Here is a 64,711-nt window from a genome sequence, read left to right on the forward strand (position 1 = left end):
AAAGTAGCATGAGTAGAAACGAAAGTTTTCCTATCTACGGGATCATAAAATATACCTCCTTTTGTCCCTTCAGGATAACCAACAAAGAAGCATACGCTTGTTTTTTGTTCCAGCTTGCTCTATTTCGTTTTCAAGACATGAGCGGAACAACCCCATACACGGAAATAGCGCAAACCAGCATTAGCTCCGTTCCACAATTCCATAGGGGTTTTGGATACAGATTTAGAAGGAACATGATTTAATATATGCATGGCAGTTTTTAATGCATAACCCCAGAATGTTGTTGAAAGTTAAGAGTAGCTTATCATGGATCTTACCATGTCTAATAAAGTTATATTTCTCCTTTCAGCAACCCCATTTTGTTGCGGGTTACCAGGAGCTGACAGTTGTGACACAATCCCATATTCCAACAAATGATCGATGAACTTTATATCTAAGAACTCGCCTCCCCGATCCGATCAGAATGTCTTAATAGTTTTACCTAATTGATTTTCAACATAAGCACAAAATTCTTTAAACTTCTCGAAAGTTTCAGATTTTCTATGCATTAGGTAAATGAAACCATATTGCGTATAATCGTCAGTAAAAGTGACAAAGTATTCGTAAGCCCTTCTCGTAGCTTCACTCATCGATCCGCAGACATCAGAGTGAACCAGTTGCAGAGGTTTGGTGGCTCTTAATCCTTTTCCAGTAAAAGATCGCTTGGTCATTTTTCCTTCTATACATGATTCACAAACTGGCAGAGTTCGCACTTTGAGATGTTTCAATGGCCCAAGCCTTGAAAGTCTCTCTAGCCTTTTAATGTTTATGTGACCAAGTCTTAAGTGCCAAAGATATGTTTGTTCATCTTCAGATAACTTAATTTTCTTATTAGAGGTGAGAGAAGCTACTTTAAACATTTCAACATTAAATGAAAATTTATATTGAGTGGTTAACACATATAATCCATTATATAAAAGAGCATCGCATATTTTTCTTCTGTCAAAAGAAATACTCATAGCATTCTCTTCCAAGGACAAAGAAAATTTTATGTTTTAATAACTCAAAAACTGAAATAAGGTTTCTACAAAAACCAAGAATAAAATAAACTGAATCAAGTATCAAATATTTATTTCCAAATAGAAGTTGAACTATCCCCAAAGCTTTAGCCATGACGGACTCTCCGTTCCCCACTCTAAGCTGTAGTTCGTCTCATTTCAGTTCTTCCCAAGAGTCAAACACCTGTAAAGATGTACAGACATGATTAGTTGTCCCCGAATCTTCAATCCAGGACGAGAACGAATCTCCAGCATAAAATTCTTCTAATACATGTATGTTTGTGAACGGCACATTACCTCCACAAGACTCAGGGTTTGAGTCATCTTCATCATGAGAAATCTCTATGATTGAAGGCTCTTCCACTACGAGAACGTTCTCCAGCGGTAAATCAATAGGTGAATATTGATGGGATGATGGAATCAATCTAGGTTCCATTTGATGGTAAGCGTACTTTACCAAACCATCACGCCATCCAAGGAGTTCACTATGAAACTTCGCCATCTCATAATTCGGGCTGAAACCACGAAAGTAAGTGACGAAGTCAGCATACTCCTCAGCAAGCGAGTTCAGAATAATATCCACTCGCGTTGCTTCATCAATCTTGATACCTTTCCAGGCGGCCTCATTCATCCAATCAGCCATGTCTCTCACTAAGAGGACAACACATTCACCAACCATCATCTTACAATCCATTATGTGTTTAAGCAGGTTATATTTCGAAGTCATGCTGAAAATAATAAAATACAAGTACATAAATAACTTTTGGAAAAGAGAAAAAAAAAACATTCATCATATATAGTTTAGGAATTAAAAACATAATGCACCAAGCACGGGGAAAAATACTAATCTATAAAAAGACTTAGTTTTTAAAATTCCAGGGTAATCCACCAATAGCCACAGTCCACCCCACTATGGTGGTGTAACGGAGTGCACCTAGTGAAAATGAGTACCATCTCAGATTAGTGAACAATCATGGTTCATGTACATTCATAACTATGCTCACTAACTACTCAGTTTTATAGGAATCGTTGGCCACATAAGCAACCAAAGGTTGGTTCATGCTTGAGTCGACCCAACATTTCGATGAAAGTAGCCTAGCCCAAACGCACTGACTTAGCCAGTACACGCTGGATTCGACCCTCCCACCTATCGCCAGAGACACAACCTTGGTATTGGAATCAAGAAAAGCATGTCCTTAGGAGCAGATCACCATGTCTTAAATAAGACCGCCGATCAAGCAAGGATCCATCATCCTCACGGTGTTGTGCCAATATTGGACACCTAAGACTCAATATACTTTTAGTATTTTAATTATCCTATCATTTCATTAATCTAGGTGATCCACTCGAGTTTACTAAGTCATATTAAAAACTCAAGAGTGTTACTAAACTACCCTTCAAAAACAATTAAGTTTCGATATAGTTTAGTGATTAGGTTTTTGTGACAACTAGTCTCGTTTAACCTAATAGCATCCCTTCACGGATGAGCTTCCAGTAGGGAGGGAAGACAATGTCTTTTAATAACCTCCCCGCTTAGCCTCTTATCGGATCGGTGACAAAGCTCTCTGATCCGTTCAACTCATTCATTAAAACTATCCTAATTCGATTAGATGTTTAACATATGAATGGGAAAACCCACAAGCAAGCAACCCACGATACAATATCCAAGCAAGCAAGCATACATAGACAAAGAATTTAAATAAACAAGCATAAACAAGCAAGCATGGTTTGTTTCGGTTTTGTTCGTTTCCTATTTGACCCTATAAAGAAAAACAGGATGAGCCCAATACTATTGGCCTATGGATTCCTATTTGGGCCCATATCTATGTCCCAAGGAAAAAATAAATCAATTATTCAAATTATTTATTTTCCTTTTAGCTTGAATTTTTTTTAAAATTCAGTGGGCCACGTGGGCCCACTGGGCATCCGGGCCTCGGGACCAGACAGAATCCACTCGGCCCAGCCTGCCAAGCTGGGCCGAGCCTTGCTCGGCAAGGCCTGCCCTAGAGGCAGGCTGCGGGATAGAAGACCACAGCTAAGATGGCCATGGCTGGATGGTTCAGCGTTGGAGCGGGGTCGCAAGGCATCTCCCCGCTGGACTGCTTGGCTGCGGCTCAGCCGCGTGGAGATGCGCTGCATGGGTGCAGCGGCTTCTTCGGTCGGTTGTAGTTGCGGCGTTTCGTCGATCGTCGTGATCACATCGGGATTACAACAAGAATAATTTACAGGAAAAATAAATTACATAAAACCTATACCCACCAAAATTTTGGGTGTACATAAAATCTAGAAAGCGAGAATTAAATATTCTACGATCAAACCCGAAAACAATTCGTATATACAATTATCGAATCGAATGAAAAACATAATAAAATATAATGTCATTCAAACCATTATTTAAAAGCATGAGCGGATCAAACAAACAAGTAAATCAATCTGGCTTTGATACCACTTCGGGATCAGCTTCAAGTCGTCGTTGATGACACCGCAGTCTTCCGAAACGTAATCTCCGAGACGAATAGGAAATATGAGTGGGCACAATCTTTATCTCACTATGACCCCGAACATTGAATTCAGGTCGCACCGTGTTTATGGGATTGGAATCACGGAGTTCCGAGGGCAAGAGAGAGAGAAAGAGAGAAATTTTCGTCCACCACAAAGAGGGAATAGACGAAAATTCTAGAGCAATTAGGTACTTCATTTTCTCTTCCCTTGAACCCCTATTTATAGTAGTGGAATGGAGGAAACCCTAGTCTCCAATTAAAAATCAACCGTTAGATCTTTATTTAAATTCCTACTTTCTCTCTTAACCCTTAGATCATAATCTAGGATATATTATTCCATAATATCTTCCTTTAAATAAGGAATCTATTTAAAAACGCAATATCTTATTCTCTTTTAAATAGTGAGATAATATCAAATCTAATATTATCTCCTAGATATTAGAAATTTAAATATAGAGAGAATAAAGACAAATATCTTATTTTCTCTTAAATATTATTCTCTCTTTATTTAAATCATGAAAGAGAAACGTTGGACGTTTTCCCAATATACCCACTATGGGTATTTCGAATTTCATGTGCCCATGAGTAAAGGATTTCGTTTTTGGGCGTTTTCCCATTATACCCACTGTGAGTATTGACAAATTAATTGCTTCTCCATGGGCCAAGGAATTTCAAATTTTGCAATGCCCATATGGCCTAATTCAAAATTCAATTAATTATTTACTTGATCCAACAACAAATAATTAATTTCACTATAAATAGTTAATTCAAAAAATAAACAAATTTTTGAATATATGCTGCTAATCATATTACAACATGTGGGATTATAATAAAAACATTATTATTAGAAAGTTCATATTCGTTCTTATCGAACCCGAATCGGGGACTATAGACCCAGTAGTTGAAGCTTAACGAATCCGATCAAAAAGACGAAATAGTCCCTTCTCTTTTTCGATCGATTTGTCTAATCTTAGTCAATACTCCACCGTGTAAGCTAAGACTGAACTCTCCTTTAATACTGGAATTATATTTACTCATCGTGACGAGTGTCCACTGATATAGTTAGTACGTGATCAAGATCCTCCAGGTTCAACTCGTATCGAGAAGAGGTCAATTATTCCGTTATACCTTTCTCATACATATGAGCCCTAAGCATTGTTGCTTCCCCAGTGAAAGATTCTCTCGAACGTTACTTACTTCGAGAGTGCGCGCAATCTATCGGTTCCGGAATCAACCCTTAGGTGAGAGAACGTTTACCTTCTTTCAGGAAGGCTGGATTCCATATCTGTGAAACATTTCCCTTATCCGATCAAGTCCCGAGTTCCCAAAACATCTGTTTATGCAACCTCAATTGGCCTTTATCGTGATGAGCCAAAGAACTAAGTAACAAGACCTAGAAGTCCATGAACACTTTAGGATTTAGATCAAGTCTCACAGTGACCATCATATTGACCCCGGTTGGTGCATCGTAACGGTCCTTACAAGACACATCCATAATAAAAGTCTGTCAGGATCGTACACGCACCACAAGTGTAGAATGCTCCCACTAAGTGATCAACCTTCACTTGTGTTCCACATATGTGACTTCGGATACAGCTACCCAAGCTTGTATCAGTCACCGACCTTGTTTTAGTTCACCGTCCAAACTCAGGTGCCCAGCACGTGACTCAGTTTAATACGGAGACTAAGGATTTTTGAACGTTTGTTGTAACTATTTGCAATAGTAGATAACGCTTTCAATTCAAATAGATTATAAATGTCGAAACTTTATTTTATTAATATTTTAGCGAAAATTACAAATAAATCTTTTCGTGGGCAAGAATTCCTAACAGTATGAGCCCGTCAACTTCGTGTTTGACGATGATTGAATGCATTGCAGGGGCCACGTTCAATCGAGCGTACAATGTTTGCATCAAACTTGGGTAATTAAAGTTGGTAGGCAGTAAAAGTGTAAGAGTACCACCCTCTTGGTATATGCTTGGTTGTACTCACTTCCCACTATGCTTAGCATTTAAACATATTTCCGCCACCCCTGTATTCATTTGGTCACATTAGATATAAGTATTAAAACAATGTTGTTAACATCGAAATACATCCAGTTCGTGACCTCACGAAGTGCATCCGGCTCGTGACACAAGTGTCACGAAATGCATCCATTTCGTGACACATGTATCACGAACTGTATGCATTTTCGTGACACCTGAAAAACTCATTGCAAAAAAAAAAAAAAAACTTAATTTTTGGCTCAGAAATGCATTGGAACCACTTTCAAAGTGAATGAAATCACTTAAACTTGTTCTTTTTTTTTTGTTAAAAAGACGAACTAACTAAAATATATTGGAAGAATTTTTGGATCTCGACCCAAACCTCTTGAGCAATGAAGAAGACGAGTTCAGGGCTCCGCAACGAGGAAGAAGACGAGCTCAACCCCGACCCGCGCTGAGACAATTACCAAAGAAGAAAATGAGTATATTTATTTAAGATTGGACTTTTAAAATGGGTTTAGCATTCAAACCTTGAACTTGAAGAAAGAGGATATGCATTTGGATTCCGGTAAGAAGAAGAGAGAAGGATTCCAGCGAGCTTCGTGAAGAAAGATTCTGGCGACCGAAAACCGAAGAAAGAGGGAGCTAGAAGAAGGGACAGTCAAGAAGAATGAAAACTGTGTTTGGTTGGAGTAAGGAAGAAACCATGAGAAAAATTGGAATATTTTTGATGGATGATAGTTGATGAAATAATTAATTCTCTCACCTAACCTAACTATATGTCAATTTCCTTTTTTTATTTTTATTTTTTTTATATATATATATATATATATATATATATATATATATATATATATTTTATGATATGAATACTCGTGAATGGCAAATCTTATTTGGGAAGTAGCTCGTATATCATTCCAAACGCGCCATAATTTTGGAAATTATAATAGTCACCAATCTTAAAAGGATTCCCAAATTTTTTGTGTTTTTTTTCTTTTGTTTTGCCGTTAGTGGCGAAAACTCCGTGTTTTCAATTTGAATCTCTTTCGCGACTTGACTTCCTTCTCCTTCTCTCGCTCTCTCAAGGTGTTGGTTTCTATGAGGCTGAGCTCGTCACAGACAAAGCTAGGGCTTCTTTGGCTTTGAATTTATTCTTTCGCGTCCACGGTATGATTCGATTGTCTATATATACTTCTCGATTTCGATGTTTATTGATTAATTTCTCAATCAAAGTTAAACCATTTTCTGTTTTTATTTTATTTTATTTCGGGCGACCAATCCAGTTATTCCTTGTTCCATCGTATTTCGCACGGCGGGTGGCGATTGATTTTAGGGTTTCTCGAATTTGTTATCGGAGTTTTCCTTTTCTGATATTTGTTTGTGATTCATCGATTGTTTAGGTTATGCATGAATTCAAACAGGGTTTCGTTACATATTGGCGTTTTATGTTGACCGTAATGGTAAAGCTCTACTTTTATGGGTATTAAGTTTATTCATGGAGTTTTGATTGTTTGTTTGTTTGTGCGTTTGTGTTTGAGTTTTCGCTTAGTTTTGGAAGATATGTTTGCTGATATGCGCCTTTATGTAAGAATGTTAAAAGTTCTTTGTTTGGCAACTCCAGTAAACTCATAGTATATAGTGACAATGCTACAAGGGCTCATGGGTGTTATTTTGATCAAATAGTTCTCGAGCATTTTAAGATTTAGTTCCAGGGATAAGGAAAAATACGAAGAATGCTTTGGCATTGCATATTTTGATACCTGTTAATTCATGTATACTATTTGACTAAATAAAATTTGATGCTGATTCTTTATTGTGTGTTTTTTTTTTTTTTTTTTCTGGCTTTTTAGATGAGGGGTAAACGAGTTGTAGGAGAAAATTCGCGCCGGCGAAGTTTCTCCAAGAAGACGAATAGTGTCAACTATGGAAAGGTTAAAGGGACACCTGAGAAAGTTGTTCTGATTGATCTCGACGATGATGTCGTTATCATCGATGGTCCCACGGAGTCACTGGATAAGAATTTTGGAACGTCAGAGGTGCCGAGAGACTGTGGGAACACTCATGTTGAATCCGTGATTAACATCGACGACGACGATTGCGATGATGACAATATTGAAGTGGGCGCTGGGATCGGTGTTGTAGTTGATGATGCGGACTTGGCTAGTGATGCTAACTCAAGCCAATCCCGGTTTTCCACATTTAGAACCATGGGGAGCTCTGTGTACCGAGATGCAGAGGATTGCGAGTTTGTCGCGGAAAAGGCCACCACGTTTCAGTTCTCGAAGTGCAAAAGAAAGTACTTTACCAAGTCCCCCACGAAGAATAGATACGGTCTCGATCCCACTCCTGATGATGTTTCGACCGACAGTGATTCATCAGATTGTGAGATAGGGTCTGACTCCGAAGGCTGGAATAGAGCTGCACTTAGGCGAAAACGTCCCCAGAATCTCCGTTCTGTCTTCGAGGATCAAACCAGCGCTTGTGAATCCAACAACGGTGAAGAACGACATCCTAGACCTGTCTCTGGTAAAGCAGGTCGTGTGGAAGAAAATCAAGCTGATTTTGTTGCAAGCGACGGTGGCTATGTGAACACTTCCTCTTATAGGACCTCTCCAGTAAGTTGTTCTATGGACGTTGATCAGGAATCAGAGGAAAGAGCGGAGTCTGTACTGGAAAAAGAATCCCCTTGGAGAAATAAAGATTTTCAACCTGAAGGAGGCTCAGGCTCAGGCTCAGGCTCAGGCTCAGGCTCAGGCTCAGGCTCAGGCTCAGGCTCAGGCTCAGGCTCAGGCTCAGGCTCAGGCTCAGGCTCAGGCTCAGGCTCAGGCTCAGGCTCAGGAGCTGATGAAGATGTTTCCGATGGCACTTTTGGTAATAAAGCTGAGGAACCATGTCCGCAGCAGTCATTTACAGAGCCGGAAGAATGTCATCGTTGCAAGAGTTTAAGGTGTCGTTGTAGACCAATGTATTGGAATAGAGAAGAACCTAGTGCAAGTGGGTCGCCCTTCAGGTCATTCGAGCAAGAAGTGAGTGATAAACAAGCTATGCCTCCAAGAACTCCTTCAATGGATAAAGATAATCTAGATTCTCGACAAGCGTTTGTGCAGAGCTCTAGTCTGTTTGATGGGACACGGGTTAATATTGATCATCGCCCTGATGATTATATTGGTGGTGGGTCAGGAGATTTATTTTCTCGAAATGCCCATTCTGAAGGCACAACTGTACATAACAGCACACAGGATCGACCAAATCTAAACCTGAATGAAGCGTATAGAAATGTAAAGTGTGCTCAAGAGGATCATGATACTCAACCAGTCGAAACCTGCATAATCACTGATAGACAAAAGCTTAAGGATACCGACGAATTCAGGCGAGCTAATGAAGAAGAATGGGCGGCCAGGCAGCGAGAGTTACGGAGTCAGGTTTAGCTTTAATTATTATTTTTCCCATGCTCAAATATTTTTCCTGATATCTGATTTTTTCCATTTTATTTTATCTTTATATTGTCACATTTGAGTTTTCTTTTGAAGAAACTGTAATCTTTCACTGAACAATTGTGAACCCGGTTTTCAGGCAGAGGAGGCACAGAAATTGCGCAGGCGAAAAAAAGCAGAGACTTTGCGCTTAAACAACATTGAAAGAAGGCAAAAGCAACGCGTTGAAGAAGTTCGAGAAAATCAAAAGAAGGTATGGATGTATATACGATTATAACCTCTCTATGAAGTTAAATATTTAAATCAATGCGATTTGTTGCTAATAATGTTCTTCAATCATAACATTCAGAATGCAGAAGATATCAACTTGAAGGAGCAACTTCGAGGAGAAATAAGGAAGGAGATTAACAAGTTGGAAATAACGTGTTTTGACATGGCTTCATTGCTCCGTGGTTTAGGAATCCCAGTGAATGGCGGTTTTAAACCTATGTCCCAAGATGTATGTTACATATCCTTAATTGCTCCCGGTTTTATTTACATTGCAGATGCGTCAGCTAATTTTCTCGCTGATTAACCTTGCCTCGAATTTTTAAACAGTCTATTTTATTTTTTTCCGCGAGACATTCGTACTTGATTTGTTCCAGTCTTTAATGGAGATGATTTATTGCAGGTAAACGCAGCTTATAAACGAGCTCTACTAAAATTTCATCCAGACCGGGCATCGAGAATGGATATTCGCCAGCAGGTGGAGTCCGAGGAAAAATTTAAACTTATTTCTCGCATGAAGGAGAAATTTTTGACTTCATGTTGCTGAGATCTAACAAATTTTTTGTTTGTTTGTTTGTTTGTATGTTTGTTTTGTTTCTGTTAACTCTCATTTAGAATTTACTTAAATGTGGTTAGGCCTGAGTGATTTCAGGTGTTACAAGGCAAAAAAAGTGTTCCCCTTATAAATATGATATGGACTCACCTTTAGGCCTGAACGTGATGATATAGTTTTCAGTTCATTTTGTAGTTACTTGGGAGTAGAATAATTTTTTTTTGAAGGGGACAGAAAATAGTTATGCTACGGTTTTGCTCAGGGGCATGTATTGTGTGGATAGGTCACGAGCTATATCGTGTAACTTTCTACAGGAATTCATTGGTGTGGAATGTATGTTGTTGTTGTTGTTTTTTTTTTTTTTTTTTTTTTTTTTTTTCAGAAGTCTTGCAGTACTTTCAGTGTTTTGATTTTGGTTACCAAAACAAACATATAGGATCTTCTTTTATCACAGTGTGGCCGTATTGCTGAGAAAGTAGCGTTGAAATGAATTAGGAGAGCCATAACCGAGTTTTTGTAGTTGTGCACAATTATAAAGAAAATTGAAGAAATTATCTTGCAAGATGTTAATGAAGCCATGTCAGTACACCATATAAGAATGAAAAGAAGTCTAGAACTATACATCCCAAAACTTTTTGTATCAGTAAATGCATTGAGCCAAAAGGAAGAGAGTCCATCCAAGTCACACCGTCATCAAATTTCAGACCACAGTACGCCTAAGAACTGATTTACTACAAACTCAGTTCAAACATTGACACCATAAATATTATTTCTGCCACCATAGATATTTGGAATAGTCACGAGTCATGACAATGGTCGGAGTAAGACTTGGACCCCGTGTTGCGGGTGAAGTGTGCCACGCTGCATCGGTGAGTGGACGTATGTTGGGGAGAGAGTGACTGCGTAGTGCTGCAGAATCATCGAAAGAGCGATCTTCGCTTGATTCAGCGCAAAGTTCATGCCAACACATGTCCGAGGCCCGATTCCGAACGGAAAATACGAGCCCGAATTGCCGTCCAATGTGGCATTGGCAACGCCTTCCGAGAACCTATCGGGCTTGAACATGTGGGCATCTTGTCCCCATATCTTGGGGTCATGATGAAGTGGTAAATTTGAGATGTAGAACTTGAGATTTGGAGGGAGTGTTAGGTTTCCCAATCTGGTTTCTCTTTCCACTTTTCTTATGATCCCAATCACCGGAGGGTATAGTCTTAGAGACTCATTTATCACCATGCTCATCTGCATGGAATTGTGATGTCAACATTTTCATTTTGTGAAAATTTTCAATAAAATGGCACAGAGGAAGATATAAAAATGGAAGGTGCACATGAGCCACGTTGTAATATATGTATATATATAGGCAACATATAATTTGTGTACTTTAGGATCATAAATTTAGGTTGGTGCAAAATCAGATATAAAAAAAAGTGCTGTAAATTAATAATAACACATTGAAATATAATTTTTTTTGAGAAAATGCTATTCATTAGCGCGATGAGACTACTATAGGTTGAGCCCACCTGTATTAATGTCATCAGCGAGCTGATGAACAACAATGTTATTTTCTTTGTAAATCACTTACTATTCTTAGTTTAGCAATGCCATCTAGCGTTGGATTCTGTTGACCAAACAAGTTGACCACCTCGGTTCGTGCTTTCACTTGCCACTCCGTGTGAAATGCAAAAAGGAAGACAGTCCATCCAAGCAAGCTATTTGCCGTTTCTTGCCCAACGACGAAAAAAAAAGTCTTGTACTCATCAACCAAATCGTCCCGCCGAAATCCTCTGATTGTCGTTGACATCGTTGTGGGCTGTCAACAGAACTGCTAGAAAATCACCCCCAAAGCCCTCTTCATGATCTCTAACTTTACTCGCACTCTCTTCTCTTTTCTTGATCATGTTTCTTATGCACTTTTTAATTTCTTTCTCGAGTATCTCGGATTCAGTCTCGTCGTTTGCGTTTTATGATTTTGCTGTAGAAGAAGTTAAGATGAGTGACTTGTGACATTTTATTTGGTGACAGGGAAAATATAATGTGTTCTATTTGGGTGCTTGAAAATTTTGTTAAGGTTTAAAATTTGATTTGGTTAAATTTGAACAAAGGTTTAATTTTAACAATAAATAAATACGAAATAGCCATAAAAAAAAATATGTACACTTTTTAGGTAATTTTGGTATTAAAAATATTATATTTTTTTTCAGTTAACTTTAGTTAACGGATCTCCAAAATTTGCGGGTAAGATTAACGATGTTAAAAGCATTTCTCGACCTTTAATTTAGTTGTTAGAAAAACAAATGAAGACCTCAAAACTACTTTAGCTGTTTCTTTTCAATTTTCATATTAAAATTGTGGAATCTGCACTTAGCCATTACCCGATGATGGGAAGCCTTTGGTGGTGTGAGTTTTTGGATGCTAAGAAGATCAACGTCGTCAACATATCAAACATTTTGTTACCCTCTTCGTAACTGTTTCCGAAGGCGGTTTTGGAAATCACTTCTTAGGTCAACAATCTGAATTCCTCAAACACTTCAACCTCTCTCCCTTCACCGCACAGGAATTCCCACCTTCTGAGCATCATCTCAACGCTAGAGATCATGGCTTCACTCATACCCTGCGTTTGAAAGTATAAGCCAATCGTGATTTTGAAACTGACGTTTAGTCAAATATTAAATTATACTCTTAAGCTCTCTCCTGGAAAGCAAAGTTGGCAAGTTTCCGCAATTTGGCCCACTTTTCGCCTTCGGTTGTGACAAGCCCGTCTCCGAGGAGCTTCTTCATAAACCCTTTTGTCTCTGCTTTTGTGTACGCCTTATTTCTATTGTTTAGGACTTCTTTGATCAATTCTGGATCGGTTATGACAAGTTCTGCTTCTGGACCATCCTACTGAAGATAGTTCTTTCCTACAAATTAATAAATAAATAAAGATCTACGCACAAAGCTGGTAAAATGGTTATGTTTATGCAACTTTGAACTTACCATAATGATTATGTTTATGCAACTTTGAACTTACCATATTGGTTGACCCATGTGTAAATGTGAGGCTGGGCTCGAGGGAATATGAAATGTGAGAAACCACTGAGTGGTTTGCTTAGGGCTTCTTTCTTCATGTTTGAGATCTCTGTGGTGCTTCCATGGATGAATCTGTACGAAGGTCCATTGATTCCTTGCGAACGCATTGACCTCTGTATGCGATAGGGGATCAACCATAGTTTGACATATAGTCTGGTCATGGAAAACATGAGGAAAAAGAAGCTCAAAACAAGCACAACCTGTTAGATCCGAATATCATGGGTGAAATCCATCATCTAATTCCATGACCGAATCATGTTGAATAATTAAGAAAGCCCAAATCAATAGCGGAAGCGTACTTGATGAATCCATGACGGTTGGTCTTCCAGATCAACACGTATTTCTCTGAGAGTCCCTTTAGTTCTCTCTGGCTCACTCTGACGATGAGATATCAGGAATAACAAGAATGTTACGTGTGACCTGGGGACCAGCCGTATTTATAGAGAAACCCTAGGTTACCCTAGCGAGCTTCATATTTCAACCCATCACTGAAATAAAAGCTCATAATGAGTCTACACATTAAAGGCCCACAACCTGTTAGATACATTAAAGCCCAATAACCGTATACCAAATTAGATCACTTTTAACGGGTCATCTTTATTGACAGTTCACAACATATAATTATTTAACATATAAGCCCAACGTTGGATTAAGGATCCAACATGTTGGATTAAAGATCCAACAATCTCCCACTTGGGCTATATGTTTAACATTATAATTATGTATCACAAAAATTACCAAAAGAGCTCAACTTTACTGTCATTACCAAAATGTATCTCATAACCAATACGGCCCATCCACTACTACAAAAAGGGCTATTTGCGTCACCCCTATTACGTCACTGCTGTTTTTAAGCGACGCAATTGCTCTTTTTCTTGTCAAAATATGATGTGGCGTGGCCACAATTCGCCACGTGTAATTAATCGGGCGTCGTTTTGTAAAAAAGCGATGCTAGATTGGCGGGATTAAATTGAGCGTCGCTTATTAAATAAGTGACGCTAGAAAGTTCACAAAGTCCAATTATATGGTGACATGTGGCGGGGGTCACTTTTTTACCTATTGCGTCGCTTGATAAACGAGTGACGCCCCGCCTATTGCGTCGCTTTTTATGTATTGCGTCGCTCAATAAACGAGTGACGCCCCCAACCTATTGCGTCACTCAATAAATGAGTGACGCTCGACTTATTACGTCGCTTTTAAATCTATGCATCACTTTTGATCTATTGCGTCACTTTTTATCATCTAGGGTGTCGCTTTTAAATTGAGCGACGCACGATTTCATGTATAAAATCCGAACTTAGCGAATTCAACCACACTTCTTCTTCTTCTTCTTCTTCTTCTTCTTCTTCTTCTTCACTCATTTTTCTTACGAGACCACCCAAGGTTTTTCTTCACTTTCAAACCCACGATTTTCAACCTTGGTTTCCTTTACTCGGTCTTGGAAGGTTCGTCCGGTACTCACGATTTTGACCATCATTGTTTCCGTCGAAGGTATGTTTGTGGTCATTTATATAATTGGTTTTTTTAAACTAACATTTTTATGAGGTTTCGGCCTAATTTTAGGTTTCGATTATAATGCATATTTTCTTGTGGTTTCAAGATTTTTACTCGGTGTTGACTTCCTCGACCGCCTTTAGCCACTCCGACCATGTATCCATGCTTACGTCCGAGCCTCTCATCCCGGTAAGTTATTTTAAAATTCTAATTTAATTATTTTTATTTGTGGTTTTAAGTTTTTCGAATTTTACTTTTGGAGGGCATGAGATTTGAATTTTAAAATTTAAAATTTGAATCTCGCGCTCAAAGTAATTTTTTTTTTAAAAATAAATTATCTATTGCGTCGCTTGATAAACGAGTGACGCCGGGCCTATTGCGTCGCTTTTATACTTGTTGCGTCGCTCATTTTTCGAGCGACGCGGAGCCTATTGCGTCACTTTTAACCAAGCGACGCCTCAACTGATTTGTGCGTTAGATCCGACGTGGCGCCACGTGGAACGTCGCTTTTTTAAAAGCGACGTCCCAGACCTATTGCGGCAGTGCCTTTTGCGTCGCCTATAAAGTGACGCAAATGACCTATTGCGTCACTTTTCGAGCGACGCAAATAGCTCGATTTGTAGTAGTGATCAATCATATCAACATAGGATCAAAGCGCCATTCGCTACATCTATCGTAGTTATACCCATCAATGGTCACGTATATCGATACAACTGAACGACATGAATCATGAAGTGGATGTGTAGTATGGAAATTTCATGTTATGTGACCTCAACATGCCTATTTCCATTTGGTCCTCCTTAAACCTTAGTGAGATCAAACCATATACTAGAAAAACAGAGTAAATAAACCAAAACTTAATTTCTGTAGAAAACCTCAATAATCATAAATAAAACCAAACATGCCTATAACATAAAAGCACTAAAAAATATCAAAACAACAAACTCCCACTAGAACTGAATATCATGAGCTGAAATAACACCCATATGAGGAGTGTGCTCGTGAAACACTTTGGGTGGTAGTCCCTTAGTAAGCGGATCCGCAATCATGGAGTTTGTTTCGATGTGCTTGATAGACAACTGTTTACTCTGAATTCTTTCTTTCACAACCAGAAACTTGATGTCGATGTGTTTCGACTTCGTGGAGCTCCTGTTGTTGTTCGAGTACAATACAGCGGATTTGTTGTCACAATATAACTTGAGTGGTCTATCAACACCATCTACTATGCGCAGCCCAGTGACAAAATTCTGCAACCATATCCCCCGATTGGACGCCTCATAACAAGCTACAAATTCTGCTGCCATGGTGGAAGATGCTATAAGTGACTGTTTAGCACTCTTCTAGGAGATAGCGCCTCCAGCTAGAAAGTAAATGTAGCCCGATGTAGATTTCATACTGTCTTGGCATCCGACAAAATCAGAGTCAGTATACCCGATGATCTCGATCTGATCTGACCTCTAATATGTGAGCATGTAGTCTTTTGTTCTTTGTAAGTACCGCAGGACCCGTTTAGCTGCTTTTCAATGGTCCATCCCTGGGTTGCTTAAATATCTGCCGAACATCCCTGTAATGTACGCAATATCCGGACGCGTACAAACCTGAGCATACATTAGACTTCCTACTGCCGAAGCATAGGGAATCGTCTGCATTTACTTTTCTTCAAAATCATTCTTCGGGCACTGATTGAGACTGAATTTGTCTCCCTTAGCCACAGGAGTATCACCTAGTTTACATTCCTGCATGCCATTGTTGTCAATGGTGCCCACAAGAAGAGTTGTAATCTTTATATTTTACATTTAATGTAATAAAGTTTCATGAAGACTCTTGCTTGTAATTACTTATTCATTAATAAAAAGTTGAAACGTTCATTCAATCTTCCTTGTTTGAAGCTTTATGATAAAACCTTAGTCTTTAGTCCATAAACAAACTAAACAACTTACGAAGAGACAAATGTAGATTTGCATGAACAAACTCTTTGTAGTTTGCTTAAAACGATATATTCGCAATCTAAGGGTAAAAGGACTATTGACCTCAGTATGATTGTTAGAAGAATCTATGATGTCTGGTTATGAGGCATTGAGAGTTGGAGACTCTATAGTTCTTCGAGGTATCTTCCGAAGGTACTGAATTGACCAGTGCACTTCTAGAGACAAGATAAGAACAAACCATTTAACCTCTTATGTCTCGAAGTCACTACGTATGAATTGCATCGTGCTTACCTTAATCCTGAAATGAGACATGTCATTTCACACCTTAGTATTCTCATTTGAGAAAGTCAGAGTTCGGACTCACTATGTGATTCCGAACAAGGCCTATTGGTGAAGTACTAAGTTGTGAGAATGTACAAGATTGCTGATAATGCAATGTATATCACCTCATGCTTTGTTCCTTGGAGTGTGAATAAATGAACTGGCCAGTGTCCAAATTGAGTCTTGACTCTTTTGGATGAAACAATGTGACTTGTTAGCTCCTCGTCAATACATTGTTTCTAACTTATTCACAAGCGACAAAGGAGTTGAGGAAATAACAGCTAGAAGGGTAAAATGGTAATTTTGTAAATCCCGACTAGCTGATGATATTCATGAAGGGTAAACACTGATAATATTCTGTGGATCCGCTCATTACAATTAGGTTGAATTCTTGAGTAGAAAATAAATTCATTTGAACCGAGAGATTTTCAGTGTCAACTATTTAGTGGAGTTAGTTGACATTAAGCTAAACTTGGAAAAAGTTTGTGAACTTTTGAGTCCAAGTATTTTAGCTCAAGCTTTGTTCATTTGGATCCATGAGGTCACTGTCACGAATCACATCGAATAGGAATAGTTAAACTGGAAGCTAAGTCAAAACAAGAACGAAAATTGTCAAAAGGGTATTTTTGTCTTGTGAGACATAGGATGAAATGAATGTCAATAAATTTTTTTGACAAATTCATTTGATGACTTAATGTCACTCGGCCATATTTAAATAATTGGGCCTTGTGAATTAATTTCATAAGAATTTTATTGAAAATTCTTAATGAGCCTTTTTCATGTTGTCATGAACAAAATGGAAAAGCTTCTAGAAGCCCCTTCTAGATGGTGATAGGCGCCCATAATACCCAAAGCAAGAGAGAATATTTTGTGCATAAATGTATCAAGATACTTGCCAAAAGAAAAAGAGGAAACAAATTTGCATATGGATGCTTAAGAATTTCGGCCAAGTTGAGAAAAAGGCAAGGCATGGAACAAAATAGAAAACAAATCCAAGGCTTAATGAAGCCTATGTTGGCCAAGCATCTCAAGAGAAAAAAGAGGAAATTGGCTCATTCTATAGAAGAGGAAACTACTTTATTGAAGGTGAGACCTCTCCTATAAATAGAAGCCTCATTCTTCTCATTTTATTCATTCCAAAGTTTTAGAGATTTGAGAGACTCTCTCTCTAGAACCTTGGCCGCCCCTCTCCTCTCTCTCTCTAGTCAATTTCGTTTTATTGTTTTGGCACCTAGGTCCTCATTTGACCTAGAATTTAGCTCTGCGACTTCAAGACTCGTTCTTAAGTTGTAGTGTTTAAAAGTGCCCACTCACTGATTCCTTTTATTTCGAGTGATTTAGTGATAGAAACTATCGTGGTTGCTCGAGTTGCCGAGGAAAGAAAGAGAGACGTGCTGCGAGGAGACGAGCGTTGCAACTTTCCAAAAGCTTCTCAAAGTTCAAGCTTCAAGAAAGGTTAGTAAAACTTCTTAGCTCATAATAGTTTTTATTTATATGTACTTGCTCTTTGTCTAGGTTAGTAAAAAACTGTTTTTACTTGAAAAGAAAATTTTTAAAATTCCGCCGCTTTGCGAATCGTTAAACTTTTTCTTAAACCCTAGATCAATTCCAACAGCCATATCTTTTTAGAACCCTTTCGATATAGCTCTTTTGTGATAATCCAAGAATCCCCCGAGAGCGATCTCGAGATATCTAGATTCCTAATACAAAAGAGGCGTCAATCGAGAGATTTTGGTGCTAAAGAGGTGTTGGGTGGTTTGTGAAGTTCCGGATCGATCGAGGCAACGAAAGAAGTCAAACGAGAGATTTTATGCATGGATGAGTGAAGACTGGAAGGCTACGCGCCGCGACAACTCGAAGACCAGCTCCAGAACACTTTGTGCGCTATGCGCAGTCAGCCGTGCAGCCTCCCTAGTGTGCCGGGCAGCCCCGTCACATAGAAATTATAATTCGCGTTTTGGGATTGCTTTCAACAGTTCAATCAAATCAAAAGGCTCCATTTGCTCCAAAAACATATCTAAAAACCATATAAACGAATTGTAGTCCTCATAAACAAAAGTTAGGTTTCATTTAAGGTTTTTAGTTCTTGTTTGGCTAGTTAGGAAAGAAGAGGAAGTCAGAGGCGAAGACCACCGTTCATCGCCGTTCACTACCGCAATTTAACATCTTTCCTTATTATCATTATTCTTTGGAACTCCCATTTATGTTTATTGGTATTAGTTTGATTATTATGGTTTTATTTATTTGTTTTATTTGTCTATTACGATCTTGTCTCCGTGAACTAATCCCTGAGAGGGTGATGGCTTGGCTTTCTTGATTATGGTTATGGATTCGTCTTTATTTTATTGAAATATTTTTCGTGTTCATCATCATTTGCTTGATTTAATTTCGTGCTTAATGCTTGTGTGAGATTCGCGACCTTATACATGTTTCTATGATTGTTTAGTTGTTCAAGAGAGAAGTAAATAATCGAGCATAAGAATTATATCATCGTAGTACATTTCTACAGACTTGAGATAGTTAGGCTTTTACGGAGTCGTGTGTATGTTACCAAACATAATGGTTGTCGTATTTTTTAGAATTGAGATCGAGAGATAACTTTTCTGAATATTGACATAGGTGTTTATGTGCTCGACAGAAATTTAGAGATACTAAGACGTGTGTGTGATTTGCAAAGATAGGACCCAATAAGCTTGCGTAATTCTAACAATCCTGACCATAGGAGAGTTTGCGATGCCATAGCGATCATGGGCAACAATGAGGCTGAAAAGCCACTCATTGAATACACCATGCCCATGATCCAAGGATTCCGCTCGGCGACCCGGAGACTAGCCATCGAGGAAAATTAGAGTTTCGAGATTAAAACAAGGAAGATCCGAATGATTAAGTAGAATTAATTTTCCAGAGCTCCGAATGAAGAGCCAAATGAGCATAGAGCACAAGAGAGTTGTAAACACATTTTCTCATGTGTTTGGGTTTAGGGAGAATATGCAACGGAAAATTGGATGTAGCTTACGTATTAAAAGTGAACCAATATAAATCTGTATGTAATATTCGTTTTCTGATTTTAGGTTGGATTTGGGGATCATATCCTAACAGTGCATAGTTGATAAGCTTGAGGTCGTGATTGAGCTTGAGGAGCCGCTTGCATGGCCATGTTATGTGCACCCGCGTTGTAGTTGTTGTTTTGGAATGCCAGGTGATTGTGGTTGGCCACAAAGTTCACATGTTCACGGTTTGCTCCATTGCGTCACTTTCAGCTCCTTTTATTTTATTGCACTTACCACCTTTTTTTAAGGTGCATGCAGAAAGACGGTGACATGACCATTATTTCGATCGACTTGGAAATAGAGAAAACATGTAAAAAGAATCAGAAGGAGAAAAAGGTAGCGATCATGGGCAACAATGAGGCTGAAAAGCCACTCATTGAATACACCATGCCCATGATCCAAGGATACCGCTCGGCGACCCGGAGACTAGCCATCGAGGAAAATTAGAGTTTCGAGATTAAAACAAGGAAGATCCGAATGATTAAGTAGAATTAATTTTCCAGAGCTCCGAATGAAGAGCCAAATGAGCATAGAGCACAAGAGAGTTGTAAACACATTTTCTCATGTGTTTGGGTTTAGGGAGAATATGCAACGGAAAATTGGATGTAGCTTACGTATTAAAAGTGAACCAATATAAATCTGTATGTAATATTCGTTTTCTGATTTTAGGTTGGATTTGGGGATCATATCCTAACAGTGCATAGTTGATAAGCTTGAGGTCGTGATTGAGCTTGAGGAGCCGCTTGCATGGCCATGTTATGTGCACCCGCGTTGTAGTTGTTGTTTTGGAATGCCAGGTGATTGTGGTTGGCCACAAAGTTCACATGTTCACGGTTTGCTCCATTGCGTCACTCAAATGAGATCCTGCACAGTAGAAACAAAGGCTCAGTAAGTGGTGTTTGATGTAATAAAGTCTCATGAAGACTATTGCTTGTAATTGCTTATTTATTAATAAAAGGTTGAAACGTTCATTCATTCTTCCTTGTCTGTTTGAAGCTTTATGATAAAACATTAGTCTTTAGTCCATAAACAAACTTAACAACTTACGAAGAGACAAATGTGGATTTGCATGAACAAACTCTTCGTAGTTTGCTTAAAATGATATATTCGCAATCTAAGGGTCAAAGGACTATTGAACTCAGTACGATTGTTAGGAGAATCTATGATGTTTGGTTATGGGACATTGAGAGTTGGAGACTCTATAGTTCTTCTAGGTATCTTCCGAAGGTACTGAATTGACCAGTGCACTTCTAGAGACAAGATAAGAACAAACCATTTAACCTTTTATGTCTCGAAGTCACTATGTATGAATTGCATCATGCTTACGTTAATCCTGAAATGAGACATGCCATTTCACAGCTTACGTATTCTCATTTGAGAAAGTCAGAGTTTGGACTCACTATGTAATCTTCTAAACAGGACCTATTGGTGAAGTACTAAATTGTGAAGATGTCATGAGTAACTTTGTGAAGTTCTCATAGATATGGAATTCATGTACAAGATTGCTGAAATACAATGTATATCACCTCATGCTTTGTTCCTTGGAATGTGAATAAATGAACTGGCCAGTGTCCAAATTGAGTCTTGACTCTTTTGGATGAAACAATGTGACTTGTTAGCTCCTCTTCAATACATTGTTTCTAACTTATTCACAAGCGAGAAATGAGTTGAGGAAATAACAGCTAGAAGGGTAAAATGGTAATTTTGTAAATCCCGACTAGCTGATGATATTCATGAAGGGTACACATAGATAATATTCAGTGGATCCACTCATTATAATTAGGTTGAATTCTTGAGTAGAAAATAAATTCATTTGAACCGAGAGATTTTCAGTGTCAACTCTTTAGTGGAGTCAATTGAGATTAAGCTAAACTTGGAAAATGTTTGTGAACTTTTGAGTCCAAGTATTTAGCTCAAGCTTTGTTCATTTGGATCCATGAGGTCACTGTCACAAATCATATCGAGTTGGAATAGTTAAACTAGAAGCTAAGTCAAAACAAGAACGAGACAAGTTTTACGAAAATTGTCAAAAGGGTATTTTTGTCTTTTTGGACATAGGACGAAATGAATGTCAATAATTTTTTTTGACATTTTCATATGATGACAAATGAAATAAAATTTACTGGCCATATTAGTGTAATTGGGCCTTGAGGTTTAATTTCATTTCATAGAATTTTACTTGAAAATTCTTAATGGGTTTTTCTTATATTGTCATGAACAAATAAAGAAACATCTAGAAGCATGTTCTAGAAGGCCAATTTCGTGTATACCATAGAGAGAAAGAGGGATTTGTTTTACGCATTGATGTATCAAGATACTTGCCAAAAGAAAAAGAGGAAACAAATTTTCTCCATGAGGAAAAGGAATTTCGGCCACCAAGCAAGAGAGAACAAAAGAGAAAACAAATCTAAGGCTTATAGAAGCCCTGTCTTGGCCGTGTGAATGAGGAAGGAATGGGCAATAAAGATTGCTCATGAAGGCTTGGAAAATAAGAGGAAACTACTTCTTTCCAAGGCCAACCCTTCTCCTATAAATAGGACCCTCATTCCCTTCATTTTATTCATTCCACATAAGTTAGAGATTGAGAGCTTCTCTCTCTAGATCTTGTGGCCGCCGATCCTCTCTCTCTAGTAATTTTCGGTTTTTGTTTTGGAACCTAGGTCCACATTTGACCTAGTGTTTTAGCTCTTCGACTTTGAGACTTGTTCTCGAGTCATCGTGTTTAAAAGTGCCCACTCACTAATTCCTTTTCTCTCGAGTGATTATAGTGATAGAAACTTTCGTGGTTGCTCGAGTTGCCGAGGAAAGTAGAGAGACGTGCTGCGAGGGGAGACGAACGTATTCAACCTTTCGAAGGCTCATCAACGTTCAAGCTTCTAAAAAGGTTAGTAAATTTTTAATGCTCATAATAGTTTTTATTTACGTGTACTTGCTCTTTATCTAGGTTAGTAAAATCGTTTTACTCGTTTTAAAGAAATTTTTTTAAATTCCACCGCTTGCTCGAAGGGTAAATTTTTTCTTAACCCTAGATCAATTCCAACACAGAGGACGTAGAGATAGCAGACGGTTAGGGCCGTCCAACAAGAAGCCCAGGACTTCTGGGAGCAATCAGTTGCCCGTGTGCCGAAGGTGTGGCAGATCGCACGAGGGAGAGTGTTATGCTCGTGCGCTAGTGTGTTTCAGATGCGGGAAAGAGGGACATCTATCTCAGGTATGTGAGAGTCGTTATGAGACTCAAAGTTTGAATTGAGAAAAACAAAAAATTTCCCCGGATTTTTCATATAACCACTTTTGATAGTTATGTATTATCGTAATATGTTTTATGTAAGTATTATGGTTATTATGTTTATTTAATTCTGTATCTGTTTGATATGATATATTGATATGATGATTATATGATTTGGGACGTTACCCACCGTCGCGGCTCGTGAGTCTACAAGAGGTCGCGGGTTGTGACAAAAACCTTTTGGCAACAAGTCGAGCCTTGTGTCTTTCGATATTGCCATTTGAGTCGAGCTTCATCTTGAAGACCCACCTGCACCCGACTCTTTTACAACCTTCAGGAAATTCAACAAGGTCCCAAACTTCATTGTGATCCATTTATTTTAGCTCTTCTTTCATGGTGTCTAACAGTTAATAAAATTCTCACTTTCTATGTCTTGTGAAAATGAAACTGGATCATTATCAATTCATAAGTCGTATTCTGAATCTTGTAGACAAACCACAAAATCATCAGAAATAATGGATCTTCGTTCTCCTACAGATCTTCTTAATGCGACTTCATGTGGTTCATCTATGATAGGTTCATTTACTACATTATTCGGTGGTTCTTGGTCGTTAATTTGTTGTTCTTGCAAATCATTATCATGGTCAACAGGAACAACAACTTGAGAAGAAGGTGGAGGCAAAGGTACTTGCACTCTAACTTCTTGGATTTCCACATTACATGGTTCCAAACTCCCATTGAGTTCACCATTTTCGATGAACTTAGCATTACAAGTTTCAATAATTCTTGTACTATATATGGTTAGGACAATAGAATCGATACCCTTTAGATTTTTAATAGGATAACCAATGAAGAAACCACTGATTGTTCTTGAATCCAGTTTCCTTTCATGTGGATTGTAAATTCTTACTTCCGCCGGTAACCAAAAACATGCAGGTGCCTCAAATTAGGTTTTCTTCCCATCCACAGTTCAAAAGGTGTGTTAAGAACTGCCTTACTGGGAACCTTGTTCAATAAATATACAGCGGTCTTTAAAACATGCATCCACAAAGATTTGGGTAAAGAAGAATCGCATAACATACTCCTAAGCATATCCATTAAAGTACGATTACGCCTTTCTGCTACACCATTTTGTTGTGGTGTTCCTAGCGTAGTGTATTGAGCACAGATACCATGGCTTTCTAAGAACTTAGCAAATGAATCAAGGCGCTATCCACTTTCATCATATCTTCCATAGTATTCACCACCTCTGTCAGACCTGACAACTTTCACCTTCCTATCTAATTATCTTTCAACTTCATTGACAAACACCTCTAGGGTATCTATCGATTTAGATTTTAAATGCAACAAATAGACATATCCATAACGTGAAAAGTCATCGATAAAACTGATGAAATACCTTTCTCCACCAAGTAATGGAACGTCAAATGGCCCACGAATGTCGGTATGTACAATTTCAAGGTGTTGCGAGCTTCTTGTGGCTGCTTTCTTGAGTGTGTATTTTGTGTGCTTCCCTTAATGCACTCAACACAAATTCTAAGATCGGTAAAATCCAAATCAGGTAGGATATCATTCTTCACCAACCTTTCAATTCTTTCTTTGGATAAATGACCCAAACGTTTACAAGTAAGCAGATGATTCATTAGATAAACTACGTTTAGTACCAACATTATGATGCACGGTTAACAGAGTTTCAGCGAAAATGGTATCAAGATTTAGTTTGTACATGTTAGGAATTCTTGTCCACGAGAAGATGCTTTTGTATATTCTCGCTGAAATATTAATAAAATAAAGTTTTGACATTTATAAGTTATTCGAATCGAAAGCGTTATTTCTTATATATTAAGATTTATCAAACATTCATCAACCCATAGTCTCCGTATCAAACTGGGTCACATGCACGACATATGAGCTTGGGTGGTGAACTAAAATTGGTCGATGATTGGTTCATGCCTAGGTAGCTGAATCTGAAATCATATATGTGGAACACAAGTGAAGGTGGATCACTTAGTGGGAGCATTCTACACTTGTGGTAAGTGTATGACTCGGACAGATCTTGCTTGTAGATGTGTCATTTAAGGACCGTTACGCTAGAATAATCGAGATCACAAATGATGATCACAGTGAGACTTGATCTAAATCCTGAACTGATCATGGACACTGGATTATGTTACCGCACTCTTTCACTCATTCGCTAAAAGGCCACTATCATGCTAATCACATCTTATGTCTTGAGAGCATTGCGGAACATGGTTCGAGTAGGAAGTAATTTACAGATATGGAATCTAGCCTTCCTGAAAGAAGGTAAATATTCTCTTACCCAAGGGTTGATTTCAGAACCGATAGATTGCGCGCACTTCCGAAGTTTGTACGTTCGGAAGAATCTTTCGCTGAGGAAGCAACAATGCTTAGGGCTTATAGGTGTCAATAAAAGTATAACGGAATAATTGAATTTTCTCGACACGGGTTGAACCTCGAGGATCTTGATCACGAACTGACTATATCAGTGGACACTCGTCACGATGAGTAAATATAATTCTAGTACCAAGGAGGATTCAGTCTTGGCTTGCAAGGTGGAGTCTGACCAAGATTAGACAAATCGATGTAGAAAAGAGAAATGACTTTTTCGTATTTTCATCGGATTTGTTAAACTTCTAATACTAGGTCCATAGTCCACGATTCGGCTATGATAAATGCGAATAATAACTTTCGAATAATAATATTTTTATTATTATAATCTCACTAGCTGTAATTGTGATTGACAAGATCAATTCTGAAATATGGGTATTTGCACAATTAAATAATTATTTATGGCAGTATTAATTATTTATTGTTTGATCAAGTATATAAGTAATCAATTACTTATTTGTTTATTGTTGGACCAAGCAAATAAATAAGTAATTGAGTTTTAAGCAATTGGGTCTTGCACATATTGAGGTGGACGATTTTTTAGGGGTTTTGAGCATTGGGATTTGCGTCAATCCTCCCTTGGCTGTGTGCCAAAAATTCATCCATGTCATGTTGGTACTTATCAATATTTTCTCTTTAGTTGTTTAAATAAAAGAGAGAGAAAAATATTTAAAAGAAAATAAGATATTATCCTTTATTCTCTCTCATGAGTATTTAGAGAGAATAATATTTAAAAAGAAATAAGATATTGTCATTTATTCTCTCTCATGAATATTATAAGAGAATAATATTTAAAAGAAAATAAGATATTTTCTTTATTCTCTAATTAATAAATATTCTCTATTTAAACAGGAAATAAAATATCATAGATATTGATCTGATGGTTTTGATTCACTAGTGTGAACACAATAAAATGAAATAATATATTTTGGAAACTACCAAGAATATATCATTTCCACTACTATAAATAGGGGTTCATGAGAAGGCAACAAACAAACTTCTGTGCATTAGAAATTTCGACCAACATAAGACTCTCTCTCTCTCTCTCTCTCTCTCTCGGCCGACTCTTCCTCTTCCCCTCTTGGAAGTCCGTGATTCCAATCCTATAAACTCGGTGCGACCTAAACACCTCGTTGTAGATCATAGTGAGATAAAGATTGCGCCCACTCATCTTTCTTATTCGTCTCGAAGATTACGTTTCGGAAGATTACGGTGTCATCACTAACGAATTCAAGAGTATCGAGGAGCTAAAGCTTGAAGAAGGAGCTAAAAGCTTGAAGATAGTCTTTTAAGATTGAAGACGGAGGAGTCAAAGCTTGAAGATGCAGTAGCTGATCCGAAACTTATAAGTATTACTGAATATCTGAACCTTGCTCTTATTGGTTGCTTGACATTGCTTTCGTGAATAATTAATAAGTAAATCTAGATCTTGTTAGATAACCATAATATTAATTAGCTCTTGTTAGTGTAATTAATCTTTTCCGCACTTAATATGGTTATCAAGGTGCAATAATCACCAACAGTACAAACCATCACAAAGAATACCAGAACCCAAGAAAAGATTTTGTTTGAATATACTGAAACATCCATTCCTAAAATTAAAAGAGTATCCGGTTTTATCGAGTTTAGACATGGAAACCAAATTGCGAGAAACAGAAGGAACATAAAATGTTTGGAAAAGGTCTAAATGATGCCCATGATCTAAGATGAAACGATAGGTCCCAATGGCTTCAACTTGAACTTTGGCTCTGTTTCCCATGAGGATGAATTTTTCATTTTGGCTTATGGTTTGGGTCGTAAGAAATCCTTTTATCGTATTTGAAACATGAGTGGCTTATGGTTTCTTTCTACCTCATTTATGACCAACGAGATTGGCATAATGATTTCCCAGTTTCGTAAGCCTCGCTTCCTCTTGAATGAGCATACTTTATAATTCATGCACATTCCATTTATCCTTCAGAGTGTTGTAATGCACATGAAATGTGCCGTACTCAGGAGGTAAGGAATGATGATGAACGTTACGAGGAAATTTTTATTCACTTCCATTCCCATGGTCCTTAGTCTTGCTGTAATGTTCTTCATTTCGACAACGTACTCTTGCATGGTACGAGAACCATCAATCTTCATGGTGGTTAACTTAATTATTAGTGCCCCAGCGCGTGACTTATCAGCCGAGTCGGACTGAGAGCTTTCTTCCACAAAATTCATAAATTCCTTAGCGTTTTCAGTTTTCTTAAACGTGGACTTGATGTTGTCTTCTACGTCTGTTAGATCTTTACTAAGCTTTTATGGAAAGATCTTTGATAGCGCTGCCAGCATTCGTAAGAGTAGCAGGTTCCTCACTTAAGAGTGCCGAATAAAGATCCAGAACAGCGAGGTGAAACTGAACTTGTTCAGACCATTCAGAGAAATTAAGACAATTGAACTTAATAACAGACATGGCTCGCACTGAAGAGAAACATGAAAAGCGGCTGCAAAAATAAATAATATATGATCACACATTAATGCTTTGAGTAAACCTAATCCATAATACAGATTAAGAATACGTGAAATAAACATAAGGTACACATTGAAGTCACCTTTGGGCAGAACAACAATATATACGATAAGGTAAACATAAATGATGCTAAAAATAAATTTTCACATAATAGGTTATTGACATACTTGAATTATATATATTCAATATATTTAAAAGCATACAACCCAAACGGTAGTGGGTATAATAATGAGATTGTATTTGTATCCCCTGATAAATATACTCAGTGCGCGATCAGACAAAAAAAAAAACACCGAACAAATATGAATCGCAAAAAACGAGGAATATAATCGCACACAAGCAATATGTAATTGATTAAACGATCGCTAATATACTCCGAATGCACGCTAATATTCTCTACTTTTGTAATTGAAGAGAACAGATTCCATAATCATACGAATGAATTTGCATAATCGGAAAATCACTGATTCATAATCAAGGCTCTGATATCACATGTAAGTATAATTTAAACGATTCTAATTAACCAAAATTTTAGAACTAGATGATTTTCACATATCATCAAAGATTGATGAAAACCTACCTCAATTCATGACAAGAGCAACAAAGACGGTGGCGAAATCACCATAATTGGTTTCTCCCTCTTGACCCCTTTAGTCTTGATAGCTTTTTTATAATGGCTCGGGAAAATTGCGTAATGGGTTGAGAGAGGACCAATCCATAGGATTAGCTTTATATAGACTCTCTATCAGAATATATAGGGAAATTATAATTTATTTATTAACAAATATAATTTATCTTATATACTAAACTAATATCATAGGAGTTACACGTGGGCCAATATCCACTTACAACCCACGTAATGGGCCTAAGATAGACGTGTGGGTTAACAAAATATTCATTTTTCATTAAATTCGAAGCTGTTACGTGTTGTTTCATACAATAAATCGGCCTATATACCTATAGTGCAATAAAAACATAACATTGGATATTTTTTGCCGTCGAAACAAAAAATTAAGTGTATAATATTATTTTTGGAAACCGTTTGTTCTTTTTTACCGCAATTAACTTTTCTTCTTCTCCTTTTTTTTTTTTTTTTTTTTTTTTTTTTTTTTTTTTTTATGAACATTTTACCTTGGCTGCTAAGGTCAGATGTCCCTTATAGTGCAACACACGGCCGGTTATAGTTTTCTATCTAGGAGGGGTGATCAACTTAGATTTTGCTCTTCTTACACACAATGTACGTCGACAAATCAATGTACGTCGACAAATCAATGTACCAATAGCTAACAAACACGAAATACAATTTACTAGTTTAATGTGACTAAATTATTTATAAAAAAATCTCGAAAAATTAAATCAATCTAGGTAAGGATTGAACTAAAAAACTGAAATGTTGTTTAACAAAATATCTAACGACTAAACAACATTATTTTTTATGCAATCTGACTTGCTCTTAACATATTTCTAAGCAGTTTTCGACTGGAATACAATTTTCTGTGCCAAAATGTAACAAAAATTGGATGAGAAATATATGAATTAGTTGAAAATGATATGAATTGGTAGAGAATGCGATAAATTATTAATATAACGACTTTTGGGGGAGTGGGGGATATCGCATACCTGTCCATCAATTATTTTACTATTATAAATCAAAGCTTAACAGATCCAATTTTAATTAGGCATAACATGTCCACAATTAACTACTACGCATATATAACACAAAATAATATAACATCAGACTTCTTTTTCTTCTAGGTCATATATCTTTACCAATTCCGAGCTGGTGTGATTAACAGATTTAAGCGAATTTCTATGAAGTCAATAGACTATATAACATGCATACGATACAAATGCCAAAAGATATTTAAATTACATTGTTAATAAGATTGGAAGATTATGACTAACGGAAAACATAAGACAAAACGTAATCACACCAAACTCCGGCCGGCGAAATCCGGATCTTGAACCAAAGCAAGCATGGCTTGGGGCGATAGACTGATCTCGAATTCGATGCTTCCGTCTCCTGCAGCCGCGGCATGGGCGAGATCAATCCGTCTACGGAGCCGCTGCCAGGTTGCACCGCGACCGGCGGGCCCCACCCGAAGTCGTTCCCGAACACGTCGAACCGCGCTGACCCTCCCATCAGCAACATGTTCCACGGCAGCGCCGCCCGCTCCGTGGTTCCCAACAGAAACGGTCTCTGGGCCCACTCCGCCAGGTACCCCTTCACCTCCCCTGGAGTCTGGGCCGATATCACGTCGTTCATCCTCCGCGCGGCGGCCACGAAACCTCCTTCGCCGGAGAGAATCTCCTCCGCCGTTGACCTTACAGCCACAGTCTTCACCGCGTTGCCGAAATAACCCTCCAGCAGCGGAGGCTCGAGCCTCAGCCTCAGCCCCACGACCACCATGTAGTTCACCTCCTCGGCCGGGCTGAGACCGCGGCTGCGTGTCACCGACACCCACAGATGAGCCATGAGCGCCTGGAGCGACGAGATGGTCGCTCCGCCGCCGGTCGAGGAGTTGGCCTTCGCTTTCAGCTCAGCGATCGTCTCCTTCGAGAACCTAAACACTCTTGTCCTAGCAATAGGCCAGTGCTTCTTCGACCTGACGAGGCTCGGCAAGTTGTCGTAGGGAAAGGGGACTCGGATAGGGAGCTCAAAGACCCCGTCGAACAGCCCTTGACGGTCGAAGACCGGAAGAGGGAGCGGGGACGCACCACCGCCTCGGGCGATCTGGGACCAGGCGTTGAGGAAGTGCCAGAACGACGTGGCGTCCATCGCCACGTGGCTCGCAGAGAGGCCGAGCACGATTCCGTCCGCAATCTCCGTTAGTTGCACCGCAAGCAACGGCTCGGAGACTCCTTTGTAGTTCAAGACTCCGTTCATGGGGTAGAACGGGGCGAGGAGCTCCTTTGGGACCTCGACCGGGCCGAGGAGGTCGGCCACGGTGATGCCGTCCGCGGCCGCGTGGACGAACATCGCTCCTCCGATGCCAGATCGGCAGTCGATGGAGTACGTGGCGGTTCCAGAGGGAGAGTCGTCGGAGACGGCGAGACGGCCGGCGAGTGGGTAGAATGTGTCGAGAGCGAGGGAGAGAGTGGCTTAGAGGTGGTCAACCACGCTGTCAATGGATGATTGAGGTGTCTGGAAGATCAGACACTTCTGAATCGGAATAAACAGGAGGTGTAGGAGATCACATGGGGTCAGCTCGAGTCTATCATCGCGATCATGGTCGATATAGCTTGGAACTTGGAAGAACATTGGAGGATGAGATTACTCGGATCATGGTTGGGGGAAATGGTCAACGGTGTTTGATGAAGTTTCCAAGATGAGCAATATAAAAGTATTTCTCGATACTAGTTCCAAACTCGTGCCCCGCGCGATATATATTGTTCAATAAGTATAATTTCTTGAAAAATGTCAAATATTTTATTGGGAAATAATTAAATTGGAATTTTATTTTAAGGTAATAAAAACAATACTAAAATCATATCACGTCTGGTTCATATAGTATTAATACCTATTGATGAAAAAATTTAAAAAGGGAATTATTCCTTATGTTTATAAATAAAAAATCATATTTAACGTATGATTTGTAAAATATTTTTTATAACGATTATAAATATTATAAAAGAAAATAATTATGTTGAAAAATAATGATAAAACTATTTTAATATATGTGGCAATAAATATTTTTGTTAATCATCAATATGAATAATTAATAGATTCTCTAAGGATTAAAATAATAAAATTATAGTCAATAATATTAATTGAACTTGCCGCTATTTAATAAAGGATAAACTGTGATGAAATCTTTCATAATTTAAGTGAGATAAAAAAAGAGAGAATAAAATATAAAGTAGCAATTGTGTTATGGGAAAATATCAAGAGTATCTCTCGTGTTTAATTGAAATGCGAAATTTATCTTTTTGATTTCTAGAAATATCAAATATATCCCTTCAGTTTAATATAAATGACATATACCTCCTCTTTTTTATATTACAAATATCACTTTTTTCGTTTATTACTTACAAAAAAATAATTTGAACTGCCCAAAATACCTTTAATAGAATAAATATTTATTTACTATTTTATTAAAAAAAATCAAAATCTCTCTTTATAAAAAAATCCTTAACTTTTTACAAAGAACTTTTTTAATTTAATTTTTTTGTATATAGAATAGAAAATAGAAAATTATTTCATTAAGGGTATTTTGTAGAGTACAATTTTTTTTTTTTTTTTTTGTAAAAAATAAACGAAAAATGTGATATTTGTAATATAACAGATTTGTAATGGAGATATATGTCAATTATATTAAACCGAAGGAATGTGTCTAATATTTTTGATCTAATCGTACATTTCGATTAAACACAGAGAATGTTGTTGATATTTTCCATGTTATTAATAAGGAGAGTGAAGGGAGTTAGTGCTAAAACGTAGTCTTAGTCTTTTATATTGGTTAGCAATTATCGAAGAGAGAAAGGGAGTTAATGGGATTATGAGAGTGTGACCCAATAAGAAAGAATTTGTTAGAGAAGAGTTGTAGGGCAGAGAGAGAGAGAGAGAGAGAGAGAGAGAGAGAGAGAGAGAGAGAGAGAGAGAGAGAGAGAGAGAGAGAGAGAGAGAGAGAGAGAGAGAGAGAGAGAGAGAGAGAGAGAGAGAGAGAGAGAGAGAGAGAGAGAGAGAGAGAGAGAGAGAGAGAGAGAGAGAGAGAGAGAGAGAGAGAGAGAGAGAGAGAGAGAGAGAGAGAGAGAGATAATTTATTCACTTTATTCTCTGATATTTATTAAGCCTGGGTTTTAACATTTTTGTACGATAGAATACGATAGAATGGGATGAGATTTAGCTTGTTTGTATGATTAGAAAAAATGAAAAAATTGTACAATACTATACGATAGGATACAATGGTTTTGGTGTATGATGTCATATGATGGTGTACGATACATATGCTAATTTTGCTTAGTTTGGCTTCTTTTGTAGTTTTTATCTTGGTTAACGGCACTTGGAAAAAAAAAGAACACTTAATTATGTTCAACAATGCCATTACGCATGCTTTAGATGTTCGAAAGAGAAAACTTACACACAGTTAGTAAATTTGACATACGAGAAGATCGATGCAGACATATTCACATTCGACTTAAAACTCGAAGTCCCATACGCAATGTGTACGATTCCGATGACTCCTGTTGTTTTGAAGGACCATGGTGATATTTCGTATTATATGAAGCACAAAAATCGTAAGATATTTCCACTTTGTGTAAGCTTAGTAACGAAACAGATCATGACACCAATTGTGTGTCGAGGAGTATGTAAAGGAAAAGATGTGATGGTTGTAGAGTTGTCTCGCATTGAACCAAAGAAGAGACAGAATAATCTTACTACCAACGACCGACAAAATGATCCTATAATGAACAACGAACACAATGGTGGCAAAGAGGACTTGTATAACGCATACAAGAGTGACGAAGGCGAAATGGGGGCTGAGTATTGGTATCAGACTTTATCCACTTGAAAAGACTAATGGTTCTGGCCTAAATTTGAAAGCTCGAATAAATAGACAAGAAAAAATGAAGCAAGCCCATCTCATTTGAGTATCGAATAATTGACGAGCTCAAACGAGCAGTTGGCTCAAAGAAGGAATAGTGACAAGCGCCAAATCGATGTCGATCTTGTTGGACTAGTGCAGCTCGACAATAGCCTGGACTATTGGTACCAGACTTCGTCCCCTTGAAAAGTCTAATGATTCTGGCCTAAATTTGAAAGCTCGAATAAATAGAGGAGGAAAAAATGAAGCAAGCCCCGTGCATTTGAGTATCAGTTCATTGACGAGCTCAAACGAGCGATCGACTCAAAGAAGGAATAGTGACAAGCGCCAAATCGATGTCGAGCTTGTTGGACTAGTGCAACCTGGATAAAGAAGATCCAAATTAGATTTAAATATCGTAGCCGATGCAATAAATGAGAATAAACGTTCCATATCAGAGAATAAATATAGAATAATATAATTAATTTTTATTTACTTTTAAGAAAAAAATAAATAATTTTGTATATTAACAAGGAGAAATTTTTTCCAATTTTTTTATTATAAATTATATAATTAATATTTAATTATTTTTTCATTAAATTTGAGACTGCCACGTGTCTTTTCGTCCAACTTAACGGCCTAGATACCTACGGTGCAACTAAAATGTAACATTATGTATTTTTTGCCACCGAAAAAAAATATTAGGTGTATAAGTATGATTTTAGAAAAATATTAGATATTTTTGCCGCTATTAACTCTTATGTAAAAGAGAAATATAACCAACTAAACCGCTTGAAACATACCAAAAAATTTTAGCTGATGTTTCATTTAAAAAAAAAATAGCCTTTTGGCTGACGTGGCATGTGAGATCAATTATTGTGTACCTAATAGACCCTTATTAATTATGTAATCAGATGGCTGACGTACCACACCCCTCCTCGGCTATAAATGGCATGTCGGAAACTCTTCTAGGTAGATTTCCAACACAACCACTACCACGGTTGTTGGGAGTGGATCCAATCCCTGGTGAATCGGGACCCGATTGTTTTTCATTTACTTCCAATATCAATTGAAATTTCTCCATGTCATCTTCCTGTCTTCTCTGCAAATATAAGAAACCTTTGAGCGTGTCATCGTTGGTTATCTCAACAGGCTGCACTGCACCAGTCATCGTTGGTTATCTCAACAGGCTGCACTGCACCAGCCATCGAGTATGCAACACCAACAGTATGAGTGGATGGTGATTTACGTAAGTTCGTGTAAATGATTTGCATCAAACTAGCGAAGTTGACGTTGTATGGCACCACGATTCCGAAAGATCCTTTCTCGTGATACCAACCAGGTTCAACCCAAGTACCACTGTGCTTGAATAATAAATAAATATCCGCCATCATTGCGTACAAAAAAGTCAACAAAATTAATATTTGTTGACTTTAGATGTCAACAATGTTGACATAGATGTCAACAAATAATGAACGTCATCTTCAAAAATCACATAACATACCCATAACAAACCCAAGCTTTTAAACAACAAAAACTTCATTATATGAAGACAAAGAGCTTTTTTATACCCGGAAAATGAAAAAAACAACGAACCTAGGGCTTTATTTCGTGGATTGCAACTTCTCTTTTTTTGGGCTGAGATTTAGAATGCTCCTCCGACAATAACTGAGCTCCGACGACGACTTTTTGAGCTGTGTTCACGAGTTTTCTGAGCTTGGACGAGATGAGAGAGAGAGAGAGAGAGAGAGAGAGAGAGAATATGGACGAGAGAGAGAAGAGATGGACTGGACGAGAGAGAGAGAAGAGATGGACGAAGGAGGAGAGAGAGAATGACTGAGACCTAGATGGACTGGACGAGAGAGTGAAGAGATGGACGAAGGAGGAGAGAGAGAGTGACTGAGACTTAGATGGACTGGACGAGAGAGAGAGAAGAGATGGACGAAGGAAGAGAGAGAGAGAGAGTGACTGAGACCTAAATTATGTCTTCCTTTCGGGAGTGAAGATAAATTTGTTAAGAAAATAGATAGTGAAGGGCAAACTTGACTTTTTACACATGTCATGGTGGCATTTTGGGCAAAATTAGACTTTTAGTGGAATGTGAGAAATTGTTATCAAAGAGGTGACAAATAGGGCAATTTCTCTATAAATAAATAAATAACTCAATTATATTCAAATTTCTTAATTTTTAGGATTTTAATACTCATTAAAAATCAATTCCTTTATTTCAATTTTATTCTCTATTTTTCTATCACGTCCGTTTTCTGAAGAAAAAAAAAACCCTGTATTTTGTATGATGTGTTTGTGTAAAATGACAATGAGATACACAACTTTTTCTTAAAACAAACAGTTGCAATACAGATTGATTTGCAGCATTAAGTTGCATGAGGGATGTGTATATGCAGCACTAAGTTTCATTATCGAATGATGAAAACTATCCTCTATCATTGATTTGAATTGTGTTATACGGCCATGATTCTTGTCTCTTTGTTCTACAATTGTCTTTTACAATTTTAACTACCCACGCATAAAGGAATTAAATTTTCTAGATCTGTGACGCGGGGCTTTGGGATTGATACGCGTAGAAGCCACCAACCACTCGAGGTAATGAAGTTGTATGAGGTAATTAAATTGGGATTTCAGATGTTTTTCGTATTGAACGACTATTTATCTGAATTTGCTGAGTTATGAGTTTTTATTAAAAATGCGTGCAGTTAATTATCAGTAATAATTAGGGGTGACAATTCGGATGTCTTATTCGTTTTCATGTATTTTTTACAGACCCAGTCCCAGACACGACACGATTTATTAATCGTGTCTATGAGCAAAACCTATACACAACCCACTATTTTTTTGCAAAACCCAAACCCAACCCACTAAGATCCATTTATTAATCGTGTCTTAATGGACCATGTAATCCACGAACCCACTTAGATCAACAGACCCATTTAGACCACTAAACTCATTTGAACACGCGAATCAGTTTAGGCCCATAGACATGTTTACTTCAAAATATTGAAATTCTCTAAATCAAATTAAATAACAAATTAGTCCGAATAAATAATTAATAAATATACTCCATATAATCAACTAAACCACCGACATAATATTTTTAATACAAAAGAAAAGTTCAAACACAATCCATTGGGTCATTATGGGTCTTGATCGTGTTTACCCATTTAATATTCGTGTCTAATTGGGTCCCAATGGGTTATCGTGTTCGTGTCGTGTTCACCCGTTATTTAATCGTGTTAATCGTATTCGACACAGATGGACTCAGATCTATTTAAGATCGATCCAAACCCATTTACATCGTGCCGTAACCGTGCCGTGTCTCGTGTACGACCCCAAATTGCCACCCCTAGTAATAATGGTTAAGAATAAGTTTTTTTTGGATTTTGCATAATTAATAATCTATTAATATCTGTTAATAACTTATTGGATTTTTAGATTTTGAGTTTTTGCACAATTAATAATAGTTGTTCATTATTGTTGATAAGTTTGTCTCAGCTTCTTCATTATAACTATTTTTTGTAAGGGTTTTTTTTTCTCTAGTGCTAATAGTTACAAATGTAACGAAAATAAAAAGAGAGCGAGACGAGAGTATTGTTGATTGCTTATATTAATATGGAAATAAAACTGATTTTTTGAATTTAATGTATAAAATTGGTCTTGTAAAAAAACCGTGTATTTAAATATGTAGGACAAAAACGAATTTTCGATCAGTAATAGTTATTACTACTGATATGTCATCACAATGACTATTTTTTTTTTTTTAAATATATGAATCATTGACCATCACTAGTACAAAAAACAGCATTGGGTGCGACTTTTTTCGCACCCAAAGGTCGAAAGTCGCACCCATTGATACCTTTATGTGCGACTTTAGGTGCGACAAAGTCGCACCCGAAAGTTCGCACCTAAAGGTCATGGGTGCGACTAGTCGCACCCGAAGGTCATGATTTTTAGGTGCGACTTTTAGGTGCGGATATTCGCACCCATATTCGCACCCATAAGTCAGAAAAAATGTGCGAAAAAATCCGCGCGAAGGCCATTGGGTGCGACTAGTCGCACCCATAAATTTGGCGGGTAGGCCAACGGGTGCGACTAGTCGCACCCAAATTCATTCGCGCCAAGTCTTTGGGTGCGACTAGTCGCACCCGTTGGTCTACCCGCCAAATTTATGGGTGCGACTAGTCGCACCCGATAGCTGTTTTTAAGTTTTTTTATTTATTATTTAATATTTATTAATTAGAAATTCATTAATTACGAATTCGATAATTGTAATCAAATAACTAAATAGTTTATTAATTAGAAAATTCATTAATTAATATTTATAATCATAATAAAAACTAACCATTTGTTGTTCGATTACAATAATTATATAATGTACGACAAATAATTAAAATAAATGTTCATTCTTTTCCCTTTCCTTTTCCTCGGTTTGTAAACCAATCCTTGAACATTTTACTCCCTCTTCCGCCAAATCTTCCTCCAGAACTGCTGCTACCTCCTCGTCCACTTCCGCTCGTACGCTCACTGCCGCTCGTACGCTCTCGCTGGTAATCTGCTGAACCTGGCGGCGTCGTCTGAGCATCTACCATTGAAACTGATGGCGGCGTTGTCTGATGCATAGGGTGCATCTGAGGCGGCGGCGTCGTCTGAGGCATCTGTGGCATCATGCCGGGCGACATCTGCGGCATCTGTGGCATCGTGCCGGACGACATCTGAGGCAAGGGCGAAAACTGCTGCGTGAACGCGAACATTTGTCGCTGCATCTCCTCCATCTGCTGTTGTTGTGCCGCCATAGCGAGTTGTTGTGCCGCCACCTGAGCTTGGAGCTCGCCAACCACTGGATCTGGAACGCGGCGCCGCGACGAGCCTGAGCCTGACGACGAGCTTTCGTCCTGAGCCTGAGCAATAGCCCAAGATGTTCTCGGGACCGTTGGACCTATTCCAACGTACCAATCTTGACGGTTCCCGAGAATTTCTAGCATCGCGTGCTCCTCTGCGGCGTCCTGGTCAAAGACTACGCCTTGCTCTTCTGCTTGTCGCTGAAGATCCGCCAGTAGAGTAACTATCTGCGCCTTTACACATAAAAAATTTATTAAAAATTAATTATTATGTAAGTAACGTACTCTTAATTATAACATATGACTTACATGTGCTCGTCTCGCCCAATCTGTCGTCCATTCACCTTTTCTATTATGGTGTTTTTGCTCCCACGTCGTTAACGCGGAGCCCAAAGTCCCATCATCCTTACTCTATAATTGTTATGAAAATATAAGTACTGAATTTATTTCAACTTAAGTATTTCAAAATTAGAATAACTTACGTTCAAATGACGATGAGCCAAGAAAGAAAGAGATCCTTGAGTCGACCTCGTCTTCTTCTTCTTCGAATTCTCCTTGTTGCGAGTAGATTTTTTCTGCAAATAATTAATTTTGTCATTATTCAATCTGATAAAGATATTGTGATTTATTACAATCATACATTACGTACCTTCCAATCGTCAGTCGCGAACTCGTCTACCACCGCCTCCCAATCCTCTTTCTTATATCCCGGTGGTGTTTCCGCCTTTGCGTTTTCTGTGCTCCCACAAAACTCCAATCTGAACTTTTCTGATAGCTTGGACTTCTGGTTGCGTCGCCTGATCTTGGCATTCCGAATGATAGCCTGATCAATCGTATTCTGAAAGCAATCCGCAGGTTGATCCTCGCCGGTGTCAAGATCCGTGTACACAAATCTGAACTCGGAATGAAGTGCGCTCAAAATAGCAGCCAACATCTGTGGCGTCACTTCACTCCAATCACGAGTCGTAGGCGGGATATGTGCTTTCACCAAAGCACCGAGGCGGTTGTTAAATAGTCCAACTTTTTTATTTTCTTTCCTTATCTCTTGATAGAATGTTTGGTTTATTGGGTCCCACTTGACCACTTTCGCACCCGGTACCCCCTGTGTTGCTCGCGCCGACGTCGAGCCAGTTGTTGGTCCCCTTGATTTCTTAGGACCTTGGGACTCAGGTTCCTGTGGCGGACCTTGAGAATCCGGTCTCTGTGGCGAATCTCCACCAGAACCTGAAGCGGTCGACATCCTATAAAATGAAAACAACATTTATAAATTGACATCGTATAAAATAAAACAACATTTGTGAACATACATCACAAAACAAAAGGAAACAACATCATACAAAAACGTGGGTGACACCACGGATATATTTTATTATAAAACCTCACATATGGCGGAGGAAAACCGTGGTTACATAGATAGTTATCATTCATCGTCATCACTACCTATATCAACATCAACATCAACATCAACATCAACATCTTCTCCCTCAAAAACGATGCATTCCTCATGATCATCATCGTCTTCCTCACCATCGTCAACGATATTTACTAGCTCAGCATCTTCGATTTCATGTCGATGATTCAGACGATCAATGTTTGACAATTCTATTGTCAACGGAATCGAGGCTGAGGTGGTGGGGTCGACTTCAGGAACGTCCCAAATCCCTCGATGATTGCATTCCTGAACGATTTCCCAGTTACCACCTAAAATAAGATCTTTGATGTAAAAGACTTGTTTCGCTTGAATTGCGAGTATGTACGGCTCCTCTGTAAACCACTGTTTCGCGGTAAAAGCACTCGTTTCTCCAGTAGTCTTATCGTTGTGAACTAGTCGCCGAGCATCGTGCTTGTCACCGTACCATATACATTTGAATAATACAACACGACAGTCGTACCTATAATTCAGCACTATGACGTCTTCCATACGACCGTAGTAAGTGAAATCATCCACATGCACACATACACCGCTATTTTGAGTGACTCGTTGATTATCGCGACGATGAGTAATGAACTTCACGCCGTTAACAAAGCAGCATGGATATTGATAAGCGACTTGAAGGGAACCGATAGAAAGCGAGTAGATCTCGTCAGACACGTCAGACCCACTAGCTTTCATTTCAAAAATCTGGTTATTACGAAACAAAGTATTGGTTAGCACTTGTGTGTTTATAAAAAACCGGGTTATTGTGTTATTACCTTGTTCGCAAACCAATCTTTAAATCCCTTTCTATGCTCCGCTTCAATATCGCGAACTCCAGATTCGTTCAGGAAATCCAAATGCTCGCTGTTGCATGTTTAAAACATTGCGTAAAGAAAATACAACAATGAAATAAGTTAGAGAAGCAAGTGGATCGATTACTTACACCAAATACGGATCCACTTCAGGACAGTTGGTATAGATGTACCACTCCGCTTTTTCTCTTTGCTCATCGTCTAATACTATCGCGTTCATCATCCCATAAGGCACACACATCTCGGATCGAAAAACGGAGAGCTCTCGCACTTGAACTTCTTCAACTACCTTCTTATCTTCAATATACCTTGCAATGAACGTTAGAGCTTCTTCTACAACATAAGCTTCAGCAATAGAGCCTTCTGGTCTAGCTCTATTTTTGACAAAATGTTTTAACGTCCCAAGGTATCTCTCAAAAGGGTACATCCACCGCATATGCACCGGGCCGCCGTGCAACGCTTCCTCTGGTAGATGGATCGCCACGTGAACCATGATCGTGAAAAAAGCAGGTGGAAATATCATCTCAAGCTTACATAAGATCTCGACGATAGACTCTTGCGCTCTTTCGAGATCTTCAGCTCTTAATGTTCTCGAACTTATCAACTTGAAAAAGTTGCAAAGCTCAGTGATCGTATCATGTATTGGTTGTGGCACAAAAGGACGAATACCAACAGCCAACAATCTTTGCAAGATCACGTGGCAATCATGCGACTTCAAACCTGTGAGCTTTCCATCAGTTGTCACATTTTTTTTTAAATTCCCAGCGAGACCATCGGGAAATTTGACAGATTTTAAGTACTCTGTAAATCGCTGTCTCTGCTCAAGGGTCAAAACGTACGACGCTCGCGGTTTGTAATACCCACTCCCATTTGGTTCCAAGTGCAAAGCGGTCTTGATGCCCAAGTCCATCAAGTCAAGCCTCGCCTTCTCGGTGTCATAGTTCTTCTTTTCCAAGCTGAGCATCGTCCCGAGAAGATTCTCACACACGTTCTTCTCTACGTGCATCACGTCCATGTTGTGTTTCAACTGCGACTCAGACCAGTACGGCAACTCGTAAAAGATGCTTTTCTTGGTCCAATTCAGTTCGCTCTCAGCTCGCTTTCGTTTTTTGACTACAGAGGCAGCGTATTTGCCAGTAGTCGTGCAAGAAACACCAGCCAACTGAGCGAGTATGTCTTGCGAAGTCAACTTCTCGGGTTTATTTCGTTTCTCGTGCTTATCTTTGTAGTGATCGTTGCTTTTCCTCAATCGGTGACGCCTTTTTAAGAACCGACGATGGTCGTAGTAGACGATCCTGTTTCTGATTTTTAGGGACGGCGCGTCAAAGTTGCACATAGGGCAAGCGAGATACCCCTGGCCGCTCCATCCCGATAAATACGATCTAGCCGGAAAATCGTTTATCGTCCAAAGTAACGCGGCACGCAACCGAAACACTTCATCTCTGGCTCCATCACGAACGCGGACTCCATTCTCCCACAGTTCTTTCAACTCTTCAACCACAGGCTGCAAAAAAACGTCCATGTCTTTTCCTGGTGAATGGGGCCCCGGGATCAGAAGCGTTAGCATCAGGTACTCTTTCTTCATGCACAACCAAGGCGGCAAGTTGTACGTCGTAAATACTACAGGCCACATGCTGTATGATAGGCTCATATCCCCAAACGGGTTGAATCCATCCGCAGCTAGCCCAAGCCGCACGTTCCGAGGCTCTGCAGCAAAACCTGGGTATCTCTCGTCCAAATTCTTCCACGCGGTACCATCAGCAGGATGTCGTAGAACGCCAGCTTCCCTGACGCGATCTCTTTCGTGCCACTCCATATGAAGCGCCGTGTGTCGAGATGCGTACAGTCGCTTCAATCGATCTTTCAAGGGAAAATATCGCAATATCTTATGCGGTATCTTCTTACCAGTTGGCTTCCATCTACTCTCGTTACATATCGGACACACGTCGACGTTCGCGAGATGTTTTCAGAATAGGACACAGTCATTAATACACGCGTCGATCATCTCGTATCCCATGCCAAAACGCTTCAGCTTCGCTTTTGCCTCGCAGTGCTTCTCCGGTATTCGATTACCGGCTGGATGAGACTTCCTCAAAAGCTGCAGCAGTTCTGTGAACGACTTGTTCGTCCAATGGTTCGTGACTTTAAGGTGCATCAACTGAACCAAGAATGACAACGACGAAAACTCCTTGCATCCAGGGTACAATTCCGCTTCCAACTCAGCGAACAAGTCTTCCACTTGCTCCTCCGCACACACATCGCTCGGAGCCGGCTCCGTAACACCATCGAAATCCTCGTGATCTCTTATATCCTCCACAGCAGCATGTATTCCTCCTACTCCTCTCTGGGTTGTTTCTCCGATGGAGACTTCTTCAAGATGACCGACGGAACGCACGACCTCGCCATGATGATACCATTCTGTGTAGCCCGGGGTAAAACCTTTGTTTAGCAGATGATGCCTTACAACCCCAATGTCGTGCCATCTCACGTTGTTGCAAGGCTTGCATGGACATCGATATTCGTAATTATCGTTCGGAAATCTTCTTGCAGCGCGGATAAATTCATTAACTCCGAGTTTATACTGCAAGGACAACCGATTGTTTTCGGTGATCCAATCTCTACTTGGATTGGACATTGATTTCGCTAAACGAAATGAAAAAAGAACAATTATTAAGAGTTGTTGTTAAGTGACGAAGACGAATGAAGTCGATTACTTATTGGTACGGGACGAAGATCAATGAATGAAGATGAGATTATGAATTTTATGTTATTTGAGAATAATATGCTAGAAACTCAATCTAAAATTCGGCAGAGTTTCCCCTATAATACTAACGAACCAAAAACCTGCAAACTCATTTAAAAGCATATACAAATCATCTAAAACTATCATAATAATCAACTAAACCCTAAACAGAACATATGTTAACTAATTATATCAACTTAAATTAATTCAAACATAACATATGTTAATTCAATCCAAACATATCATTTACTAATTAAATCACAAACATAAGCATGTTACTATACAATCTAAACATGTTATTAAATTAATTCAAATTAACATTACTAAAATTAACATAACATTTGTTAATTCAATCCAAACATATCATTTACTAAATCACAAACCTAAGCATTTTATTATACAATCTATACATGTTATTAAATTAATTCAAATTAACATAACATTTGTTAATTCAATTCAAACATATAATTTACTAAATCACAAACCTAAGCATTTTACTATACAATCTAAACATGTTATCAAATTAATTCAAATTAACATTACTAAAATTAACATAACATTTACAATATAACATTACTAACTAAACTAAAATGTCTAATTAACATTTCAAATTAAGTAAACTAATGATATCCTTTACAATTTACTAATGTTATATATTAAGTAATAATTTCAAATTACAATCAACATATAAAACTAACCTAACTAAACTAAACTGGCTATCTAATTAACTTTCTAATTAATTAGAATACATATAAGAATATAAATAAATGAACTAACCTCTTGAAGAGCCGACGAGCAAGGACGGTGGCTTGAGGCTGTGAGCGACGGAGCAACGGAAAAAAGCTCGGGGTTGCGGTGAGGCGTGCTCGGACGAAGCGAAAGAGGCTGTCGGAGTAGGACTGTCTCGCAGCGAGAGGCACCGAGAGCCTGTTTTGGGCAGCGAAGCTCGGCAGCGGCCGGGACTAGGCTGAGACAACAAGAGACGGGACTAAATTGAGAGGAAGAGAGAGAGAGAGAGAGAGAGAGAGAGAGAGAGAGAGAGAGAGAGAGAGAGAGAGAGAGATTGAGAGGTACACTAAGAGAGAGAGAGATTACCGGCTGGAACTGAGAGCAGCGTCGACGGAGAGAAGCGCGGAGAAGGCTCTGCACCACACCGGAGTTGGTGGCTGCGACGGGGTGGCCGGAGAGAGAGGGCAGTGGCGGCGGTCCTCGTGACGGAGGCTGAGAGAGAGAGGGTCGTGGCGGCGGTCGGAGGAGCGTAGTGGTGGCGGCGGCGACGGGGTGGCCGGAGAGAGAGAGGGCAGTGGCGGCGAGAGGTTGGAGGTTGGAGTGGTGGCTGCGACGGGGTGGCCGGAGAGAGAGAGGGCAGTGGCGGCGGTCCTCGTGACGGAGGCTGAGAGGTCGTGGCGGCGGTCGGAGGAGCGTAGTGGTGGCGGCGGCGACGGGGTGGTGGCGGCGACGGGGTGGGAGAGAAAGAGAGAGTCGGAGATATAGAGAGAGAGGCGCAGAGTCGAAATTGGGCGTTTGAATGAAAACCTATCGAGCATGGTTTATATATAGACTTTTAAATTTGGGTGCGACTTTGTCGCACCCAATGACACCTTTGGGTGCGATTAAGTCGCACCCAATGACCTGTGTCAGTTGTTTCGGGTGCGACTTAGTCGCACCCAATGACATTTTTTAAAAAAGAGGGAAGTTTTGGCCGCCGAAATTTTTTTGGACATTTAGGTGCGACTTAGTCGCACCTATAAGTTTGGAGACAGTATTGGGTGCGACTTAGTCGCACCCAATAGTAGTACCACACTATTGGGTGCGACTAGTCGCACCCAAATTCAAAAAATTTCCCGAAAATTTTTCAGCGCTTAATTGATTTTTGGGTCCGACTATTCGCACCTGAAAGTCTTTTTGGTGCGACTTTTAGGTGCGAATAGTCGCACCCAAAAGTCAACCGCACCGGAAAACTGTATTTGTAGTAGTGCATATTGAAATTATAACGGTTTTAAACTATTTTGCTAGAGTGCTCAGTTTAAATTTTAAAATGCTGAGAGACAGATCATATAGAACACTGAGACACCACAGGAACACCAACACAAAAGGAGGGGCATGCTCACACCAAGCTACGACCAGCGAACTCCGGATCTTGACCCAAAGCGCGCAGCGTCTGAGTGGAGAGATTAACCTCAAAGTCAACGCTTCCATCTCCGTCGGAGCCGGGCATCGGCGTCAGGAGCCCGTCCGTGTCGGGTTCGCGGTGCCGCACCGCCACTGGCGGGCCCCACCCGAAGTCGTTCCCGAAGACGTCGAACCGCGCCGACCCTCCCGTAATCAGCACGTTCGCCCTCTCCCTGCTCCCCGCCAGACCCGGCTTCTCAATCCACTTGGCCACGAACCTCCTCACCTCCGCCGGGGTCTGGGCCGAAATGGCTTCGTTGGTCCGCCTGGCCGCGACCCCGAACCCTTCGCCGGAGAGAAGCTCTCCGGACGTGGACCTCGCCGCCACCATCTTCGCCGCGTTGCCGAAGTAGGCATCCGACAGCGGAGGCCGGAGCCTCGGCCTCAGCCCCACCGCCACCAGGTAAGTCACCTTCTCCCCCGGGTCCAGCTGGCGGCTCCGGGTCACCGAAACCCAGAGATGAGCCATGAGCGCCTGGAATGACGAGATGGTCGGGCCGCCGGCAGAGGAGTTCGCCTTTGCCTTCAGCTCTGCGAGCGTGGCCTTCGAGAACCCGAAGATTCTAGACCCAACTGTAGGCGAGTGCTTCTTCGCCCCGACGAGGCTCGGCAGCTTATCGTAAGGAAAGGGTACTCAGATCGGGAGGTTGAAGAGCCCGTGGCGGTCGAAGACTGGCGGTGGCCGGCATGGACCGCTGTGGCCTCGGGCGATGTGGGACCAGGCGTTGAGGAAGTGCCAGAACGACATGGCGTCAATCGCCACGTGGTTGGCGGCGACACCGAGCACGATCCCGTCGGAGATCTCAGTTACTTGGACCGCAAGCAACGGCTCGGAGACTCCTTTGTAGTTCAAGACTCCGTTCATGGGGTAGAACGGGCGAAGGAGTTCCCTCGGGACCTCGACCGGGCTGAGGAGGTCGGCCAAGGCGACGCTGTTCGTGGCCGCGTGGACGAACATCGCTCCGTCGGCAGTCCCAGCTCGGCAGTGGATGGAGTACGTGGCGGTGCCGGCGAGGGAGTCCTCGGAGATGGTGAGACGGCCGGCGAGTGGGTAGAACATGTGGAGAGCCTGAGAGAGAGTAGCTTTTAGGTGATCAGTCACGCTGTCAATGGATGATTGGGGTTTCTGGAAGATCAGACATGTCTGTAAGGGAATAAACACGAGGTGCATAAGATCCCATGGAGTCAGCTCGAGCCGTTCATCACGATCACGATCGATGAAGCTTGGAAGAACATTGGAAGACGAGATTACTCGGATCATGGTTGGAGGGTAAAGGTTAATGGTGGTTGGTAAAATTCCAGGATGAGAAGTATGAAAGTATGTGTTTTCTTTGTATTATCAAGGGATAGAAGTTGTTTGGTTGTGTCTTCTTCTTCTAGGGATGTAGTTCTTCATAAACTATAATGCGTCCCACGCCAAGCATCCGTGTAAAGTAATGGTTAATTATAGTTATATATTAATTTGTCGCCATCTTACCGATATGTCCACAATCTTTAAAATTAATATATAAACTAGGGATCCTAATATAAACATCCACTGACTTAATGAAACAAATCTTAAATCAAATGCTGATTGCTAATTTTTCAAAATGTTATACGCTAAATGTAAAAAAATTATGAAATCAAATCAATAAAACACTTTATATAAATGGAACTAGATTAGACATTCTTTCAAACAAAAAACTACTTAGTTAGATCATCTCTCATGAATAATTCTAAAATTCCATAACTAGAATTGAAGTTATTTATAAAATATGCTTTTAAATTTAGTAACACTAATCATTTAGCTTAAAAATTAGACCATGTAGAAAATCGTTTGTATTCCATTCCATGAATATATAGTCTTCATTATAATTATTGTTGTATTTTTTCTTCAACTATATATATTCGTATGTATCTATTCAATACTGTGTATATATCAAATGCATAAATAAGTTCCTATCAGATCTGAAAAGCACAAACACCAAAATTTATTGCCCCCACTTCGACCTCATAAACCAACTCCTCTCAATTCAACCTCATTCAGCTCTCCTACACTGTCACGAGTCACAAACTTATTGTTCATAACTACATTCAATAGTAATAATACATGCTCACATTCATTTACAAGTGAAGTAAAGATGACAACCTCATAAATGTGATGTAGATCCATAAGAGTGAAGATCTATCATGGCGCGATGCAAGCGCACGGGTCATCAAATACCAGAAGTACAAAAAGCATCGATATCGATCTCACGAGAGATTTGGACAATTTTCGGTGTAAATTCACTATCTTTTTGTTTTAAGTTATGAAAATGTAAAAACAATTGGGGTTTTTTGATGTTTTAAAGAGTGAGAGTATTTTGAATGCAAGAATAAGTAAAGGCGATTAACAACGATTTAACAACAATAAATAAAACAAGGATTCTAAGCTCGGGTTAGAGCATGAAAACTTCGTCTAAATCCCCTAAAATATCCATTAAGCTCTCTCGAGTATTTAGGGATCTAGTTATTTGTCGTTCTTGGTTTCGTTGATGCACATCAAAGTCACGAACTATTGGACGAACAAGTCGTTCACTGAACTTTTGCAACTATTGAGGAAGTCTCATCCAGTTGGTGATCGAATCCCAAAAAATCACTACAAGGCAAAAGCGAGACTAAAGCGCTTTGGCGTGGGGTACGAGATAATAGACACTTGCATCAACGATTGCGTGTTGTTTCGAAAAGATCTCGAGAAAGATGACAGCTGCCCAGTTTGCAACGAAACAGATGGAAGAACCCCGGGAGAAAAATACCACAAAAGTTCCCCCTGAAAGATCGATTGAAGCGAGTGTACGCATGTCGTAACACGTCGCTTCATATGCAGTAGCACGATAGAGAGCATATAAGAGAAGAAGGTGTTATGCAACATCCTGGTGATGGAACGACGTGGAAGAATCTAGTCTAGAGATACCCAGATTTTGCTGCACAACCGCGAAACATGCGGCTTGGACTAGCTGCCGATGGGTTCAAACCGTTTGGAGAAATGAGTTTAGTGTACAACATGTGGCCGGTCGTACTGAATGCGTATAACATGCCACCTTCGTTGTGCATGGAGAAAGATACTTGATGCTGACGCTTTAAATTCCTGAGCCGAGCTCACCCGAAAAAGACATGGACGTGTTCTTGGAGCCAGTTGTGGAAGAACTTAAAGAATTGTGGGAGACTAGATTCCAAGTGCGAGATGGAGCCAACAATGAAGTGTTTCAGTTGCGTACCGCACTACTCTGGACAATAAACGATTTTCTGGCTCGATCGTATTTATCGGGATGGAGTGGACAAGGGTATCTTGCCTGCCCCACGTGCAACTCTGAAGCGCTATATCTGAAAGTCAGAAATAGAATTATCTACATAGTTCGCAACGAGAGACACCCTAAACTGAAGAAGTTGACTAGTGTTTCTTGCAAGACAACTGGCAAACAGACCGGCTCTGTGAGAAGAAATCGAAGGCGAGAATTGTGTGAACTGAATTGGACCAAGAAAATCATTTTTTACGAGTTGCCGTAATGGTTTGAGTTAGAGTTGAAGCACAACATGGATGTCATGCATATAGAGAAGAACATGTGTGAGAATCTTCTCGGGACTATGCTCAGCTTAGAAGGGTAGAACAAGTACACTGAGAAAGCGAGACATGATTTGATGGACTTAGAGATCAAGACCACTTTACACTTGAAAAAATAAGGGGATGGGTGTTGTCAATGGTGCCCACAAGAAAAGTAGTAGTCTTTACTTATATACATTTGATGTAATAAAGTCTCACAAAGACTCTTGCTTGTAACAGCTGAATTATTAATAAAAGTTGAAACGTTCATTCATTCTTCCTTGTCTGTTTAAAGCTTTATGATAATCTATAGTCTTTAGTCCTTAAATAAACCTAACAACATATGAAGAGACAAATGTAGATTTACATGAACAAACTCTTCATGGTTTGCTTAAAACAATATATTCGCAATCTAAGGATCAAAGGACTATTGATCTTAGTACGATTGTTAGGAGAATCTATGATGTCTGGTTATGGGGCATAGAGAGTTGGAGACTCTATAGTTCTTCTAGGTATCTTTTGAAGGTACTGAATTGACCAGTGCACTTCTAGAGACAGAATAAGAACAAACCTTATAACCTCTTATGTCTCGAAGTCACTACGTATGAATTGCATCATGCTTACCTCAATCCTGAAATGAGACATGTCATTTCATAGCTTACGTATTCTCATTTGAGAAAGTCAGAGTTCGGACTCACTATGTGATTATGAACAGGACCTATTGGTGAAGTACTAAGTTATGAAGATGTCATGAGTAACTTTGTGAAGATCTCATAGATATGGAATTCATGTACAAGATTGCTAAAATGCAATGTATATCACCTCATGCTTTGTTCCTTGGAATGTGAATAAATGAACTGGCCAGTGTCTAAATTGAGTCATGACTCTTTTGGATGAATCAATGTGACTTGTTAGCTCCTTGTCGATACATTGTTTCTAACTTATTCACAAGCGACAAAGGACTTGAGGAAATAACAACTAGAGGGTAAAATGGTAATTTTATAAATCCCATCTAGCTAATGATATTCATGAATGGTAAACATAGATAATATTCAGTGGATCCACTCATCAGAATTAAGTTGAATTCTTGAGTAGAAAATAAATTCATTTGAACCGAGAGATTCTTAGTGTCAACTCTTTAGTGGAGTCAGTTGACATTAAGCAAAACTTGGAAAAAGTTTGTGAACTTTTGAGTCCAAGTATGTTAGCTCAAGCTTTGTTCATTTGGATCCATGAGTTCACTGTCACAAGTCATTTCGAGTAGGATTAGTGAAACTAGAAGCTAAGTCAAAACAATAACTAGACAAGTTTTACGAAAATTGTCTAAAAGGTATTTTTGTCATTTTGGACATAGGATGGAATGAATGTCAATAAATAAGTTTTTTGACATTGTCATATGATGACAAATGAAATGTGTCACTCGGCCAAAATAAGTTATTTGGGCCTTGAGGATTAATTTCATTTCATGGAATTTTACTTGAAAATTCTTAATGGGCTTTTCTTATGTTGTCATGAACAAATGAAGAAACATCTAGAAGGTCCTTCTAGAAGTTCTTGCACATCCAACCCAAGGATAGAGAGATTAATTTTGTGCATTGATGTATGAAGATACTTGTCAAAAGAAAAAGAGGAAACAAATTTCTTCTAGAGGGAAATGAGTCACACGGCAAAGTCTAGGAGGGAACAAAAGAAGAAACAAATCCAAGGCCTTCTAGAAGGAAGCTTGGACGTCCAAAGGGAGAGAAAGAAAGGCAATATTTGCTCATGAATATGTGATATTCTATGGAAAAGAGGAAACTAACTTTTGAAGGTAATCCTTCTCCTATAAATAGAGCCCTCATTCTCATTGTTTCTCATCCCAAAATTTTAGAGATTGAGAGCTTCTCTCTCTAGAATATTGGCCGCCTACTTCTCTCTCTCTCTCTCTCTCTCTCTCTTCCCTTTTCGGTTTTGTTTTGGTACCTAGGTCCACATTTGACCTAGCGTTTTTTTAGCTCTTCGACTCCAAGACTTGTTCTTGAGTCGTCGTGTTTAATAGTGCCCACACACTAATTCCTTCTTACCTTGAGTGATTTATGTGATAGAAACGTTCGTGGTTACTCGAGTTCTCGAAGAACGAAGAAAGACGAGTTGCGTGGGGAGACGAGCAATTCAACCTCTACAAGCTTCTCAACGATCAAGCTACATAAAGGTTAGTAAACGTGTAATTGCTCTTAGATAGTTTTAATTCAAATATGACATGTGCTTGCTCTTTGTCTAGGTTAGTAAAAATTTTTTTTTTACTTGTTTACAGAATTTTTTTATTTTCCGCCGCTTGCTAGAAGCGTTAAATTTTTCTTAATCATAGATCAATTCCATTAATGGGTGGTACAAACCGCCAGTTGCATACACTTTAACTCTTGAGCAAAGACAGCGGTTTACAAAGTTCATACAATCTGTCAAATTCCTAGAAGGCCTTGCTGGGAATTTAAAGAAAAATGTAACTGCTGATGGGAAGTTGACACGTGATCTTACAGAGGTTGTTGGCTTTTGGTATTCGCCCTTTTGTGCCAAAGACTATACAAGAGACGATCGCCGAGCTTTGCAAAGTTTTTAAGTCAATAAGTTCTAGAACATTGAGAGTGGAAGATCTCAAAAAAGCGCAAGATTCCATAATTGAGATCTTGTGTAAGATTAAGATCATTTTCCCACCTGTTTTTTTTTTCACGATCATGGCTCATGTGGCGATTTATCAACCAGAGGAAGCATTACATGGCGGCTCAGTGCATATGAGGTGGATGTATCCCTTTGAGAGATACCTTGGAACGTTATTATTTTTTCTTCAAAAATAGAGCTAAACCCGAAGACTCTATTGTGGAAGCTTACGTTGTAGAAGAAGCTTTAGCATTCGTCGCAAGGTATCTCAAAGATAAAAAAAAAGTAAGATAAAAAAAGTTTTACTGAAGATCAAGTACGAGAGCTCTCTGTGTTTCTATCCGAGAAGTGTATGCCTTATGTGATGATGAAACCGATAGTATAAGACGATAAGCATAAAGAGATGGCGGAGTGGTACATCTATACCAACTATGATAAAGTGGATCCATATTTGCTGTAATTTATCAATCTATGTGTTTCTCTAAGTTATCTCATTGTTTTGCAAATGTTTGAGTAACGTTTTGAGCAACAATGGGCATTGGGAATTGATGAGAGAACATGGAGTAGATGATATCGACGATGCGCATAGGAAGGAATTCAAAGTTAGGTTTGCAAAAAAGTTAAATATTCATTACTACTAGAGAGTTCTTATCCATCTTTATCAGAGCCGAATCGGTGACTATGGACCTAATAATAGAAGCGCTTACATATTCGATTAAATAGATGAAACAATCCTTTCTAATTTAATCGATTCGTCAATCTTGGGGATACTCCACAAAATAATCCAAGCTGCACTCTTCTTATTACTAGAATTATATCGTACTCATCGTAAGAGCGCCCACTGATACAGTCAGTACATGATCTCAATCTTCCATGTTCAACTCGTATCGAGAAAGGTAAATTATTTCATTATACCATTCTTGATACATATGAGACCTAAACACCATTGCTTCCCCAACAAAAGATTCTTTTGTATGTACTTACTACGAAAGTGTGCACAATCAATCAGTTCTAAGATCAACCCTTAGGTGAGTGAACATTGACCTTCTTTCCATAAGGATGGATTTGGTATGTGTGAATCACTTTCCGCTCAGATTATATCCTGAATTCCCAAGACTTAAGTATTTTGGCATGATAGTAGCCATTAACGAATGAGTCATAGAACCCAGTAATATAACCTAGAAGTCCATGATCACTTCAGGATAGAGATTAAGTCTCACTGTGACCATTATAGCGACCCTGGTTAGTGTATCGTAACGGTACTTAAACAACACATCAACAACCAAAGCCTGTCCAGGCCGTACACTTACCAAAAGTGTAGAATACTCCCACCAAGTGATCAACTTTCACTTGTGTTCCACATATATGATTTTAGATACAGCTATCCAGGCATGTATCTAAAATTGACCACGTTTTAGCTCAGTCCGAACTTAAATGCTCAACATGTAATTCAATTTAATACGAAGGCTATGGATGATAGTTGTTATTGATTGTTTTTAGAAAATAGCCCACTAATCATAAATGATAATAAAGCAAACTTCTTATCGAATTCAGTAATCATTCATGTTTATTTTAGTATTTTCAGAGGGAAATATTCCTAACAATCTCCCACTTTTACCAAAGAAGATAATGCAATTTCCTTAGATCATCAATGCTTAGCCATCGTACTATAAACGGCTTGACATTTGACTAGGATTGAGATTCCCATCTTATGGATTCTCACCTTAATTTATATCTCTATCAATTATGTCGATCAATTTATGTCTCATTTTATATTCTTCTTGTATATTACTTTCCAAGTGATCTTTGACTTACCACTTAAGGTCAAGTCATATTGTTCGTAGTAAATAACTTTACTATTGAGCACATTAACACTTTGCACATCTTTTAGATAATACACCAGACTTTATATCTTCCAGATAATAAGTCTACCTATTCTTGGCGTACATCCCTTTCGGTACTATTCATAGAATGATTCAATGAACATATTTATAAGAGCTTCTATTGACCTATTTTCAGTACTTAGTTATTTATAGTTTGTCCTTATCAGTCGTGTTCATATTCAATATACACAAGACTAAGTATTTACTATGTTTTGATAACTAATTATCTCAGTATTTTCATAACTCTTAGTGTTCTACACTTTGATATTTCTCGGAAATTTAATTGTCTAAAGTCTAATTATTAGTCTTTTTAATGAAAAAGTCGCTAGCCTCGACAATCGAGCTTACACCTTGTATCAATAGGTATATTTGAGATAACATGGAAAGATCTTGTCGTTTCTAAACTTTAAGTTGTAGAAATAATTAGCGCAGTCAATTTATGACACACATTTAGGAGTTACACTTATCGATCATATTCAAAAAGTTTTAGTAGATTAACTATTATGATCCATGTCATAATCTTTCAGAACTTCATCCATAGTGGACTATTCATCTCCGCATTGGAAAATCCTGATGAACTGCTTCGTGGTATCAGAGAGAAGAGCAAAATCGTTGTCAATGTCTCTTCTCAAGGGTTAAATTCCTTAGTCACCAAATAGCTTTCAAAGCTCAAACTCATTTATATGTCTATTTATAGATCTCATTGATTTTCATTAAGCCAATGGCTTAAATGGAAAATCTACTAAATCGAGTTTATGACTACTGCTAGGTTAGTTTGATCTTTTGTGATACTTTAGAATCATGTGTTTCTATTCAAGGAAAGATTTCGTTGATGATAGTGATAAGGATCCATGCAAGGATGCTTTCACTCAATTATTGACATTGTTGGCAAGGTAACTATTAGTTATGCTCCCTCTCAAATTATCGAGTAATAGTAACTGTGTTCTAATTAAGGATGTCGCTTCAAATATTGGCTTGAAACCCATTAAGAATGCAGCTATTTAGTTATTGAACAATAGCGGCCAAATTTAAGGTAAGGATGCTCCTACTTAATCATTGAACAACAGTGGCTAGATTTCAGTTAAGGATGCTCCCACTCAATAATTTGAATTATAGTGGCTAAGTTTCATTTAAGGATGATCCCACTCAATCAATTTTTATCATCAATACTACTTTATCGTTGTGTCTCCTTATTACCTCTTACTCGCACAAATCATTGTTGATATAACGTAATAATTTATTTAGATGCAATCATTGCTCTAAACAGTTCTTAACAATTAAATACATTCATTAAAAGAAATAAAGAAAGCAATAAATGCTAATTATATTTCTAACAGAGATATAACATAGAAAATATCATTGTGCGCAATACTAGTATATGAATGATAATTCAATTCCTTTATATTCTATAGCATTCAACTATTTGACAAAATTTTCATGCATAATCAATATCATAAAGGCATTCAATAAAAGAGAAATATTTAATGACACAAATATGTGTTCATAGATAATGTAATGAAAACGTAAGGAAAGATAAGATTCATAACAACCGAAATAGCCATGAAAAGATATAATCCATAAACTTGGATTATTTAAATAGACTCATCACCATGTTCAATAATAATCCAATATATGAAAGTAATAAAACAAGCGGAGATATTAGATCTTAAATTGGAGCATGAGCTTTGTTAGAATATTGTCCACTTAAGATTATAAAATAAACAAGAATGATTACTAAATTCGATATGAAGTTTACTTTATTAGCACTTATGATTAGTGGTTTATTTTCTAAAGAGAATCAATAGCAATTATCATACATAGCCTAAGTATTAAACTGAATTACATGCTGGGCATCTAAGTGTGGGCGGTGAGCTAAAAGGTGATCGATGATTGAAACATGCATATATAGTTGTACCTTAAATCATATATGTGGAACACAAGTGAAGGTTGATCACTAGGTGGGAGCATTATACACTTTTGGTAAGTGTACATCCTAGACAGACTTTGGTTGTTGATGTGTCATTTAAGTACCGCTACGATACACTAACCAGGGTCGCTATAATGGTCGCAGTGAGAATTAATCTAAATCTTGAAGTGATCACAGACTTCTAGGTTATATTACTGGGTTCTTTGACTCATTCGTTAATAGCTACTATCATGCCAAAATACTCTACTTGGGAATTCATGATCTGATCTGAGTGGAAAGTGCTTCACATATACGGAATCAAGCCTTCTTGAAAGAAGGTCAATGTTCACTCACCTAAGGGTTGATTCTAGAACCGATTGATTGTGAACATTATTGTAGTAAGTACGTACAAAATAATCTATAGCTAGGGAAGCAACGGTGCTTAAGGCTCATATGCATCAAGAATGGTATAACGGAATAAATGACATTTTACTACTACAAATATGGACATCAGGTGCGACAAAAGTCGCACCTGATGCCCACAAAGTCGCACCCGATAGTACTATCAGGTGCGACTTTAGGTGCGACTAAGTCGCACCTAAAAGGCCGCAGCTAATACTATTGGGTGCGACATGTCGCACCCAATAGCATATACTATTAGGTGCGACACTATTGGGTGCGACTTATCGCACCTGAAGTCGCACCTATTTTTCTGTGGGAACTTAAGAATAAGGCTGTAATTTGACTTTTGGGTGCGAGATGTCGCACCCAATGCTCTCCCGCCAATGTATTGGGTGCGACTAGTCGCACCGAATACCCTTCCTGCCAACTTATTGGGTGCGACTAGTCGCACCCAATACCCTTCCCGCCATAGTATTGGGTGTGACATGTCGCACCCGATTCCCAATTTATTAAATTTTTTTTTTTACAAATATTAGAATTATAATTATAATTAGAATATAATATTATTAGAATTAGAAATTAATATTATTAGAATTATAATAGAATTATAATTAGAATTAGAAATTAGTATTTCATATTAAAATATTTTTAATATACAAACAACTAATACGAGTTTGTTCGCTAATATAAAAATATACAAGTGCAATTATTTTCCTTGTTGCCTATAAAACTTATCTATAGAGGAATTTCCTCTTCCAAATAAGTTGCCTCCGCGGCCACTACTGCTTCCTCCTCGGCCACTGCCAATACCACTAGGACGATCACGCTAAAACTCCGCAGAACCTGGTGTTTCATTATCAGCCATTGCCGCTGATGTCGGCGTAGGGGAAGCCTGAGTATGCATCTGTGTAAACGAGAGCAGCTGTCGCTGCATCTCTTCCATCTGCATTTGTTGTGGCGCCATTTGAGCTTGTTGTGCTGCCAACTGAGCTTGCAACTCGGTATACAGTACTGGATCGGCACGTGACTGAGATGACAAACCAGACGAGCTTCCATCTTGAGCTCGAGCCACACTCAAAGCCCCAACTGGTGTCGTGGGTCCTATCCCGACATCCCAATCACGGCGTGGCCCGAGAACGTCATGCATCGCATACTCCTCTGCGTTTTCGAGGCTCACCTCTTCGCCTCTCTCCTCCGCTTGTCGCAAAATATCTGCCACTTGGGCGTTGATTCGCGCCTTTACAAAAAAACCAAATAAAATTATTATATAATTATTATTAAGTAATTAAATAAAGTAACTTACAAATTGTTGACTCGCGAAGGGCGTTGTCCAGTTGCCGTTAATATCTTGATGCTTTTTCTCCCACGTCGCTAATGCGAAGGGCAATGTCCCATCCTCCTTCCTCTGCAAGTTTTAATCATCAAAATAAGACTAATGTGTCTAATCTTAATAAAAATTAAGCAACTTACGCTCTTCTGTCGATGAGCGAAAAAAGGTATCGACCCTTGTCTGGCCTTTGTCTGCTTCTTCTTCGCATTTTGTCGGTTGCGGTCAGCCTTTGCCTGCGAGACATAAATTCATTTAATTCGATTCGATGAGAAAAAAAATCATGTTCAACTCATACCTTATGTTCCGGTGTGTTGAACACCTCTATTGCCTTCAACCAAGCCTCGTGCGTATAGCCCTTTGGTGTTTCTTCTCTGGCGAGCTCTATTTTCCCGCAAAACTTGTTGAAGAATCTAGATGATAACTTTGACTTTTGGTTGCGTCGCAACCGCTTCATTTCGCGAATGATAGTAGACTCTATCTCGTTGCGAATGCAATCAGCTGGCACTCTCTCGCCAGTTGCAGGATCATCGTACACAAAACGATACTCGTTATGGATTACGGTCATAACGGCCGTCACATGCTGAGGCTCGACTTCATTCCAGTCATTTGCGTGTGCTTGAAACGTCGCCTTGATCAAGTTTCCAAGACGGTTCGAGAAGGTGCCGATCATGGGATTTTGCTCCCTGATGTCCTGGTAGAACATCATGTGTCGCCGATCGTAGCGAACTACATTCGCACCAGGAGTCCCTACCCCTGCTCTCGCTGACACGAGACCCTTCGTTGGTCCACGTGTGTTCTTCGATCCGGAGGATCCCGGCGTCTGTGGTGGATCCTCGCCTCCACCTGCTCCAGTCGACATCCTATAAGAAGAAAACAAAATTAGAAAACAAAGAAACGTGGACGACACCGAAAGATACTAAAGCGCCTCAAAATCCTGGAAACAATCCTGGAAAATGGATTGTTTTTGAAAATGGACTGTTTCTAGTGGATTTCGATTCTAATTGGTTCAAAACTCTACCGAAATTTTGACAGAGTTTCCCCTATAATATTGTTAAACCAAAAACCTGCGAACTACTTTAAAAGCATTTAAAATCTATCCAGAAACTATCATATTAATTAACTAAGTCCTAAACCGAGCCTCCGTGGTTCGGTCACAACATTTTATCAATATCTATAAAACAATCACTCAGTTATTAATTAATTACAATATCATAAACAACTAATCTAATAAAATAGTTTAAACAATTAACCAATTTCAATCTTAATTAAACTAACATTTAAAATTTAAAATTAGTTACATAACCAATTTCATTATTAAGTACAAATTGTTAACAATTAAACTACAAATTAATTAGTTAACTAAACTAACAACTTATTAACCAATTTGATTTCCACTACAAATTAATTAGTTAACTAAACTAATTATAAACACTATATATATTAACAATTATAACTACAATAATTAATACATGTACTTATTAAACACAAATATACTTCATTCATTAAATTAACAAATTAATCAACAAGTTAATTAAATTAACTATTTATTAAACTAACATATTAACATACTTATTAAAATGTAATAATTAATTAGCATTTTTATAAACATGTGAATTAATTACATAAATAACAACTTAACAAATTTATTTACCTAATTTATGAACTTAACTAACTAATTACTATAACTAATCAATTAATTTAATTAACATAAATAACCACTAACCTTCACCGACGGGGCTGCGAGGTACAAGGCGCGGCAACGCGGAGGCGACGTGGCGCTCGACCAGGCTGAGGCGATGCGGAGAGGACGGGGCTGCGAGATGATGGCCGGGGCTGGCGAGGTGGCGGTGAGGTGGCGGTGGAGCTTCACAGGGCACGACTGCGGAGGATCGGCACGGAGGACTGGCGCGGAGGAGAGGACCGGCGCGGAGGAGCGGCTGCGGAGGAAAGGACCGACGGAGGAGGAGAAGACCGGTCTAAGGTGGAGTGGCGCGCGGACTTGGATGTCGGAGAAGACCGGTACGTGGTTGCTCGGAGAAGAGAGACGGAGGAGATGGTGGTGGCTCGGAGAAGAGAGAGGGAGGGAGATGGTGGTGGCTCGCGGTGGTGGCTCGGAAAAGAGAGAGCGAGGGAGATGGTGGTGGCTCGCGATGGTGGCTCGGAAAAGAGAGAGCGAGGGAGATGGTGGTGGCTTGCGGTGGTGGCTCGGAGAAGAGAGACGGAGGAGATGGTGGTGGCTCGGAGAAGAGAGAGGGAGGGAGACGGTGGCGGCTCGCAGTGGTGGCTCACGGAGGGAGGGAGGGAGGGAGGGAGATTTCGGCTGTGAACTAACGAAATTGTGTTTTATAAACTAACCCTAGTAATCAGGTGCGACATGTCGCACCTGATACTCAAATAGGTGTGACTAGTCGCACCTAAAAAAACTATCAGGTGCGACTAGTCGCACCTGATAGTAAAAAAAAAACAAACTTAAAAATTAATTCCACGTCAGACAAATGAAAAAAATGAGGGGGAGAAGTTGAGTGCCGGGTTTTTTTAGACTTTTACGTGCGACTTGTCGCACGTGAAAGTTTTCAAAACTATTGGGTGCGACTAGTCGCACCCCATACCACTTAAAATCAGCGAAATATTTTTCTTTTCTGGAGCCCTTTGGGTGCGACAAGTCGCACCGGATACCCAATTAGGTGCGACTTGTCGCACCTAATGCCCCTCCGCACCAGAAAGGCTTATTTGTAGTAGTGTTTCTCGATACGAGTTGAACCTGGAGGATTGAGATCATGTACTGACTATATTAGTGGACGCTGTTATGAGGGTGAGGGAGAGCAAAAAGGTTGATCAATCCTCCTAGTTCAAATTGTATCGAGAATGGTCAATTATTTTGTTATACCCTTCTTGATACATATGAGCCCTAAGCATCATTGCTTTCCCATGTATCAATCATCAACCATGTTTTAGCTCACCGCCCGACTTAGATGCCCATCATGTAATTCAGTTTAATATGGAGGCTGTGGATGATAGTACTTATTGATTCTCTTTAGAAAACACGCCACTGATCATAAATGCTAATAAAGTAAACTTCTTATCGATTTCAGTATTTGTTCATATTCATTTTATTATCTTTAGTGGGCAATATTCCAAACGGGCCTGACGTCTCGCCTCAGTCTGTCATCGCTATTTTGACCGGACTCCATAGTGAGTTCACTTTTGTGGGTAGAGATCTTGAGACTGGCGACGTACACTCTGTAGATTGCTATCGAGCCGAGATTGACGTTGCTATGATTGGTGATGCAAAGCGAATTTTTGGTAATGCAAAGTCGAAATTATCGAGGAAGCTCATAATCAAATTTTGCGGCCAAAAGATCTCGCGAAACAAGAAACGCCAAAGGTTGTGAGTTAGGCTGATTAAGAGAAGGCGATAGAGAGGTTTGATACATAAGAGTATAAGGTAAAATTTTTTCAAGAAATTGTTATCTTCTATGAGCTCGAATTAACTCGATTTACGATTTTCAGAAAGTGTCTGAACGCAACAAAGAAAATCAGAAGAAGAAGACAAAGAGTCGACATGGGTCGATATCTTTCTCGGCTCGGCGTCGGATGCAAGTAAGTTGTTGATTCGTAAAAATATAACTGCAATATATAATTGTTATATATTAATTCTTTTGGATGAGGGATTATTGGACTTTGGCTCCACACTAGAGACGTGGCAGCACTACCACCAAGACGACAAAAGCAACTGGACAACGGAAGCCGCGAAAGGCCTTTATGTAAGTTGTAATCTCTTATGATTAATTTCATCATGTTAATTACTTATTAATTATTATCTGATAATCTTTATTTTTTTTATCCAATTTGTAACAGAACAAATCCAGAGTCAAATGGTGGATATTCGGCGGCAAGCGGAGGAAGAAGGCGCAAAGGTGGACATCGATGACCTAGAGCATGCGGCGATGCGTATAGTTCTCGGGCAGCGTCGAGATTAGGAAATAAGGATAGGTCTCATGATCCCTAGGGGAGCTTTGCTCCTCGCTTCAGCTTAGGACGCGAGCTTGTCATCACTTTCATCCTCTCGCACTCGGCACGATCCAGCTGTTCGCGACTTGCAGTCAACGGTGCAAGCCCATGAAGCCATGATGGACCAGATGCAGCGACAGATCTTCGAGCTCACACAGAGCATGAGACCGAGTCAGCCATCACCCTCGACACCGCAGCCTCAGACTACGCCGCCCGCAGCTACAAGAGTTGATGACCAGACGCCAGCTTCTGTCGAGTTCCAGCGAGAGTGTCCTAGAGGCAGCAGTGCATCCCGAGGCAGAGGTGAAAGAAGATCAGCCACAATGGAAAAGTGGTATCAAGCGCAAAAGAAATAGTTGTATATTTATTGTTACCAAATTTATGTTTACGTTTTATAAGATATTTTCTATTACATTTTATTGTTACAGAATGTATAAAATATTTTCTATCACATTTTATAAGAAATTTATTTTTTAATTCTAATTTCTAACTCTGATTATTATTTATTTAGTGAATATTAATTACATTTGAAAAAAAACTCTAAAATTGGATGCGACACGTCGCATCCAATACTCTACCGGCCACAACGCGGGAAAGACTATTGGATGCATCTAGTCTAATATCCCGTCAAATGAAATATGGTGGAATAGTTTTTTATGCGATAATGGATGCGACTTATCGCATCCAAAAACCTAGACTTTTGGATGCGAGTCATCTCATCCAGGGTCAACAAATACGGACTATTGGATGCGACTTTTGACTTTTGCATCTAATGTCTCATCCGTTTTGATCGTTGGATGCGACTTTTGACGACTTTTGACTTTTGGATGCACAAAAGTCGTATTCAAAAGTGATATTTGTACTAGTGACACCTCTCGACTTCGGTTTTATTAGAAGAAAATCGCATTTAATCTGGGATTTAAAACAACTACATCTACCCCTTAGTCTTTCTATTGATCTATGTAGGTGAATGATGGGATGGGTAGAACTTGATTATTTACTACATCTCGGTTTCTAAACTAGCCTATGGATTCATTAATTAGAGATGACACCATAGAATTTTCCTATCGAACCCGGAAACACAATTCTTATCCAAGGCATTTAACAAACAGAAATCAACTTACTAACTACATCGCATCCTTTTAGCTACTTAGCTACTCATGATTTTAAACAAACAAAGAATACTAGAAATGGGAAAAAGAAACAAAGCAAGAAAAAAAGAATACATTAAATGCAAACTTCAATAACCGAAGAAATGCAGTAACTCTAGACCAAAAAGTGCCAATATCCAAATCAAAAAGATAATAAATAAAACACCAACTCAATATTTAAGGTTCAACTCAACAAAACTAAATCAAAATAAAAAAAAAACAATAAAGAGAAATGAAGTTCAAACTACGCAAAATAAACTAGAGAAAAAGGAAAAGAGTAAACTACTAGAGAGATGATGATGATGGAGAGAGTTATCACTTTATTCCTTCTTCTTCTTCTTCTTCTTCTTCTTCTTCTTCTTCTTCTTCTTCTTCTTCTTCTTCTTCTTCTTCTTCTTCTTCTTCTTCTTCTTGCTCAAAAACTTCAAAGCTTCTCCCAAAATATAGGTCTACAAACTAAACTATAACACATAGTGTAATGTGTAACAATGACCTAACCAATAATATAAGGCCGTCAAAGGTATGTTTTTGGAGCATTTGGGACCCTTGGATAAGATCCAAGGGCCAAGATGAGCTAAAAACTAGATTTTTAAAAATACTGATTACGACCTCCACGCGACGCGTCAGGCAAGGGATGTGTCGAGTTACCGATGCGCCTAGCTATTGTTTGGATTTATTCCTTGCCGACACAACGTGTCAGATGGTCGCGATGCGTCATGTCATCCTTATTCTTAGGGAATTTGATGTTATTTTGTAGTTTTAAGTGTATTTTTCTGGTACATGAGAGTGAGAGAATGTTTTGGTTTTAAAACGAGCTTGAACAGAGCAAGTTATGGCCAATTGAAGTCATGAAAAAAAGTCAACACATCACGTTGACTTCTCTACATGATGCGCTCGGTCAAGAAGGAACAAAGTGTCGAATTCCACATCTTGCCGTCGACAAGGTAGAAATCTAAACAAGAGATAAACGGGTTGCCAATGTGACGCATCAAAGCGACGTGACGCATGGAATTAGCAATAAACAAAGCTTGTTTTTGAGCTGATATTGGCCCTTGAATCTCATCCAAGGGTCCCAAATGCTCTGAAAACACACTTTTGAAGGCCTTGTACTCTTGGTTAGTGTAGGGGTGTAAAAATAATTTTTATATTATTTATTGGACCTGGTCGACCAGAGGCCCAATAGATGATTTAGTTCGGCATATGGTGAAAACCCAAGCCCAATCCGCAAAGAAGTGATCCAGCTCGCCTATTTTGACCCAGCCAAAGAGCGAAGTCGTGGTCAACTGCAATGTCGTCGAGAAGACTGGATCTGAGACTTGACCAATCTGCGACGTGGCAAGGACGAGCTGATCAACATGTGTCCTAGAGATGATCCTTTCTTCGCCTATAAATAATAACCGTCGTGTCCATTTTTCACACACAAGCTTTCGTAGTCACATTCTACATTATTCAAATTCTCTCAGTCTGTTGTTGAGCTCGCCTACTTGAGTTTGGCACCTCGTCCTTTTGTAATATCTAACATTAATAAAGATTATTCTTTTCACATTTCGTATTATATTTCTTTAAAATTAAATATTGTTTCTTTCTTATACGAAGTCATTCTGAGACCTACTGTATCATAAAATAAATACCTCATGAATAATTATTTGTGATTGTTGAGATCCTGAAATTGACATCAACAATTTGGCGCCGTCTGTGTGAAAATTCAGAAAGAACAACACCGAAAGAAGCAAGTATGCTAAAAATAAAAAAGAAATACCATGTCTTCCACTCTGACACATTACGAATCAGTAGAGAGGAAACCCATGCGGGGATCAGGGTAATCATGGATATGCTGAAGAAAAAATTCGAAAACCAAGAGGAGACCAATCGAGCTTTCAATGCTTGACTGGACTCTCTCACGACCCTTATGAACACCCCGGATCCATAAGCTGGTTCCAGTAAAATGACCACCTCTGAGTCGGCTCGGAATGCGGCGTCAACCGCACAGATGGGCCGAGCTCTTCCTCGAAGCACCTAACTAGACTTCTCGACATTTAGATCTCTCGGGGAGTAGACTAAAGCCCGAACTTTCAGTTAGGCGGAGCCTCTGCTAAACCTGCCCAGGAAACTCGAAATGACGCGGTTGGGTCACCCCCGCCTCCGCCGGCAGGAGTTCCCCTCGGATCCTTTCCAGCAAACTCTGGACCTCGTCCCATGTTGACCTCGCCAGCGTTCATCGCCCAGATTCCAAGCGAACTGAATCAGACCGCAACAAAACCGGTCGAAGTCACGATCATCACGCTAGTGCGCACGGGATACCACTATTCTTAGAATAGCAATCCCATCATAACCGAATTCGAAAAATTTAAAGAATCTGTGAAATCCGAACTGAAGGCTGTCCATTCAAAGTTTCACAGTGCGACCAGTTCGGCCCTTGAGATAAACCGGCTTGCGACTAAGATAGAGAGAAATCCGTTCACAAAAAATATTATCGATGTGTTCATTGGTGATGTCGAGAAAGTTCGTCTCCCACGCTGCAATGGCACCTCGAACTCGAAGT

General features: G+C 39.1%; 3 protein-coding genes and 1 pseudogene across 5 annotated transcripts; 1 reads left to right on the forward strand and 3 right to left on the reverse strand.

Annotated features, from left to right (window-relative positions):
• Positions 1–6,463: 6,463 nt before the first annotated feature.
• On the forward strand, positions 6,464–10,137 carry LOC149402742 (Chaperone DnaJ-domain superfamily protein). Of its 2 annotated transcripts, XM_089609839.1 has the most exons (6): positions 6,464–6,690; positions 6,924–6,983; positions 7,374–8,945; positions 9,097–9,210; positions 9,307–9,456; positions 9,628–10,137. In XM_089609839.1, the coding sequence occupies exons 2-6, from the start codon at positions 6,927–6,929 to the stop codon at positions 9,769–9,771; spliced, it is 2,037 nt and encodes a 678-aa protein (XP_089465965.1). In that variant the 5' UTR covers positions 6,464–6,690; positions 6,924–6,926; the 3' UTR covers positions 9,772–10,137. The 2 variants fall into 2 exon arrangements, with proteins under 2 accessions (XP_089465965.1, XP_089465967.1); XM_089609841.1 differs by lacking the exon at positions 6,924–6,983 and having other exon boundaries at positions 6,465–6,690.
• Positions 10,138–10,409: 272 nt separating this feature from the next.
• On the reverse strand, positions 10,410–12,994 carry LOC149402743 (cytochrome P450 CYP749A22-like; annotated as a pseudogene). Its single transcript, XR_016296125.1, has 5 exons — positions 12,788–12,994; positions 12,455–12,677; positions 12,150–12,388; positions 11,360–11,749; positions 10,410–11,016 (listed from the first exon to the last, which is right to left on the reverse strand). The product of XR_016296125.1 is annotated as a cytochrome P450 CYP749A22-like (transcript).
• Positions 12,995–29,671: 16,677 nt separating this feature from the next.
• On the reverse strand, positions 29,672–34,467 carry LOC149402744 (putative acetyltransferase At3g50280). Its single transcript, XM_089608509.1, has 2 exons — positions 34,224–34,467; positions 29,672–30,873 (listed from the first exon to the last, which is right to left on the reverse strand). Exons 1-2 carry the CDS (start codon positions 34,465–34,467, stop codon positions 29,672–29,674), a joined length of 1,446 nt encoding a protein of 481 aa, XP_089464635.1.
• A 10,638-nt stretch (positions 34,468–45,105) lies between these two features.
• Positions 45,106–46,686, reverse strand: LOC149402745 (putative acetyltransferase At3g50280). The gene is made up of 2 exons (XM_089608510.1): positions 45,987–46,686; positions 45,106–45,926 (listed from the first exon to the last, which is right to left on the reverse strand). The coding sequence occupies exons 1-2, from the start codon at positions 46,552–46,554 to the stop codon at positions 45,229–45,231; spliced, it is 1,266 nt and encodes a 421-aa protein (XP_089464636.1). The 5' UTR covers positions 46,555–46,686; the 3' UTR covers positions 45,106–45,228.
• Between the last annotated feature and the right edge of the window lie 18,025 nt (positions 46,687–64,711).

This window comes from Urtica dioica, chromosome 3 (genome assembly GCF_054948205.1).
Source record: "Urtica dioica subsp. dioica isolate 48M chromosome 3, U.dioica_male_clone48M_v1_H2, whole genome shotgun sequence".
NCBI lineage: Eukaryota > Viridiplantae > Streptophyta > Magnoliopsida > Rosales > Urticaceae > Urtica > Urtica dioica.

Coding starts and splice junctions, on each gene's coding strand:
- LOC149402742 (XM_089609839.1), top strand. CDS start 6,927: ATGCATGAATTCAAACAGGGTTTCGTTACATATTGGCGTTTTATGTTG. Junction 8,946..9,096: donor AGCGAGAGTTACGGAGTCAG/GTTTAGCTTTAA, acceptor CCCGGTTTTCAG/GCAGAGGAGGCACAGAAATT. Junction 9,211..9,306: donor TTCGAGAAAATCAAAAGAAG/GTATGGATGTAT, acceptor CATAACATTCAG/AATGCAGAAGATATCAACTT.
- LOC149402744 (XM_089608509.1), bottom strand. CDS start 34,467: ATGACTGGTGCAGTGCAGCCTGTTGAGATAACCAACGATGACACGCTC. Junction 30,874..34,223: donor TATAGCCGAGGAGGGGTGTG/GTACGTCAGCCA, acceptor ACCACCTCTAAG/CCACTCTCTCCCTCGCTCTC.
- LOC149402745 (XM_089608510.1), bottom strand. CDS start 46,554: ATGATCCGAGTAATCTCGTCTTCCAATGTTCTTCCAAGCTTCATCGAT. Junction 45,927..45,986: donor CATCGCCCGAGGCCACAGCG/GTCCATGCCGGC, acceptor TCCCGATCTGAG/TACCCTTTCCTTACGATAAG.